Source organism: Sceloporus occidentalis, unplaced genomic scaffold (genome assembly GCF_023333645.1).
Source record: "Sceloporus occidentalis isolate IW3139 unplaced genomic scaffold, rSceOcc1.0.p SCAF_2, whole genome shotgun sequence".
In the NCBI taxonomy this organism is placed as follows: domain Eukaryota; kingdom Metazoa; phylum Chordata; class Lepidosauria; order Squamata; family Phrynosomatidae; genus Sceloporus; species Sceloporus occidentalis.
The window spans coordinates 111,661,392-111,722,752 of record NW_028316982.1 but is presented as its reverse complement, the minus strand read 5'-3'; the positions used below and the strand labels follow the sequence as shown (position 1 = coordinate 111,722,752).

Here is a 61,361-nt window from a genome sequence, read left to right as displayed (position 1 = left end):
CAATCCTGGGTTCCCATCCACAAGGACTGATTTCACTCAGTCTCTTCATATGAAACACTGAGGTTGGATTGGATGGCCCTTGTCTTCCCTTCCGACACTATCATTCTAGAATGCCAGTTAGACAATGAAAGAATCTTAGAACTGGGAGAGATGCCAAGAGGCACCTTGTTCATCTTCCTTCCATAGAGAAATATATGCACCTAAATGATTCCTGAAGATTGTCCACCCAGTCTCTGTGGAAAGACCACCAAAGATGGAAACACCAGCACCATAGAAGACAGTTCATTCCATTGAAGAACAAGTCTTGTGCTGATAGGTTAAAATTTTTCGCTTGTGGTAGGTGTGTTTCCAATTAAAATTACTTCTTGTCTTATGGGATATACAAACTCAGGGTCTAAAAATGAAGCATGCGACTTCTCAGTCTGGGACAACCTGAAAATAGAGGACACATCCTAGAACAGTAGGTCTCCCTATAAATCCACACCCTCTCATGGAAATGGCTTCACATATTTTAAGAGATTTCCTATTCTCAATCCAGAAAGTTTACCCTCCCCTACTTCACAAACCGGGGCACCAGCTGATAGACTCAAAACACATGAAAAAACATAACACCTGACCATCACAAAGAATTTCCTAATGGAAAGAGATCTTAGGCAACAAAAGCTGTTTTCTTCGAGAATGAAGAAAATCAAGATCAAATCCAAAATTCATCCCAAAAGCAATATTAATAAATCCAATTAGAATTAAACTTCTTTTAAGCCAAATCAATATCATTTAGACAACATCTAAGCCAATTTCCCATAATGCCGTCAGAAACAGTATAGGATGGACGAAAAACCCGTAGAAAAGGGGGGAAACTCCTACTCAGACCACAGGCGACCAAGTAAACTTCACACTATTCCAGCGACTGGTGTGTGGGTCGCTGTATTGCTTCAGAATGAAGCTGCTTGGGGGCGACGTGCCAATCCTGCCCTACCCACTCCCCCAGCAGCCATGGCATGTTTTAAACCACTGGTCTCCACCACTGGGAGGACAGCAAAAGGTCCATCCCACTCCACAGCCTCCAGCATGGAGGGAGTGGGATGGCCATAACACCTGCCCATCACAAAGAATTTACTAATGGAACGAGATCTTCGACAATAGAAGGTGTCTTCTTCTAGACTGGCGGAGCCTACTTCTTTCTGGGTGATTTAAGCAATCCTTGGTCTCCATCCACAAGGACTGTTTTCACTCAGTCTCTTCACATGACACATCGTGGTTGGATTGGAAAGCCCTTTTCTTCCCTTCTGACACTATCATTCTAGAATGTTACTTAGACAGTGAGAGAATCTTAGAATTGGAAGAGATGCCAAGAGGCACCTTGTTCATCATCCTTCCATGGAGAAATATATGCACCTAAAAGATTCCTGAAGATTGTTCATCCCTCCTCTGTGGAAAAACCTCCAAAGATGGAAACAACAGCACCGTTGAAGACAGTCAATTCAACTGACAAACAAGCTGATAGGTTAAAATGTTTGGCATGTGGTGGATGTGTTTCAAATTGAATTTGCTTCTGGTGTAATGGGATAGACCAACTCAGGGTCTACCAGTGTAAAACTGTAGCATGCGACTTCTCAGTCTGGGACAACCTGAAAATAGAGGACACATCCTAGAACAGTAGGACTCCCTATAAATCCACACCCTCTCATGGAAATGGCTTCACATATTTTAAGAGATTTCCTATTCACAATCCAGAAAGTTTACCCTCCCCTACTTCACAAACTGGGGCACCAGCTGATAGACTCAAAACACATGAAAAAACATAACACCTGACCATCACAAAGAGTTTCCTAATGGAAAGAGATCTTAGGCAACAAAAGCTGTTTTCTTCGAGAATGAAGAAAATCAAGATCAAATCCAAAAGCAATATTAATAAATCCAATTAGAATTGAACTTCTTTTAAGCCAAATCAATATCATTTAGACACCACCCGAGCCAATTTTCCATAAAGGTCCCGGAAACAGTATGGGATAGGCGAAAAAACCCTGGAAAAGGGGAGGGGGAAATCCTACTCGGACCATAGGTGACCAACACTATTCCAGCGACTGGTGTGTGGGTCGCTGTATTGCTTCGGAATGAAGCTGCTTGGGGGTGACGTGCCAATCCTACCCTACCCACTCCCCCAGCAGCCATGGCATGTTTTAAACCACTGGTCTCCACCACTGGGAGGACAGCAAAAGGTCCATCCCACTCCACAGCCTCCAGCATGGAGGGAGTGGGATGGCCATAACACCTGCCCATCACAAAGAATTTACTAATGGAACGAGATCTTCGACAATAGAAGGTGTCTTCTTCTAGACTGGCGGAGCCTACTTCTTTCTGGGTGATTTAAGCAATCCTTGGTCTCCATCCACAAGGACTGTTTTCACTCAGTCTCTTTACATGACACATCGTGGTTGGATTGGAAGGCCCTTGTCTTCCCTTCTGACACTATCATTCTAGAATGTTACTTAGACAATGAGAGAATCTTAGAGTTGGAAGAGATGCCAAGAGGCACCTTGTTCATCATCCTTCCATGGAGAAATATATGCACCTAAAAGATTCCTGAAGATTGTTCATCCCTCTTCTGTGGAAAAACCTCCATAGATGGAAACAACAGCACCGTTGAAGACAGTCAATTCAACTGACAAACAAGCTGATAGGTTAAAATGTTTGGCATGTGGTGGATGTGTTTCAAATTGAATTTGCTTCTGGTGTAATGGGATAGACCAACTCAGGGTCTACCAGTGTAAAACTGTAGCATGCGACTTCTCAGTCTGGGACAACCTGAAAATAGAGGACACATCCTAGAACAGTAGGACTCCCTATAAATCCAAAACCTCTCATGGAAATGGCTTCACATATTTTAAGAGATTTCCTATTGAAAATGCAGAATGTTTACTCTCCCCTACTACACATACTGGGACCCCGAGAAATTGACTCAAAACCCATGAAAAGACATAACACCTTACCATCACCAAGAATTTCCTAATGGAAAGAGATCATAAGCACACATACACACAGAGGAATGGAATCTTTGACGAAGAGGGAATCGAAACTCTCCCCACCGTATGATCAGGGCTTCTGCATCACCATTAAGGAGTGGAAAAGCTTCCATCTTGGCTGCTTCAGGGTTGCTGTCCTTAGAGCCCTAACACTGATCATAATGTCAATCAGCAAGGCTCAGAGGAAAGTAGAAAGCCCAGTGCCCCCAGCGTAGCATCAGTGAGCCTGAGAGAATAGTAGGGGAGGCTGCTACATCTCTGCCCAGGTTGCCTAAGGGACACAATTGGCCTGGCAGCAGTGGGTTGTCGCCCACAAGAATCAGAAGTAAAGAAGCAATTCACATTGGGAGTCTCCAGATTGTGTGTTTATGTGTGTGCGTGCGCACAATCTTGTCTATTTGCAGTTTTTAGCAATACTAGTCAAAAGACAGTGTGCAAGTATACCATTCATTCACTCCTTTAAAAGATCTTTGCCTGCCTTTTTTTGCCATCTGGGAAAGACCTTTTTTTTCAAATAGGCTTTTAACATGTTATTATCTGCAGGGAGTCTTATGGAGATGCTTTATTTTTTTTTACTTTTATTTTTAATAATAATTTTATACTGCTTTAATCTATTGTTTTAATGAGATTATTTTAAACTGTGTTTTATAATTTTATTGTTTTTAACCAATTATTCTTGTGAGATGCCTTGGGCCCTGCTCTGGGAGTGTCCAGAATTGCATGCAACACTCCTGATGACCAACATAATGTATAATGACTCACTGAGCATAATTTTCCAAACAATTAGGGAGCCATCTAACTTTGGAAAACTGGAATAACAAAAGCAAAATCAGTTTTTGAAAAACAGACAGAAACTGAAGCAAAATGAGCAGAAGTTCTTTTTCATTTAGAAAAACTGAAAACTATTTAAAAAAAATAACAGATCTACAACCTATTCAAAATGTAAATGACCACTCCTGGTATAAAAAAGGGTGATCCAGGACACTTGGCTAAGTTGAAGACCATAAGAATGTTCTGTACATATGTTCTGTATTTTTAACTTTGTTAGCCACCCCGATTGTTCTCAGAGGGGCGGGATACAAATAATAATAATAATAATTATTATTATTATTAAGAACAACCTAGAAGAGGGGTTTAAACAGCTCCAGGGCTACATGTTACCAACCTTGATCTTTCGGCCTGTGAGGGAGAGAATAGGCTGGCCCAGCTCCATCAGGGCTGGCCTGAAGATAGAGTGCCCTCCCTCCATAACTGTCATCTTTCGGCCTGGGAGGGAGTGAATAGGCTGGCCCAGCTCCATCAGGGCTAGTCTGAAGAAGCAGAGCCCTCCCTCCGGTCCATCTGCCTTGGTCCAGGGAGAGAAGAACTGCTGGACCTGATCCCCTCTCCCCCTCACCATTCCCTTCTCCTTTTGTGTCGTGTCTTTTTAGATTGTAAGCCTGAGGGCAGGTAACTGTCTATTATCCCCTCTGTTGTAAGCCGCCCGGATTCCCAGTGATTGGGTGGCATATAAATAAATCCTATTATTATTATTATTAGTATTATTGAGGAAAAGTCAGTTACCCCAATTTGGAGCCAATCTGTGCCATAGAACTTGGAGAAGTTAAAGTTCTAAAGCTCCATCTCCCAGGTTAGGGAGTCTGCCTACTTACTAACATCCCAGTTTGGCAGTGGCAATCTCAGTTAATCCTTTCTCATTCCACTTTTTCAGTTGCTTTTAAAATGTCTTATGTCTCTCCTCCTCCTTCTTTGCCCCTTTCTTCTCAGCCTATTTCCATTGCTGCAAACTGAGGCTGCATCTGCACTGCAGAAATAATCCAGGTTGACACTACTCTGGCAACTTGAATGCACACAATATCAGCAACACTGTAAGATACAAGACAATAACTGAGCAGGAAACACATAGTAAAAGACGTAAAATGGATTATTTTTAATAGAATTTTTTAAACAAAAATTATACTTGCACCAGAACTTGGAAACGATGTTTTTGGGACTTCAAATCCCAGAATCACTCAGCCACCGTGACTACTAGTGAATATTTCAATGTGGTTTTTTTTTTTAAGAATGGGAGAACACTAGTTGTATTTTGACCAACCAGATACATTTTCCAACAGCTCTATTTTAGAAAGAGAAAGCCTGACCTGTTTGAAGATGCTGTGAGGCAGTGTTACTCATAGAAGTGGTATGTGGACCAGTGCTGGTCTCCAATGACATTATCAGACAAGGGAAATTGGAAGTATAATCCAATGGCAATCCAAACGCAATCATGGGGTTTAACGTTATTGCGTGATAGACTAACACATGCAAATTCGGGTAATGGGAAGTCAGTCTGAACGCAATCCTGGGGTTTCACGTCATTGTGTGATAGACTACCACATGCAAATTCGGGCAATGGCATGCTATTTTCGGGCAATGGGAAGCCAGTTCGAATGCAATTCGCATTCACGTAAATTCACTGAACTAGTGAATTCACGTAAATGCGTTCTGACCCCACTTTCTTTTCATTTGAAATTAAGAGAAATTCTTCACATGTGATAAAGTCCCAAGTCATCATTTTCAGTCCCTGGTCAGTTTCCTGGAAAGAAACGATTGTAGCCAATGCACAAAAGAGATACTAGCCTTTGGCAAATTGGGAGGGGAGAATGCCAGTCCCCCATATGCAGTATCTCAAGCAGCACTGCTGTAAAGTGCTATTTAGAAACACAATGCCGGGCAAGCAACCTTTCTGGCAGTTTCCCTTTCAGTGCCAATTCCTCACGGATTATATTTTTAATGTTAGAAATCTCTCTGAAGCCAACCTCAAGTGCTTTTTTTTTCAGAAAGGAAGGAAGGAAAAGGTGGTTGCTAGCAAGGGCCATTTACACTGTTCCTTTCCTAGACTGCTAGAGTTGGCAGGTTCTCAGCAGCCCTTGAAATATCTAGGCGTTTGTCTGTGGCCAGGAGGAGGAGCTGGTTATTCAGCATCCGAAGGAAGAGTGAGCAAGTGACTGAGGCAGCATCACTCAGGTTCTTACTACCTGCTTTGCTCTAATCTGAGACGCACCAGACCCATGTGGGGAAAAGTTGCCAGCAGCCACCTGAGGTTGTGAGCTAAGGACAAACCTTGGATATTATCACTTGTCATTGCCAACCCCAGATCTGACAGCGCCAGAGGACAGGCACAAAGAAGAAACAGCGGCTAAGAAGAGCAGAGAAGGAGCATTAAATCCCTGTTGGAGTATTCAGGTGCATGATGCAACTGAGACCATGAACTAGCATGCCAGTGTCAGTGCCATTTTTATATTTCTTCTAGGGCTCATGTCTGGTAAGTAGCAATACTTGGAATTTCTGCACAGAGTCTGCATTTTGTCTGGGGAGAAGAGAAAGTGTAATTTCTCTTTCTTCCTCTGGAGCCAACTCAGAAGCGACCTTGGTTTTGACAGTGGGGGACTTGGAGGGGGGTGTCAGGTGAGATCTGTACATATCCTGTGCTTAATAAACATCACTCTCCTTTTCATCAGTCTAATCTCTCTACTCATGGAGAATGTATTGGGTAACACACCTGTGCACGAGAAAGTTATTTTTCTTTGAACTACAACTCATAGAATTCCTCAATATGGCCACTGGCTGAGAGTCTGCTAAACTGGTTCCCTCCACCACCACATTTTGCCACCTTCATCTTTCCCCCCCTCGTATACCTGGAAGGAATGTAAAATGCCAGTTTTGATTCTTAATGCAATGTTTATGCCGCTGGTTGATTCATTATAGTATTATATGATATTTTTTGCATATTCTGAAACAAACTATTGGTTGTAAAATGCTTCAGATCTCTTATTGTTGTTGTATGCCTTCAAGTCATTTCTGACTTATGACGACCCTAAGGCAAACCTATCATGGAGTTTTCTTGGCAAGTTTTGTTCAGAGGAGATTTGTCATTGCCTTCTCCTGAGGTTGAGAGCCTGTGACTTGCCCAAGGTTGGGTTTCATGGCCCAGTTGGGATTTGAACCCTGGACTCCAGATTCATAGTCCCACACTCAAATTCAAACCACTATGCCATGATGGTTCTCAGTGTCATTTAAAGCCTAATAATTTCTGTGTTGTTGAACAATTTGATGGGAAGAAAAAAAGGACTCCTCAGTAAGTGTGTAGAAACAGGAATTTGAGCAGATGATGATGTATTTCTATAATGGCATCAATGTGCATGGTACTTTGCAAAATAAAACAAAAAGACAGCCAGCCGTGCCAAACATGTATGATCTAAGGTGTGGTTTGGAGGGGCAGGGTGGAAAGGAATTCTACACATATAAAACAAATACAATTCAATTGTAACATGAATTACCCAGAAAAACATTGACAAACCAGTGCAGTATAATACAAGACAAACTGACAAAACACATATGATCAAAACTCAAGATGATAAATACATATTAAATTAAAATTCCAAAAACTTTGGAGAATTAGGAGGTTTTCAACTGAGGTTTAAAAACAATGAGAGAAGGCGCAATCCACTAATATTCAGGGAGGCAATTCCAGGGATACGGAAAAGCTGCACCTGGTGATATCCTCTCTTCTCTGCTACTACTGGCCATGTATCTTGGCATCAACCCTTTGCACCTGCTCACCCAGCTGTCACACCCACGTTTCACCCAGATGCCACAATGACAGGGAGGCTAAGCAGACCTCTTTCTACAGTGAAGCATCTCACATGCTCTGATCTCAGGATTGCTGCAGTCAGAGCAGCCTTCATTAGATTGGGAGGTGCTAAGATTGTGGCTTCCCTCATCCCCAGCCAGCATAGGCAATGCTGCTCAGGGATGATTGGCAGCATATCAAGTTAGAGAAGGCTGGAAAAAGAGACATATGGAATCTCAGCAGCACCAATCTTTGCTGGCTTTTTAATCAACTGCATTCATATTTTATTGTTTCATATGTAAGTCAGCCTGGGGACATATTGGGAAAGAAATTCTATTACTTGTAAGAAAATAAAATAGACCTGTATAGTTCATATTCGAATGCAATTCATACTTCTACCTTGAGCCATATTTTGTTCCTGCCTGACGTGGGAATAGCCACTCATCTACTGACTTTTCCCTCCCCGTTTCCCTAAATCCCCGAGGTATTGCTGTTATCTGCATTAAGTTAATGCAGGATCTGGAATGACCCAAAAATAAAAGGAGGAGAGTGTATGTGAACTATGAACATATAAATAATTTTAGGTAGGAATTGTAGTAGGAACACACACACCCCGCACATGAAAATCTCTCTATGTGTCTATTTGCCTTCAAGTTGCCTATTGACTTTTGGTGACCTCAGGAAGTTCATAGGGTTTTCTTAGGCAAAGTATGCTCAGAAGTGGTTTTGCCAGTTCCTTCCTTTGAAATATAGCCTGGTATTCATTGATGGTCTCTCATCCAAATGCTAATCAGGGCTGACCTTGCTTAAGCTTCTAAACTGAGACACTATATGGTGTTTTAGGATATTTATGTTGCTTCTACACTTGCTTATATTTCATCTATATAACTCTGAAGCTACAGCAGTTTGCTGCATTAGGTTATCCTAAGAAGAGTTGTGTCCTTTTCTTTTGAGACTGAAGTCCATACCTTTGGTTTGCACTATCTGAATCTTAATTGTTTGGCGATATGATAATGGATTGAGATTAGAATCTGAAATAGTAAAATTCCACCTGACTTACCTAGGGCAATTTTCTGCAATCCGTCCTCAGTTTCCTTATTTTTAAAATGGGAGGTATTGATGGTTGGTCTCTAATATGAAAGGGGTTTAAGCATTACAAATCTACAGACTGCAACCTTAAAGATCTCATCTAGGAAGCAAATACTATTGTAATCAGTTTACCTCTGCATAAATATACTTTGGATCAGGTTGTACATGTTTAGGCTATGTGTTTCAGTTGTCTTTCCTAGCTCTGGAGTATCTGAGAAAATAACATTTGCTGCTAATAAGGTGTCAGCAACTTAGTTTATCTGTTTGATTACTTATTTTCTTATAGGCGGAGGCTCTTGATTGTGTATATACCTTTGTTTGGTTTGGATTGTTTTTACGATGTAAGATGTATTTAACTTTAGATGTTTTTTAAAATTACCTTTCAATATCTGCCTTAGGGATGATTGCAGAATATTTTAAACATACCTGCTTCTTCCTTTTCATTAGTACAAATGAGGGGACATCAGTGGTGTCTAGAAGGTGCCATTTTGAATGGAAAGATGTCATTGTATTATTGATGCTGACAGTGAAATACATGAAACTGCTTCCTTTTGGTCCAGTTATTTTATACTGAAACATTTTGCCTTGTTTTCTCTTAATGGTGTGAATAACTGGAGTGCCCTAGAGTAGTGATTCTCAGACTTTTTACTCTTGTAATCTTCAAGTCTACATGTGGACATTGCCCCCCTCCCATGTGGTGTGTGTGTGTGTATTGTTCGTTTAATGTGCATATTTTGAGTCACACATTTTTGTATATTTATATTTTAACATTTTATAAAGAGATAGCTCCCCACCCCGCACCCCACCCCGCATCTTGCTTTTCTCTTCCCCTCCAGGTCAGAAAAGGTTTGAGGGGAGAAGTGGGGAATCAGGGGCTCCAAGTCTTGTGACCCCTCTGGAAGTCCTACCCCACAGTTTGAGAGCCACTGTGTTAGAGGATATCTAGATAACAGACTTAAAACTGACCATGGATCTGAAACTGGGTTGAAAGACTTTTCTTTTTTCATGGCATGTAAGCATGCATTTCTTTGGTCTCTTGATCACCCAATCTGAACTGAGTGTTTGGGAGTATACATGTGCCTTCAAGTCATTTCTGACTTATGGTGACTGTAAGGCGATCCTATTTTGGGCTTTTCTTGGTAGGATTTGTTCACAGGAGGTTTTGGCATTGCTTTCCCTTGAGGCTGAGAGAGTGTGGCAAGCTGCTGCAAACCAATTTTACTGCTACAGAACCAAATGTAGGATGAGTGTTAAACCATAACCTAGAAATTGTCCTTTTTGGACTACAAGGCTATGCTGACTAGGGGATTCTGAGAGACCTAATTCAAAAAGTTTCTTTTCCAAGCTGCTGTATGAACACACAGCAATCCTATTTTCAGTGCACTTTCATTTTAAAGGCGATAACGGATTTTCTTTTCTTTTTCTTAAAATAATGTTAAGTTTAAAACAGAAATAAAATCCACACACATAAGATAACGAATATTCTCTGGATTTAATAGACAATCCTAATCTCAAAGGAGTCCTGCGAACTGTAGTTCCATAAGAGGAATTTGGCGACTCTGAGAAAGTAATACTAGTGCCAATTTTCCATGTTACATCTTTGCATTGATAAGAACATAAAAGTGCTCTGCTAATTCTAGTACCAATGGCAGTACAATATCTTTTATTCTGTAGTAGCTCATCTTATTTTCTCTGCTTAAAAAGCTAAGAAGGTAATTTGTTCTTTAGACAAAAGATATGCCAGCTAAAATAATAATTGTTCTCTAATCTATAAGCAGCTTGAATGAAACTTCACCAGCTGTAAGAAGGTAGTTCTGTTTAATGTTACTAGTTTTGCTAGACACTGAAAAGATCCAGAGTATTAGCTTATATATACAAGTGTCACAAAATGTGTGTACTAATTTATACAGAGAGATTCACATTTATGAATAACTGGAATTTAAATTGCACAGAAGGCAAATCAACAGGTTAACTCAGCTACTTGATTGTCATGGGCCACAAAATCCCACACACGCAAATCTCTGCAACAAGAAAAAACAACAAATGTTGTTTGCCACTCTCCCATCAATCTTTCCTCCTGGGTATCTATGTCTTCCTCAGATCATGACCATCTGGCAACCATGCATGAAGCAGGAGGAGGTGTCCAAACAACACACCTTTGTAATGAGGAAGAGACCCAGTAGTATTTTGCTCTCCAGCCACTCCCCTCTTGCTGCCCACCTATCTTTCCACCCCTACAACCTCCCTCTCCACATGCTTCCCAGTGTTGATGAACCGGGATAGATGCAGATGGCCCTACAACCCTGAAGAAAGAAGAGCCTGTTTGTAAGCTTTTAAATAGTTAAATAGAGGCCTGGCTGAGTTGTGCATTCAGGAGCAGCCCAGATAAGTCAATGATGGCAGCCTACATGAGTATATACAGATGTATTATTTTAACATTGTACGCCACTCTGATTGTTTTAACAAAAAGCAGTATATAAATTAAAGTTTTATTTATTTTATTATTATTACTATTTATGCCATTAAAGATTCCATCCTCTTCCTCTCTGCATAACATTTTCTAATTATTGTACATGCTTTTTACATGTGTATGTAAGATGTGAGATGCAGCTGGATCTCATTCAGAGATTTAACTATTAAGAGATGAAGCAGGTTGGGATTAAGACATGGCCCTGCTATGACAAAACTGAGAGGCCTTGTACAATTGTTGTTTGTTGTTGCTGTGTGCCTTCAAGTCATTTCCACCTGATGGGGATCCTAAGGAGAACCTATTGTGGGTTTTCTTCTTAGCAAAATTTATTCACAGGGAGTTTGACTTTTCTCTCCTCTGAGCCTGAGAGACTGTGACTTGCCCAAATTCAGTCCCTAGTAGATTTCAAACTCTAGTCTCCAGGGTCCTGGTCCAACAGCCAAACCACTACACCATGCTTACTCCTGAAAAAGTGTATCATTCCAGGAGACAGGTTATGCCATTGGTATCTTGTATTTGGAAGTCCCTTATAATCTAAGGCCCTGATCTTGGATGTTAAGCAGATTTAGCCTTGGTTAGTACACGGATGGGAGACCGTTAACAATACCAGGTGCTGTAGGCTATTCTTCAGAGAAAGAAACTGGCATGGCCACTTCTGAGTATTCCTTGCATATGAAAACCCCATGAAATTGATGAGGTCGCCATAAGTCAACAGGTGACTTGAAGGCGCATACATACACAGTGAAAGATGCTGAAATAAAACTTGCACTGGGAAGAGGATTCTGAGTGTGAAAGAACAGTATCTCTAGCAAAATGTCCTATCAGTATTTTACTAATCCCCACTTTAATAATCCTTGCAAAACTAAAGTAGGAATGATTATTTAGGAATAGGGAATGCCCCTAGTAAACTGGGGCATATGCAAACAACAGTTTCCAGAAGTCTTTAGAGGAAGTGATAGCAGAAACTAGAGTAAAACAGATAGACACCTATAGTGTAAATAAGCCTCATGTGTGTTAAACAGTTGTTATGATGAAGCAAATAACTGAGTGAACAAAGTGGTCCATTTTCTTTACAAAAATGCAACATATCAATACATGTTAGTAGCATTTTAATAAGAGTGGGATGCAGTAGAAATACAGGGCAGGTGGGTGGGACTGCATCAGTGGAACAGTGGAAAAAACCTTGCACCTTAAACCAACTTTTAAATGTTTTCTAATAACAGTCATTCTGAGCCATGTTGTTAATAGCTGTAAAGTGATCATATTTTATTTAAGTCAATTGGTTGCTAATGCTTCCTGATGTTTTTCAGCGTGTGCTTGTTTCTGGAATTGTGGTTTAAAGAGCTCATTAAAGCTGGAAAAATACTGAAAATCAGGAAATGCCTCCTTCTAGCCAGAGTGACATTAAGACCAGAGTTCTGCAAAGTGAGAGAGGAAATTAAATTAACTTGTATTTGAAATATGGCTAACATGAAAAGGTCATTGATTGCCTGAATGGCGAGAAAATGGAGCTGTATTTGCTTCTTTTTGGTCAGACATGCCAGATTATGACACAATTATGCATCATATACATTGCAACATTTTTCTGTTGATAAAATGAGATTAATATGTCTAACTCACTGGAGTTAAGTTGTCCAGCAGTTTTCTAGCCACCAGTTCTATAGAAAACTAGCTCATGCCAGTAGTGTGGAAAACAGCCTTAACAAGGAGAGAATCACCCCTGGGTTGGAATCTGCCTCTGTACACATGCCCTACCTCTGCCACATTATGTGCATCAGAGAATTTCACCAGGTATAGGAATATTAGAAGGGTCTTGATGATATACATATCTTCAACCTGGGTTGTGTCTCTGTAGACAAGGCACTTACCTGATTCAAAGGCAGGAACACTGTTATTGAGGAGCCACAGATCTTTCTAGACCAGGAAACATGTGCAACCTTTAATTCTGAACGTTTTCTGCTTCGATTGGTAATGAGTATGCATGTTTCCCAGTTAGACTCCTTGTCTCAAGGAGAGAAGAAAAGGAAATGAATCACATCTATGGCATAACTTGATGTCCAATATCTCAGACTCTGTAAATGTGCCCGCGCCCCCACCACCCACGGCTCCTGCCTGCCCAGCCACTTGAGGCTCTTATATGAAACAAGAGGAAAATATATTTGTGAGAATCATGACAGCATCAGGTGCCACACAATATATATGTCTTCTTGGTCTGTGTATACTCATATCTGAAAAATCCGAAGTACACATTGTGGTCATACCTTTCGAAACAAAATTAATCAGACTTTCAAAGCTCACTGGCTTCTTTATCAGACAAAGATGGTAAAAAAAAATCATGCCAGAAAGAGAAGCGCTGTTGTTCGAGTCACAGGTTTCCATCTGGCTTCCTTGAGATGTTCTAGAGAGAGGGTCTATGAAGACAGAAATTACAAGCACTGCCTCCCTTCAAAAATGGCAGTTTGGTGTCTAGGATGAAAAGCAATAAAATAAGGCAATAACAGTTGCACCCACAAAGTGTTTCCCTTTGAGATCTTGGTCTGTTTCTGTCTTGTGTGAGGCTCTGTCCACTGCATCTGTGTATCAGTCTCTGTCATTATGTCACATATGTTGTCCTGGAAAGTGAACTCAGACTGCGATTGGAAAGGGCAGGTTTAACTGTTAAGGACTGGAGTCACTGATCAGGGAACACTTTTAGATCTGATACCATATATATGTGCATTTGTCTTCAAATCAGCTTATGATGCCCCCCTGATTTTCTTAAGCAAGGAATACTCAGAGGTGTTTTTGCCAGTTCCTTCCTCTGAAAAATAGCCTATAGCACCTGGTGTTTGTTGGTAGTCTCTCACTAAAGTAATAATCAGAGCTGATCCTGCTTCCAACATCAGATGAGATCTGGTGCCTTTAGAGTATTCAGGCCTCATCAAACACTCCAACATTTCACAGATGAAAACTGGGACACATTTGAATGAGCCACATCAGTGTGGTCAAACAGGTGTACCCAGGGAACAAAAGGCAAAGGTTATTAATGAAGAAGATTATACAAAAATCTGTTTTAAACAGAGAAACTCTGGAATGTATGTACTGAGCTTAGGGAGGGCAAGATTATCCCCGCTCATCTCTTCTTTCCCTGTAACTGTAGGGGTGCCTCAAAAATTACTACAGTGGAATCTCGGTATCCATTGACTTGCCATCTGCAGATTTGAGCATCTGCAGATGGCAAGCTTGTGTTGTCCGTAATGGCAGCATGTACACATGGTCACGCTGCCATTAGGAACAGCCTCTGTTGTCCCCAGTCGTGACACATGCATGCAGCCACACTGCCATTAGGGACAACAGGACTTTACCTGAGGTCCTGTTGTCCCTAATAGTGGCACAACCATGTGCACTTACTGCCCCTGGGGGCAACATCACTTGAGGATCTGCAGATTTTGGTATCCACGGGGTGGTGGTGGTGGTCCAGAATGGATCCCCCATAGATACCAAGGTCCCAATGTATTGGGTCCTTTTCTCATTATATGTGCTTCTCCTTGGATTTCTTATTTCAGAAGTGGGTTTCCAATGTTGCATCTACACAGATGACATTCAGATCTTACAGAGCTTTGATTAAAATAATTCATACCTGGATTACTGTAATAGCCTACTGGCAGGTTTGCCTCCCTGATATCTTATTCCTGTTGTTTTAATCCCAAACAGTGCTATTCGGGTTCTTTTAAAATCTCCCTTAATACTAACATACCTCTTCTCCTCATAGATCCCTCCACTGGCTACAAATTCAAGCCAGGGCTCATTACAAGCTTGTGATCCTCACTCAGGCCTGTTACAGACAGGCCAAAATAAAGCTGCTTCGAGTCACTTTGGAGGTATGGTATTTCAATTATGCATGCATCCTAAGAGGCCAAAAGCCGCACCAAAGCCATGCGCCAGTTCTAAGGACTGGAGTGCAGCTTTGGTGCGGCTTTTGGATTCTTAGGACGCATGCATCATTGAAATACCATATCTCCAAAGTGACTTGAAGCAGCTTTATTTTGGCTTGTCTGTAACAGGCCTAAGTATCTGGCAGCTTGGCTAGCATGGTGTGTGCTATCTAGGGATTTAAGATCTACAGGCAAAGGATTATTGGCTGTTCCGCCAGTGTATATGGCTCTTTCAAGGCTGTGAGCCTTTCAGGATCGGGCCTCTCCTTTGTGGAACAGTCTTTCTTTGTACATCCTCCTGGAGGACAATCTTGTCCATTTGAAGATCTACTTCTTTGTTACACTGGATTAATCTGCTGAGTGTGCCTAAGGTTGCTGAGATGGCTAACAACTGGTGGGCTAGTGAGGATTTTATTTTTAGTGTTGTGTTTTATTGCTATGTTTTTGATTATATAAGTCTAATGTTCCTCCATTTGGTGAAAAGATCATTATAAATACACATTATTATCGTTATTCTCTCTCCTGCTGAGTTTTGAACTTTGAACTAAGTTTGCAGCAAATGAAGTAAGCTATGGATGAAGAAGGAAAGTGGGGGGAAGAGAGAGAAACTGGGACATTTAAAAGACAGTGGACAAAATGGAAGAGCAGAGAATTAACAGGGTTCTCCCTGCCAAATCAGGGCAGATGGAGTGTATATAATACCAGTGGTGTCCCCAACTTCACAGCTTTCCTCAATGGGGAAATTTTAGACTTTTCATTTAACAATATTTGTGTGGTAGGTGTAGGTAACGATTGTCATTAAAGGGTGTCATATACAGTACTACTTTACAACAATATCCAAAATACACACTTTGGTGATACCATGTTCACCAAGCTCACCAGCTTCTATATCAGGCGAAGTTGTTAAAAATTATTCAGGAGAAGAAAAGTGATAATGTCAGAGTCATTTTCTTCCATCATGTTTTGAGATGCTTGCTTTAGAAGGCCTCCAGGTTGGTCTTGAGGGAGTGTTGATGCATGTAAAGGTGCCACCCCTTCTTTGCCATTGTGACAAACATCTGAAACAATGCAGATCCTCTGGTGGTACATGAATCCCCTGATATGGCTCAAACAAATTATTATTATAAACAAATTTCAAGTCCAATGGTAGCAGTGGGGGCTGTTTGAACAACCCCATCTGCCCCCATTCACAACCATTAAACATTTCAGAGAGTTGCCCCTATGAGAGAAAGAGAGGTCCTTAGGTGGCCCTCCAGATACGGTGCTACAATGGTACAGCCTCTTTGGAGATGACCACACAAGACTTTTAAACCACGATTACAGCCAGAAAAGAAAGAAGGCCCCATTCATTCAGCCACAAGACATGAGTTAGAAGCCATAGAAGAAAGGAGTGGTCAAGAAGAACTGATCTGAATTGATGAAACAGGGTGCAAATGGAAAACATATGTAACTTTAAAAAAAATAAATAAAAGTACAACTCCCAGAAAACCTCACCCAATAGGCAACCAACCATTTTTCAAAACTCTTCATGCTCTCACAAGGCCAAAGAATGGTTCCAGAGTCTAAAGGTCTTTTCTCACATGTGAAATATTCATGGATGTTTTGTTCATGAACATTTCATTATATCCATGTGTTTTTATGTAATCAGAACAGGTAGCAGCTGTAGTGGGAGGTGTAGTGGGAGGAATTCTTCTGCTGGTCCTTATTGGGATAGCAGTGTACCTCTTTTGGAAGAAAATCTACCTCAAGGCATCCTATGAAGAACTTACAGAACCTGCCTCCCCTGTTCGGCAGAAGCCAGATGTTAACCTATCATCTTCTTCATCATCACCTCATCCTCCAAAGGCAAGGTAAATGGTGATACAACTAAATCCTGGAACAGAAGAGAACAGAACACTAGTAGGCATCTTCATGCATTACAGGAGTAATTCTTTGTAGAGCTCCTATACTAACGAAACATTATTAGTGAACCCATTTCCAGTGAGCTGATGTTTCCACTATTGCATTCCATGGGCAGTGATTTTTATAGCTTGGCCCACCTCTGTCCACAGTGTCTCCATCTTCACCACCATCACCATGAGTACACATTTATATCCCTCTGTCAAATCCCCAAAACAGGAGTGAAGAAACTTGTGGTTCTCCAGGTGTTTTGGCCTACAGCATTAGTGTTCTTGAATAGGTTTGATGCTTTTCTTCATGATTTATCAGAGGAGTTGAGAAAAAAGAGCTCTGGTACTTCTTTTTGCAGCCCTTGAAGACCTCAGGAGACCCCCAAAGCCCTCAGATTCCCTGGACTGAAACCAGAAAAACATGGCATTTGTGGTTCTCTTGCCCCATCCTCCACTGTTTCACAACACACACACCTCTTTAAAAACACAAAAATTAGCAATTCAGGCCAAATGTAATATCACTTCATTGGAATTGAGTGAGGGTGAGGAAGTGGAGATGTCCCCTTGCCTCTTTTGTGGTTGTCCAACCCTGTTTTATCATATTCTCTAGTGAGAAATTATGATGCATAGAGAATTTCTAGCAAACCATATGTGCCACAGTCCCAAAGCACTTTTAAGTTCCATTGATTTTAGAAAGGGGTTAATCACATATTTAAATCTTGTCCATTTCAGGCCATATAATTTTAAAGAACTGTATTTAGCTTTGCCTGGTTTCTTTTTGAAGTATGTTTTGGCTGATTGATACCCTTTTGTTTTCTTGATCCAACTGAATGTGGTGATCATCTTTGGACAGAACAAGAAGCGTCCCTTTCATTGTTCCACCAAAATTTAATAGACAAGCCTGGGGTGAAATGATAAATGGAGAACATGTTCAGGAGGACAGTGACCTCTATGTTACCCCTGATTCTGGACCTCGATCCTCTTTCCATTCTTTAGGTAGGTTATGTTATGCAGGTGAGTAAAACTGAATGAAGTATTCAGTATACTGTCAATGAGTTGGATCCAAACGTACTCACTCATGCTTAGGGTGCATTGAACTCTGTTGGACTGTATGTTGCCATGGACACTTTCATGCTATATAGTTATAGTACTACGATTCCATTTTACTTGTCATGGCTGCATCCAATGGAGTCCTGATATTTGTAGTTGGGTCACAGGTGCTAAAGGAGCTCTTTGGCTCAGAATTCTAAATACACCCACCTAGTCTGCAAATCCCAGGATTCCATAGGATATTGCCATGGCAGTAAAGTGGAATCATAGTACTGTAACTGAGTTGTATGAAAGAGTCCCGTGACAGGCCTGGCCCATTGATTTCAGTGAGTCTGTTCTAAGCATGATTAATCTAGACCATTTATGACTCAATGCATCATTGTACATATAAAAATGAGACCACGGTTCACTGGTACAGTGCTGCTTTGCATACAGAAACTACTAGATTCATCCCCAGTATCTCTAATGGGAAAAGTTTTTAATGGAGACATCAGACAACTGTTGCCTGTCAAAAGTAGGTTATGCTTGATCAGATAGATGAGTCTGAAAACAGAACAATGTGTTTCCTTCTACTCTTGGTCATGGCCATCTTCCAGTCTGCACATGCTCTTGTGGGAAGATCTCCAGTAGGCATCTCTGGATTAATGCCTTAAAGCAGTGGTGACCAAACTTTAGTCCTCCAGATGGTTTGGAATTCAACTCCCAGAAGTCCCAGCCAGTTGGGTGAACTGTCAGGAATGCTGGGAGCTGAAGTCCAAACTATCTGGAAGACCAGAGTTTGGGAACCACTGCCTTAAAGGAAGGGCATTTGTATATCCAGGTGTCAGGCCATCAGTTCTCCTGAGCCTTGAACTAGTCTGCAATATGTTCTGTGAGTATGTTCCCACAGCTGTAAAGCCCACATGGAAAGATTTATATTGTGGATCCAAAATGTAGAAAAATGTAACCCTTTCAATTTGAATCTAAAATGCTGTACCAAAAGTGCAGCTGATGGCCTTCTCTATGGACCCTAAACTCAATGTAGTTTCATAATTTGCAGGGAAGCAAGCTCAGTCATGCATGTGCACATGTACATGACATGATGTCTGTCAGCTCAATCCAGGGGTGAGAAATATGTGACTCTTTATATAGATTGGACTTCATCTCCTCAAATCCAAAAACAGTATAGCCAATGGGAAAGGATTGTGGGAGCTGTAGTCCAAACCATCTGGAGGGTCAAAAGTTTCTCAACTGTTGCATAATTTATGGCTGTTCCATTGTATGATTCCATTGCATGGTTATATACTTTGGCCATTGGGTCCCCTGTGACTCATTGTGTGTACAAGTTTCCACTTGGTTCTGCAGTCATCAGGTTAAAAACATATATGTATGAAATGTTCAGACATATTACTGTTAATGCAACAACAGCATTCAAACAAATATGGTGCACACTTTATTTAATTAATTTGGGTGATTTCTTCTTCTCTGCAAAGCTGGAGCATACCTTGTGGGAGCCATTAACCCAGAACTCTACAGGTTTCCTGAAGACAAGAGTGAGACAGACTTCCCCGAGGGGAACATTGGTCGGCTTTGGTTCTCTGTGGAATACGAGCAAGAGTCAGAAAGGCTCCTTGTCTCCTTGATCAAAGCCCGAAAGCTGCAGCCTCCCTCGAGCTCTTGCAACCTCTTGGTGAAAATCTACCTGCTGCCTGATGAGAGGCGCTACTTGCAGTCCAAGACCAAGCGGAAAAATCTTAACCCTCAATTTGATGAGAATTTTGTCTTCCAGGTAAACTTTTGTGCAAATGGAATATTGTGTGTGCATGCTGTTGTAGCCAGGGCTAGGCCTGTTTTTATGCAGAGAGAAGAAGTGCCACAACCAATGGAAACTGGTGGTGGTGGTGGTGATAGGCACAAGGAACAGTGGAAAGATATCAGAGGACAGAATTGTAAAATGTGCCACATGTCCAACATTATGCTTTCCACAGTAGCAAATTGCCTTTTAGTGTAGTGAGGTATGTTGTCCCATCACTTTTGTTGTATTGAGGTTTAAGTGTCCATCTGCTTGACTACTCTATATGGACGGGATGGTTAGGGTCACGTCTTGACTTTTGACCCCCGCAGGTTCTTGAATATAAATCAGTGACTCCTGAAGTTTTAATAACAGCTAAATTACATGTTTTGAACAAAATACATATAATGGAAGTCTGGTGGTTCTTTTTAATTTAGTGAAAAGTCACTTTGAGAGGGGGCAGTTAAGTGCAGAGAAGTGGAAACAGGAAGATTACTTAAATTTCTTTTCACTGTTCTGCTTCTTACCATGTAGATTTCCAGTAACACACTTCACCAAAGGACACTGAAGTTCTGTGTCTACCATGTTGACAAACAGAAGAAGCACATTCTCCTAGGACAAGTCATTTTCCCCCTGAAAAATGAAAGCTTATCTTCTGATGAAAAGGTCATATTTTGGAGAGATTTGGAAGCAGATAACCTGGAGGTCAGTGACGAATTAAATGTTTAACTCATTTGATCAATGTCAGTGGTATGGGGACAACTCTTCCTCTCCCTCTCCTCTACTATCACTTCCTTCTAATTCAGAGTTACCCTAAATGGTGTAAATTAGGTAGGTTTGCTGTAAAGCAGTACAGTACTATTCAAAGTGGTGTTCTCTGGACTGGTTCTGGTCTTCAAGCCATGGGCGAGGTACAGATCGGCCTTTTGCGCCATGCTGGCACTGATTTTAGGGTTAGGGAGCATGCAGCAACTGCGCGCTCCCTAACCCTAGTACGTGTGGGGGCTGCCATGATTGTGTGGCCCCACCCACATGTTGCACATGTCGGTGATGTCACAGCTGTGCAGTGTCCAAATGGCGCTGCACAGCTGTGACACTACCATGCCGTCCTACAGCGCTTTGGTGAGTTGCAGCTGCGCAGCAAACAGGAGCTACTTCTCGGTCAGTGATGGCAAACCTATGGCACGCGTGCCAGAGGTGGCACTCAGAGCCCTCTCTGTGGGCACATGTGCCATCGCCCCAGCACAGAGTTTGCCAGAATTTGTTACTAGAAACCCAGAGGGACACGGCACTTTGTAATAAATAAGTGGGTTTTGGGTTGCAGTTTGGGCACTCGGCCTCCAAAAGGTTCACCATCACTGTTCTAGGTGCTCCTTTTTTGCTGCACAGCAGTACCACACAATTTGGTTGCTGTGGTAATGCTGCGCAGCAAAGAGAGGCGGCCCCAGCCTGCTTTTTGCAGGTGGTATGTACCATGCCATGGTCTGCCAAATGCAGTTGGGATAATTATTTTATTTGTGATATATATATATAGAGAGAGGGGGGGGCAATAATCTGTAAGTTCTAAGGCTGTGGACCTCTTTGTCCTCCCCAGACAGACTAGCACAGGACTGGGAATTCCAAATGTTGTCAAACTGCAACTCCCAGCAGGCTTGGACAGCATAGCTAATAGTGATGAGTAGTGGGAAATGCTGTTCAGTAGAGCTGCTCAATTTCCACCCAGGGATATACACCACTGGAAACCTTGCAAATGTGCCTGGGGATATATCTGTCTCTCTTTTCCTAAATCATCCTTTACCATGGTGTTGGGCATTGTTCCACATCAATATATCCAATATAGAGAGAAGTAGAGTATGTGTGAGAGATGAGACACATAGTTAGTTGCTGCTTTGGAACATCATTAGCTATGCTGAACATAGTTGTACTCTTAAAGTAATTGGAATGAAAAGAAAAACGTGTATCTTAATGTTGAGCATAGTTTTATGATGCAACCAACCAACCAAGGTTCTCCTCCTCACCGCAGATGCCATCTGAACATGGTGACCTCCAGTTTTCTCTCAGCTACAATGGCTATCTGGGTCGTCTCACAGTGGTGGTGCTGAGAGCCAAGGGCTTGAAGTTCCAGAAAGAAAAACAAGCTGTTGATAAGTGTGGTAAGAAATTGTTTTTGTTTTTGTTTTCTAGCACTAATATGGACTGGAATTTTAGAAATTAACCATACAATATTTCCAGCATAATAATGTTATCTAAAGCTCATACAGAGTTGATAGATTTGTCTACATAATCATAATTTATCTGCATGTTTATTCATTGACTGTGCTGACTGGGGGATTCTGGCAGTTGAAGTCTAAAAAGGTAACGCCTCTGGAAGAATCATCAGTTGAACAAATATAGGAAAACAGATGTACTGTAAATTATTTCTCAGAATAGGATCAAATGTATGCCTCAGTTCCAGAGAAATGAAAAAGAGTCACTTTGGTCCATATTTCTTCTCTCTAAAAATCTGGTTATATATTAATTGTACAATAAAATTGGCTCCCAAAACTTATGTATAGAATTCTACTTAGTAAATATAAATGCTGACTATTCTGTACATAGGCTCCAAATAGTCCGATATTTGATGAATAATCTATCTGTATTTGACATTATGTGGTCCTGTGTAATGTTAGTGAACATGTAACATTATTTGAGAGTTGCCACACAGTGGCAATTGCCCACACAGTTTTGGCTGATGAGTTTCACCATAATAGGATGGGAAATGCCTTTGGGGCTTTAGTCCAAGGTATCTTCCAAATAGGTTTAGCACCTTCGATAGCTCTTCTACAGTTTAGTCTAAAACCCAAGCAGATCCACCATCCCATGAGATGGGAACTGCTACTGGGCCATGCATGGTAGACTCCTCTAGGAAATAAGAATTCCATTTTTCTCTTCCCTTAACTATATCTATAAACAGAACAGCGATGCACAAGTCTATGCTAGGGGCAAATTTACTAAAATTTTCAAATTTCTTCACATTTAGGATTGAAACAACTTTAAAACAACAACAAATATATGAGAATCCAAAATGGACAGATTTGTCTATTCAGGCACAGGAATTTGGGGTGGTTTTCCTCTGCTTCCAACTTGCTCAAGTGTTTTCCAGTGTCATCCTTTTATTCCAGGTGTCTTTGTCAAAGTCTCCCTAATGAAGCATAATCAGTTCATCAAAAGCAAAAAGACTACAGCTGTTGTGGGTTCCCCTGATCCATTGTACAATGAGACGTTCAGCTTCAAGGTTGACCAACTGGAGCTGGATACAACAAGCCTGAGCCTTTCTGTGCTGCAGGAAGCTGAGGGAGAAGGTAAAACATTGCTGGCATTTTTGGATGATCTTTCATGTTAAGCTCTGTTTTTCAGGACAGAGGTTAAAGTCATAGCATAGTTACTACCTTTGCAAGATGACTACAGCTGGAAAATCTAACCATGAAACATTGTTAATCTCCCCCATACACACTATTAACGTTAAATATATCCATAATTTTCCAGTATATTTTAAATATCCAATATATATTTTGTAGCTAGCTAATACGGGTGCCTCAATTGAAAAGGTGCCCAAGGATTCTAGAAAATTATAGTAAGGGAATCTTTGAGGTCATGGCATTTTGAATAATGCTAGTTGAATTCCTGTATCCTCATCCACCAAAAATGGCTTACTATCATCATGTGAGGAGCTTGTAGACTTGCGAAATGCATCCACCACACCCAAGCCTTCTTCAATGCCTTTAACAGCATCCTGTCACAGAGAAATGAAACAAGAGAAGCATCTCCTTGCATAGTGAGTCTTGGCTTTCCAGATGTTTTGGTTTTCAAATCTCATAACGCTAACCATTGGTCATGGTGGCTGGAGTTTCAGGAGCTGAGGCTAGACTGGCCCTGTTCTGCTTTCCCTTTGAAGACCTCTTTGAGTGTCAGTGTGGCATAGTGCTTTAGGTGCTGGACTAGGACTATGGAAACCAGAGTTCAAATCCCTACTTGGCCATAGAAACCCACTGAGTGACTTTGGACAAGTCACACTCTCTCAGCCTCAGAGGAAAGCAAAAGCAAATCCCCTCTGAACAAATCTTGCCAATAAAACTCCATGACAGATTAGTCCTGAAACTATTTGAAGGCACACAACAACATTTTTCTGCAAACAGGCATTTGATCACTAACAGGTCTTGCAAAGAGGCTTTTAATGGGGTGGGTGCTTTTTCATCCTGATAGTTATGTCTCTGAATTATTTTATACTCTTTTATATTATGGAAGTTTGTTTTCTTGCTTGTTTTATGTTCTGCCTTTCTCCTGAATGCAACTCAAATAGGTTATAATGTAAGTTTAAAACAGAATAGCTAAAACAATTTTTACATGATAGCTAATTAATTTTTTTTATAATGATGATTTTAGTGTTATCTTGTTTCAACCTTGCTGTAAGCCATCTTGATTCATTTGTTGGGAGAAAGGCTGAAAATAAATGAAACAAACAATATAAAATGAATATCTGGAGGAGTAAAGATGAGAACTGCTGTCCCAGAGTACACATTTTGCAAAGAGCATAATGTGTTGTTTGCAAATTGGCTTCTGAGAAGAAGGCACCTCTCCACCCTCAATACCACATAAAGAAGCCAATATGGTTGCTAGCGAAAGCTTTCATTAAGCAATGGCAACAGGCTAGATACCTCTGCTTCACCTGAAGGAAACAGGCTAGCTTAAGGCCAGAGGGTTCAAGAGGAATGGTTGGGGAGCTGCCACTATTTCTTTCCACCTTCATCTGTCACATGAATAATAGTAATAATAATGATTATTTATATCCCGCCTCTCCCTACGGATTGAGGCGGGCTACAGTAACACAGTTAATACAATAAAATGAAATGGTTGGCTCTCTCTGCCTAATGCTAGGACCAGCCCTGGCAAACCAAGAGACAGAGTGCTGTGGAGGACAAAGATTACTCAGAATATGAGATACAGGGAGGAATAAAAGTGATGTGCATTTAGTAACTTTAACCTACAGCTCACAGATTTAGGAATCGGGACCATTCACCTCCATACTACTGTTGCATGTCCACATTGACAATTATAAAAATGTTGGCTGTAAAAAAACAAAACTTATGCACTCCTTTTCTGCTCTTTCTTAGAAACCTATCCACTGGGTCGTGTAGTTGTTGGGCCCTTCATGTACACCAGGGGCAAAGAACTGGAACACTGGAATGAAATGATCAACAAACCCAAGGAGTTGGTGAAGAAGTGGCATGCGCTCTCTCTTAGCAGCTGAACGGTGAAGAACCTTTTTTTTACAAGTCAGGCTGGGAATGAAGAACTTTCAACAGTGTTATCTCCAGGATCAGTTCACCAAATGTATCCTCTGTTTGGTACCTGCATTCTTCACAGAAACTCTTTGGTTTGGTATTTAAAGACAGTTGGCAACATTCCCAGAAAACAATGGATTTGACTGTGATCACTGGCATGGTCCAATCAGCTGCAGAAAGGAATATGACTCTTAAAAGTAGAAGAGCTCTTCAACTAGTGCTACTGTTGCTATTGAAATTTGATATGGTTTTATCTAATCCAAGTGGCCATATGAACTGGTAGTCAAATGTACCCTTGACAATTGACTTTATTACCTGGGGTAAATAGGGCAAAATCAGGGTTTAAATAGCCCATTATCCTGTGCAAAATGCGATATCACATTTAAGATTTTCACACAACGTTGCTACTAAAGAGGCAGTAAAGAGGCTATAAAGAGGCAATAAATAGCAACAAATCATTCACAGGGAAAACCCGAAAATGATTTGTTGCAGTTTATTGTCTCTTTATAGCCTCTTTAATAGTGATGTGTCTGAAAATCTTAAATGCGGTATCACATTTTGCACAGGATTACTGGCTGTTTAAACCCTCAGTTTCCCCATGTGATAAAGCCAATAATCCAGTGCTGAAATCAGTGATTTTAAGTGTTTTGTGTTAGACTTTGACTCTTTATGGTGGTTTTTAAAACATATCCAGTTTATTTTTCACTAAGCTAAAACGATACACTAGGAGTGGACAGCCTGTGGCCTTCCAAATGTCTCTGGCCTACTGCTCCACTCACCCCTCACCATTAGCTATTTGAGGTAGGACAGATGGGAACTTCACTGCAGCAAAATCTGGAGGGCCTGAAGTTGCCCACCCCCAACCCCACACCTTTCTCACCTTTGAAATAACTCAGCAGCATTCCTTTTCAAAAGCGAGTGATTGAATAAAACAAGATGAATCTAGTTAAGTCTAGCTATGTATTTAGCAGATAAGATCAGTGTTAGTATTCTTATTCATGGGAGTTAAATTAGTTACATTTTCTAAAGACTGCCCGGCTGCAATTGTGCAGCCTAAAATACTTCCAACTATTTACCTTTCTTTTTATGAAAACAACTGCCAGAAAAAAAGATGACAAAACCCCATATGATTTTCAGCCATCCCATGGGTTGTCAGTGGTGGTGGTCGTTGTAACAGTCGTGAATGAATTAACATAACAATAGCTGTACATAATCAATCCTCCATATCCATGGATCTTTAATCCATGGATTCAAGCATCCACAGCTTGAGAATATTTTAAATATATATACATTCCAAAAAGCAAACCTTGATTTTGCCATTTTATATAAGGGACACCATTTTTCTATGACATTGTATTTAATGGGACTTGAGAATCTACAGATTTTGGTGTTCACAGGGGCTCCTGGAACCAAACTTCACCAGGTACCAAGGGCTGGCAGTACTTCTAAGAAAGCTAATTTATTAAGTGAGTTTATAAAGATTCCCATTTGTGTCACTGGGCACTGGCAAGACTTCCATTTAATTGTATCAGCCTTCCAAGAAAAGGAAGTGGTGGTACCGCTGGCAGTCCCTGAAGACAATAACACGAGAGTCACCAAAGAACAAGGTGCACATGGGAACCTGCATTTGAACCCCTTCAGTCTGGAGGAGAAGTTGTAGCCCCTTGAGCTGTTCCATTTTCTCTAGAACAGAGCAAAGGAAGATTTAATAAGATGCCTCTTAATTTGGGTAAGTGAGGATGTTTTGAAACACAGTTGGCATATTATGAAAGCCAGTTTCCGGTATAACAATACCATATTATAGTTTAGGAATTTCTGTGTTATTAGACTACTTTCCTCCTGTCATGGAGATCTTTTCCATTTCTTTGTTGGTGTGCAGCAACTAGGCCAAGCTTATGGGCTGTTTCTTTTGCTTTAATGACTTAACTATGCCCTACCTAACAATGAGGGCCACACAAGCAACAACAGCAGGTTCAAAAGACCAGTCTATGTAAATATGAGCGTGTACAATTTTTTTTAAGTGAATGAAATGTGCAGGACAAAAAAAATGAAAACATTTTTCACATTTCCTAGCTAAGGTCCAACCTTTTCGAAAGATAAGCTTGGACTCTTTGTTTGGTTCGCACCTATTGAGCAAATGGTTTAAAACATGCAGAGAGAGAAAAGGTCACTTAATTTCTGCCGCTTGGTTGAATGTTAAACGTGTGGTCTTTTGTGACTGTTAAATTATACCTTAGACCAATGATCACACTGCATGAACAGAGAACATCAGGAAATGGTTTTAGCTGAAATAAGACAGGCTTCCCACTGAAACAGGATACAGTGTTAATTAGCACAATGACTCTAATGATAAGAGCTTCCTTGGAAAAGCTCTTATTTTATTCTTGGTTTCCTCTTGCATACATTGTTAGTCTCAAAGAGGTACCAATAACTCTTGCCACATTTTATAGGATAGTCAGAGTTCCAGATCAGAGGTAGTTATATAACCTCTAGAGTATTGGTCAGGGTGCTGTGGCCCACCAGGTGTTGCTGGACTTATCCTCCTTTAATATAGTGGCAGCGGCAGATAGGAGATGCAGCCTGTCCATATCAGGAGGGAACAGCTTTTCCACCCCTCTTATAGGTGTAAAAATTATGTTACGCTGCAACCCTAAACACATTTTCCTGGAAGTAACACCCACTGAATTCAGTGAGGTTTACTTCTGAGTTGGCATGCCGAAGAATGTATTTGCCGTTCTATGTCAGAGTTAGAAGTGGGCATCTGTGGCCTTCCAGAGGTTTTTTTTTGCCTGCAACTTCTACCAGTCATAGGCAGCCTAGCCAATGGTGAAGGATTATGGGAGTTGCAGTCTAAAAAATCCACCAGGGGACACACTTTGACCACCCCAATCTATGTGCTCTTCTTGTTGACATTGCAATAGAACATGCACTTCGTTATCGTCTAAAATGGTGTTCCCATCCATCGTTGAGACAGTTACAATTAGTCTGTAGTTCGTAATGTATTGTATATTGTCAAACTTACTGCTGTGATGTCTGTGGGAAAATGTATTCCTTTGTCCTTTTCCTGTTGACAGTTCCCTTACATGCAAGTACATTTTATTATATTAAACAGTTAAAAACATCATGTTATTATTCTTTCATAGTTATGGCACATTTTGATGTTCCACACCAGTCAGTCAGTACTAGTTTACTATCTTCTTGCTGTCAGTTCCTTCTCAAAGTACTGAGTTATAGTTTGGAGTAGTGGCATGCTGCTACATCTGTACAATACAACATGTGAGACTCACCTCCTTCACTGGTAGTTTACCAAATGCTGCATCAAGAAGAGTATGAGGAACCCAGTCACAAAGATGTTACACAGAAAAATGCCTTGCTTACGTAGGAAACTGTTCAAGTGATGAAAGTTGCAGGCCAAATACTTAAGAGCAGCCAAGCAGTCACTTCTCTGATCAAGGTGATAAACCTTCTTTCAATCTTGTTCTGAATTGTTCCCGACATTGTGCAATATGACTCTGGAGAGCCCTCAGATATTTCACAGCAGCATGGGAGAAAGCCCTAGCTTTTGCTCATATGGACATTGAGCAAAATGGTCATATGGATCATTTCAGTCACAGTTACTGTTGCCAGTTCAGGATCCTTTGGCCCTATGTTTTCCAGGCCAAAACCTGAGATCTAGGGACAGATCCTGATAATGTCATTAAGCTTTAATGTATTCAGTACTAACCACAGTTGCTCTCTGCTTGTCATTCAAACACACACACACACACCAACCATATTTTTCTGTTTGGAAATTAAGGTAGAAATCTTACACAAGGTACTGTTGCCAGACCAAGGTGAAATGAGGGTATTATTCTTTCTCTCTTACTTGGGGAGATGGGGCAAGGAACATTTCAACTAGCCTACTTGCTTCATCCCCACCAATATTGCACAGGTGGAAACCTGGACATGTCTGGTCTAGAGTGTGGTCAAGATGGCCAAAGTTATTAATGAGAGTGACCACACAAGCGAGGAGACTCTACTTGTACCTATCCCCCCCTCCAGTGAATTAAGTCCAAACTACTTTTGCACTTTGAACTCAGTTTGCAGCAACTGAGGTAAGCTGAGGACAAAGGGAGAACATGGAAGGAGGGGAGAAAAACTGGGAAATTTTAAAAACAGCTGAAAAAGGGAGACGACAAATGATTAACTGGGGCTGTCATTGCCAAACTGGGCCATTTTGAGGGTATGTTGTTTCTTGCCAGAAGATGGATGCAGAGTAAACACAGGCTGAGAGCTGGCACCACAATAGGAGGGAAAGAGGAAACTAAATTAATACAGACTGTCTGGGGAATCTTTGCAAGCTGTTGAAACGAAGCAACTAATCCTTGCAAATTGTAGCACATTGGTGCTCTACTAAGTAAGAACAGAACTGTTTCCTCTTGCCTGGAGATAAGCCTACCAGAATGAGAGAATTTGTACCCTCACCTGCTGCCTGAAAATGATTAATGAATGCATGGTGGAAAAAAAGGTGGGGGGGAGAGAAAGTAAGAGAAATATGGCTACACTTTTAATTTTAACTGGTTTTTATTTAAAAGTGCTGCAACATTTCTTTTCTTCCCCTTTCCTTCCTCATTTGTATGTGCAAAAAAAGTATCACAACTACTTCTATGAAAACTACCATGAAAACTGGAGACTGCGGGCCAGACCCTGAAATCTAACAGCCCTAGTTCACTGGAGGTGTATGGGTCTTTAAGTCACCTGTTGACTTAATGGTGACCACATGAATAAGGTTTTTCTTAGGCAAAGACTACTCAGAGATGGTTTTGCCATCTGAAATATAGCCTATAGCACCTGATATTTGTTGGTAGACTCCCATGCAAGTACCAACCTGTGCTCATCCTACTTAGCTTACAAGATCAGACAGGATCTGCTGCCTTTAGGGTATCTAGTTACCTGCTGCTATATTTCTGAACTCTTCTAATGTTGGTGGGCCTATACAAGTCATCTACATGTGGGACAGTGGCAGCACAACACAGCTGAATATAGTTGGCACGAGAAAGTAGTAAGCAGTTACTTTAGTTATTTCAGAATCTGGATTTATGGTTTCAGTAGGAGGCCCTTTATATGATAATATGTATTACTTCAGTGGTGAAGTACACAGTTAACATTCCTCTTTTGCCTTTCCACATTCCAGTATTCAAGACTAGAGGCAGAGATGTGGGCTGCATGTGGCTCCCAAGGCCATGTTTTGGCCCCTGGGCTCTGGAGCCATTAACCCTCCCTTTTTGCCTAACGTTGGCTATTTGTGCCCCCAGAAAAGAAGCTGTTCCACTGTCTAATATCTAATGTTGGGAGACCTTGAAGAGCTTCATCCCCTGCCACACACCCCAAAGGAATGTGTGGAGCAATTTCAATAGTCTCTCCTTGTTGAGAGGAAGGAAGTATGTCATGAAAAACTATGGATCATTCTGACAGAAATGTCTGTGCTACAACATTTGATAGTCCTAATGCATAACCTATACACAGGACAAGAGGCTATTGTCAGACCTCATACTGATGTCACTATGGAGTGCAGTCCACACCCACGTATGGATTTTTCCCACAAATATCAGGATACCCCCCCTCCTTTTCTCCTCTGGATTAAAGGCCTGAGGTGATGAAGGGAAATAAAGGTCTGGGAGTTGCTGCACAAATGTTTCCAGGTAGCATCCTGTGCCTAGAAATGAAATATTTTAAGACTGAGCCTTCAGCATCTCACCAAGAAGATTGCTGCAGGCCATTGGTTTTACTTGAAGAATAGTCAACCCATAAGGAGTGTTCACATGTACCTGTGAAGAATCCTTATTCCCCAGGCAGGTGCTTCTGTCTTGTATCTGTAGATGTGTGTACTCCCTAGGAAGACTGCTTGGGTTTTTATCTCTGATCCATAGCAGTGGCTCTGCTCATCTTGAAGAAAGTGTTCATCTGCTGTTGCCTGCTCTTATGATTGCTCTGAATTAGATTGGAAGAGGAACCCTAATTCAGTGATAAATTAGGAACCCTAATTCAGTGCTAAAAGGCCCCAAAGCACCACCTTTGGGCCAATCATGGGGCATGGTGTCAAGATGATACATGTCCCCAGATTGGCTGGATGCTGGGCCGAGGCTGGTTAACGCAGCCCAAATCCAGCCGCAAAAAGAATGCAATAAAAGCACTCCTTGATGGCAGTCTGTACAGGACCGCAGCAGCGGCTGGCCTCAAAACCACAGCCACTAGTCACCGAACAAGGAGTGACTGGGGCTGAAGCAGCGAGAGGGCGCTCCAAGTTGTCAGTCTGTTTGATCCAAAGACACACTTGTAAAAGGTCCGTTTCAGTCCCTATTATGTTCCCTTACAGCAGAGTTAGACAACATATGGCCCTTAAGATGTTGCTGGACCACAAATGCCATCATTTTTCACCACTAGCTATGCCAGCTAGGGTTAATGTGAATTATAGTCTAACATCATCTTGAGGGCTGCAAGTTGCCCATCCTTTGGAGCCAGAAGGCTCAAACAGCAGGTGATGTGAACAACGTTCTGTCTCAGACAATCAAAGTAGACAGCAGTGAACTAGATGGACAGGTATCCTAATCTGATCTAGAACTGAATATATTTGATTCAAGGATTGTTTAGTCCAAGGATTGTGTGCTCTCTCTGTATCATACACACTCACAATCACACTATCCTGGGTATAATGGCTTGTAAGCAAATTATTCTGAATATGTGTGGCTGTCAGTTACACCTGCTATTATTGTATATTTACTGCATTTTGTGTATGCCCATTTAACTATCAAGGTTTCCATCAAAGAATTTTGAGCATCTTAGATTGGCGAGTGTGAAAATTCTGTTAAGCATCCTAGCTCCATTGGATTAGTTTCAAGAGTTCCCTGGAAGAGAAAATCCGTGTTATTTTAAGGCTGTAGTTTCCATGTCTTCTGTCTCTCCATTTCCAAAAGACAAGCCTAATAAATCTGCCCTTTTCACATCTATTTATCAGTTTTTCCCATTTCTATTAAATGAATGTCATTTAAACTCTTCTTTTCTTTTGTTTAAATGTAACTATAGAGACAAATGTTTGTTTAGGAGCATGAAAACTGCATATCGTTGTGAAACCTAATTCACAGCCAGGAAATATGAGATTTCGAGTACAAATGTAAAAGTCAATAATCTTATTTGATTTGTTAATAATGTAGCTGAAGACACAGTCTGCCAGTGCAAGATTAAGAGCTCTCCAAGGGTGGGAGGGAAAAACCACAATTTGAGTATTTTGTATTTCACAACATATTCAGTCAGGAGTTCAGAATATATGTCTTACCAGTGCTACACAACTACATCTTTATGCCATATTTTCTTGACTTCTTGTATGCCTTTGAGTCATTTCTGACTTATGATGACCCTAAGGCAAACCTATCACAGAGTTTTGTTGGCAAGCAGTAATGGACTAGATGAGGAAAAACAGATTGAAACTGAATCCAGACAAAACGGAGGTATTTACAGTAGTGGCCCCAAACCCAGGTATAGGGATACAACCTCCAGTCCTGGACAGGATTACCTGTCTTTGGGACAACCTCCTTCCATATAATCCACCCCACACACTCAGGTCCTCTGGGAGGAATTTGCTGCAACCTATAAATACGAGGTTGTCTTCTACCACCCAGAGGACCTTTTCAGCTGCCGCTCCCAGACTGTGGAACAACCTGCCGGATGAGATCTGTCACATTACCACCTTGAACAACTAAGTCAGATCTCTTCTGGCAGGCTTTTCCTCAATAGATTCCTAGCCACCAAAAAGACCTAACCTGCTATACCAGGGGTCGGCAACCTCCGGCCCGCGGGCCGGATGCGGCCCGCGAAGGCCTGGCCGCCGGCCCCCGGCTGCCCCTGCCGCCGCCGCCGCCGCCGCTGCGGCTGCCCGTTGCGGCTTTTCGCCGCTCTGGGCGCCGCCATTTTGGGCGGCAAAATGGCGGCGAAGTCTCGCGCGACCTTCCCTGAGGTCGCGCGAGACTTCGCCGCCATTTTGGGCGAAAAAATGAGGGCGCCCATAGCGGCCTCTGGGGCTATGGGCGCCGCCATTTTTTTGCCCAAAATGGCGGCGAAGTCTCGCGCGACCTCGGGGGAGGTCGCGCGAGACTTTGCCGCCCAAAATGGCGGCGCCCAGAGTGGCCGCCGCGGCAGCAGCGGCGGGCCTCTAGGAGGCCCGCTACCATCTCTGGGACCCTCCAGGAGGGCTCCCAGGGCGGCAGGGGGCCTCTGGGAGGCCCGCTGCCGTCTCTGGGACCCTCCAGGCGAGCTCCCAGGGCGGCAGGGGGGCTCTGCAGGGCCCTCTGCCATCCCTGGGGCCCTGCTTTAGGGCTCCCAGGGTGGCAGGGGGCCTCTGCAGGGCCCTCTGCCATCCCTGGGGCCCTGCAGGAGGGCTCCCAGGGCGGCAGGGGGCCTCTGCGGGGCCCGCTGCCATCCCTGGGCCCCTGCTTTAGGGCTCCCAGGGTGGCAGGGGGCCTCTGCAGGGCCCTCTGCCATCCCTGGGGCCCTGCAGGAGGGCTCCCAGGGCGGCAGGGGGCCTTTGCGGGGCCCGCTGCCATCCCTGGGGCCCTGCTTTAGGGCTCCCAGGGTGGCAGGGGGCCTCTGCAGGGCCCTCTGCCATCCCTGGGGCCCTGCAGGAGGGCTCCCAGGGTGGCAGGGGGCCTCTGCAGGGCCCTCTGCCATCCCTGGGGCCCTGCAGGAGGGCTCCCAGGGTGGCTGGGGGCCTCTGCGGGGCCCGCTGCCATCCCTGGGGCCCTGCTTTAGGGCTCCCAGGGTGGCAGGGGGCCTCTGCAGGGCCCTCTGCCATCCCTGGGGCCCTGCAGGAGGGCTCCCAGGGTGGCAGGGGGCCTCTGCGGGGCCCGCTGCCATCCCTGGGGCCCTGCTTTAGGGCTCCCAGGGTGGCAGGGGGCCTCTGCAGGGCCCGCTGCCATCCCTGGGGCCCTGCTTTAGGGCTCCCAGGGTGGCAGGGGACCTCTGCAGGGCCCTCTGCCATCCCTGGGGCCCTGCAGGAGGGCTCCCAGGGTGGCAGGGGGCCTCTGCGGGGCCCGCAGCCATCCCTGGGGCCCTGCTTTAGGGCTCCCAGGGTGGCAGGGGGCCTCTGCAGGGCCCTCTGCCATCCCTGGGGCCCTGCAGGAGGGCTCCCAGGGTGGCAGGGGGCCTCTGCAGGGCCCTCTGCCATCCCTGGGGCCCTGCAGGAGGGCTCCCAGGGTGGCCGGGGGCCTCTGCGGGGCCCGCTGCCATCCCTGGGGCCCTGCTTTAGGGCTCCCAGGGTGGCAGGGGGCCTCTGCAGGGCCCTCTGCCATCCCTGGGGCCCTGCAGGAGGGCTCCCAGGGTGGCAGGGGGCCTCTGCGGGGCCCGCTGCCATCCCTGGGGCCCTGCTTTAGGGCTCCCAGGGTGGCAGGGGGCCTCTGCAGGGCCCGCTGCCATCCCTGGGGCCCTGCTTTAGGGCTCCCAGGGTGGCAGGGGACCTCTGCAGGGCCCTCTGCCATCCCTGGGGCCCTGCAGGAGGGCTCCCAGGGTGGCAGGGGGCCTCTGCGGGGCCCGCAGCCATCCCTGGGGCCCTGCTTTAGGGCTCCCAGGGTGGCAGGGGGCCTCTGCAGGGCCCTCTGCCATCCCTGGGGCCCTGCAGGAGGGCTCCCAGGGCGGCAGGGGGCCTCTGCAGGGCCCTCTGCCATCCCTGGGGCCCTGCAGGAGGGCTCCCAGGGCGGCAGGGGGCCTTTGCGGGGCCCGCTGCCATCCCTGGGGCCCTGCTTTAGGGCTCCCAGGGCGGCAGGGGGCCTCTGCAGGGCCCTCTGCCATCCCTGGGGCCCTGCTTTAGGGCTCCCAGGGTGGCAGGGGGCCTCTGCAGGGCCCTCTGCCATCCCTGGGGCCCTGCAGGAGGGCTCCCAGGGCGGCAGGGGGCCTCTGCAGGGCCCTCTGCCATCCCTGGGGCCCTGCTTTAGGGCTCCCAGGGTGGCAGGGGGCCTCTGCAGGGCCCTCTGCCATCCCTGGGGCCCTGCAGGAGGGCTCCCAGGGCGGCAGGGGGCCTCTGCAGGGCCCTCTGCCATCCCTGGGGTCCTGCAGGAGGGCTCCCAGGGCGGCAGGGGGCCTCTGCAGGGCCCTCTGCCATCCCTGGAGCCCTGCAGGAGGGCTCCCAGGGCGGCAGGGGGCCTCTGCAGGGCCCTCTGCCATCCCTGGGGCCCTGCAGGAGGGCTCCCAGGGCGGCAGGGGGCCTCTGCAGGGCCCTCTGCCATCCCTGGGGTCCTGCAGGAGGGCTCCCAGGGTGGCAGGGGGCCTCTGCAGGGCCCTCTGCCATCCCTGGGGCCCTGCTTTAGGGCTCCCAGGGTGGCAGGGGGCCTCTGCAGGGCCCTCTGCCATCCCTGGGGCCCTGCAGAGGCCCCCTGCCACCCTGGGAGCCCTCCTGCAGGGCCCCCTGCCGCCCTGGGAGCCCCCAGCTTTTTTGCTGGTCTCTGACGGGGCCTAGGGCCCCGTCAGGGGCCAGCAAAAATGGGGAGGCCTGGCCCCCGGAGGGTGGAAGCTCCGCCCCCGGCATGCGGCCCCGCCCCTGGAGGGTGGAAGCTCCACCCCCCAGCACACAGCCCCGCCCCGGAGGGTGGAAGCTCCACCCCCGGCATGTGGCCCCGCCCCAGAGGGTGGAAGCTCCACCCCTGGCACATGGCCCCGCCCCGGAGGGTCGAAGCTCCACCCCCCAGCTTCGGCCCCCCAGTCGCCTGAGGGACAGCAACCCGGCCCCCGGCTCAAAAAGGTTGCCTACCCCTGTGCTATACCTTGACTTCTGCTGCAGTTATTGTTTGTTTTCTTGTCTATTATTTTATGCTATGTTTTAAATTGTAAATCATTTAATTGTATTTTGGGGGGGATTTTGGGTTATGCGAATGTGTGTTTTAATGTTGTAAGCCACCCCGTTTGTGTTGCATGGGGGGTGGAATAAAATTATTATTATATATTAAGATTTGTTCAGAGGAGGTTTGCCTTTGCCTTCCTGAGGCTGAGAGAGCATAACTTGCCCAAGGTCACCCAGTGAGTTTACATGACTGAGCTAGAGTCCTGGTCTACAGAGTAATAGTCCAACGGTCAAACCACTACACCATACTGGATTCTATTTTCTTGGTTTACTTGACATATATTGCTGAAATTGTCATTTTCATCAGAATTCAACCTTCTATTCACTAGCTGATGGCACACTTCATTATCTACTTTTGGTTGGTGCTGTGTTCAAAACTTCTTAATAAATATAGCCTTGAGTGGCAGCCAGTTTATCAATTACTCCATTCATCGCTCTTCTCAGGCACAAAAGCTTTTCAGGCTCACAGTTTCTCTCAAATGGCACCACTCTGAAACTTGATGCCACAGTTCATCCAAGGCCTCATTTCGGTCATGATACACCCACACTAGAAACAGTAGGCCAACATATGTCTTAAGCTCAGTGATGTTAAGGAAGTTCCATGCTTTGATGTTGGTAGGTTTCCTACTTTCCATGCCCTGAATACTCCAGATGCCTATTTCATGGATTAAGTGGTAAAGAACGTTTTCTGTGAGGAGCAGTTCACTGTGAGAAGCATTCTTTCTCTCTTTCTATGGACTCTTTTGGCAAAGCCATTTCTGAATATCATGTCTAGCTACTCTAGATTGATCTGGTCACATTATTATTTCTATTTCTTCCTTCTTGGACAAAAACATGTGAGTGTGCATGCGCTGCCTGCTAACCTTTGACTTGGGAAGGGGTTGGGTTTGCTTCTCCTTTGATAACTCAAGGTATCTTCATTGCAACATGTTTCCACCACAAAATGGCATAGGACATTTTTTGTCCTAATACAGAGCCAGTGTGGTGTAGTGGTTTAAGTGCTGGACTAGGGCTATGGAGAACATAGATTTAATCCCCCTGGGCCATGGAAACCTCTTGGCTGATCTTGGGCAAGTCACATTCTCTTAGCCTCAGAAGAAGACAAAGGCAACCTCCTTCTGAACAAATCCTGCCAAGAAAACCCAACTCGCCTTAGGGTCACTGTAAATCAGAAATGACTCGAAGGAACAACAATAACACCTTCTGTGGGACCGAAAGTGGTGAAACACAACAGATTTGGTGGGGCAATTTTGTTCATTAAAAGAACCCTGTATGTGGCAGGTAGATGAAAGTCAAGGACATGTTTAACATTTTTCAGCTGACAATGTCTTGTAGGTTTAACTGTGTGGATTCTTTTACAAAATGTGACTCTGGGGGATTAACGTGTTAGGATGAGGGATAAAATTGGTGGTGGTGACTTTTCAGAATTATTTAACACAACACATTTCAGGAAGTTCCTGATGTCTACAAACAGACATGTGCAATAGTAAATCATAAAACTTAGTTTATTGGTAGTCAATGGGGAGATTTTGAATAGAAAAATAATTTCTATTCATAAATAATACATATCTATAAAATAAAATAATAATGTGTATAAAAATAAAACAAACTCTGGAATGTTTTGTACATCTAGTTAAAATATAAAATCATTATTTTTAAAAGTCACTTAGAGCATTAGAGACTGGATGGTAGAAAAGGCTCATCATTTTTCCAAGAAAGCCCCTGATTCAGAGGTCAAGATGAAAACTCAATAGATGAAAATCATTCTCCAACGGATAGCTGTTTTCATCCAGTACAAAATGGCTTCTGATTGTCAGAAGATAGGATGCTTTTGTGTCTGTGAGCAGCGCATGGCACAGATCTGCTACAATCATGCCGTAAGTGGTATCTAAAGAAGGCTCTGCAAGAGACAAGGACCAGAACAGCTATGAATAATGCTTTATCCCTAGACATAGTCTTTTAAAGAAATGCAAGGGAAAAAAAGAATAGGATTCTCTCAATACACTTTTATTTTAAAAAGATGTGGATTGATTATGTTCTGCAATGCATTCATGAAGATATTCACAGCTCTCTAAAACTTAAAAAACAATTGACCAAAACATTGGAAGAAAAGTCTGCTACAGTCATTGGCTTCTGGATCTCCATTGAGGGAAGGCCATGATGGAGAGGGGTCAAACACTGGCTACTGGATAAGATATTTCATGGCATTTCTAGAACAGAATGTACGGCTTCCTAGGAAAAGCTCTTGGGTAAACCTCTACCATTTTGTTGACAAAAGAGGGAGGCATGAATGGAAATCTACTTCATATAACCAGAAGTTCAATGGTGCCAAGCATTTAATTCATCACTAAGTTGGTTTGCTTTTTTGATTCAGTTACACAAGGAAGTCTTAGTGCCATTACCTATGGTTTTGCTTAGCCACTCAGCTGGAATATTGAGGAACATTTTCCCAATCAGTTCTGATATCACTTGAACACGGATTTCATATCCTCCCTCTTCTATGGTCATCAGTGCTGGTCTAAATAAGTAAACAAGAAGAGAATCATAATGCAGTTTTTAATAGTGTATTTTATTATCTGACGCTAATTTTCACATATGATAATTAAGCATATTATCACCTTCAGTCACACACTGCTATTCTTCTCGTAAGTTTCCTTCTCTTTTAACATACTGCCTTGATTAAATGTTAGGATCTCCTACCAAAATGTACTTCTGAACAAAGTGTATTATATCCCACAGCTTTTGCTTCAATCCTTCCTCTTGGCAACCCAGAGAACGACAGCATATCTTATAAAATTATTTTAAGAAGGCAAATATTGTCATACTGAGTGGAATGTTTATTGATATTCCAGATATGAACAAAAGGAAACCATATGCTTAACTTAAAGAACTGTCAATTTTCTTCACAAACAAGAGTCTGTTTGAAAATCATGGATGGCACCATGTTTGTGGCTTCTTCGAGCTATTTTAGGTCTGGGGTGGTTTCAAAACCAAAAGTAAATGGATGTCACTTCTGGTTTTGGAAAGAAAGCTCTCCCAGAACTAAAATAGCTCTGTGAGAGCAGAAATATGACAAATTTGCCCCACAACCCTGTGGAAGGCACCAACAAGGGGCTTTTAAAAAATACAAAAGTTTTTTTTTTGGAGATTGCCAGGGCATGGCCTCCTAAGGCATGGCTTCTCCAACTGGAAGGTTGCCCACCTCCAACCTAGCTCCTTTCAAATATGGGCCCCATATTGGGGGTGGGAGCCCTATATATTATTCTTCAAGAATATAATATATCTGGCTATGGGACAGAAGAACCACAAAATATGCTGCTTCTTTGCTATTTAATTCTTAGATATATTCAAGAATAAGACTCTGAGACTCTGGTTAATCCGATCCTCCACCCTACACCTGAAATGACAATCCTGAACACTATGCATGTCAAATTAGGGCATTCCCAATGAACTTTCTCACAGATGAACTCCTTTATTTATACAGACATTTACTCAAATATACAGATGGCATTTGTGTGTATATATACACTCTGAAGAATCTACTCCACCCAACATTCCATTTGCTTTTCAAATCCTATAGTATTGTGAAGGCAGAGCACAGAAACTAGTATTCTGTATTATCTAATTGTAGGCAGCATGAATAGCTAACATATGGCCCAGCACTAAGCTGTAGCACAAAAAATCAGATTCTGCTAAATTTAAGCTCTGAAAAGTAAATAAAGCAATAAAACTAAGAATTTATAGAAATGTATGTGTTAACAGCTGGAACAACATGCCTATCCTATGATTCAAAGCAAATTAAAGGGGGAAAAATCAATATATGCTCAAGCATATCTAACCTTTAGCACTCCTCCAGTCAAGGGCATCTCTCAGCTTTGAAGTCAAAACACTTGACTAATTGTGGCGCCTAACCAGCCCACTCTCTGTATGTAAGCAATTAATGTGAGCGGAATTCACTCAGCAGCTAGCAGCCATTTCAGTCCCCCACTAATACTTTTAATCAGCTACAAATAAATGGGAGTTTCAAAGATAAATAGGTGATATGCTTAATTTGAGAATATGCTAAATAATTTAAACACAACACTTGCCTCTAATTGCAACCTTATCGGTTCGTTCCTTCCTTCCTCTGACATACTGATGGAGGCTTTTAAAAGACTAGCTGCAGTGTTGGGGACATTTTGGTGGGGATACTGCTAGGAAGGGATGAGCTAGTAGTTTCTGAGACCCTCTCCCCAATTTCTCTCCTCTGTTGCAATTTTAAAAGCCTCTACTGACAACATGTGTGTGTGTATTTACGTGTATATGTGTGTATGAGAGACAATAGAAAAGTGTCTAGGCAATCATGTTAGAGAAGGCATGTGGAAAATCCAGACTGCGTAGAGCCCCCAATGCTGAATTTTGGTTATTGTATTGATTTGGAGCAATGGGGAAAAATGTGGATGAAAGGTTTTAAGGGCATACTAAGTTATGATCTTAATTCCCTCCCCAATGATGTACAGATGCTATCTGATCCCAGTAATAATAGTTAAAATATCTAAGGGAACTAAGCATCTCTGTTGGAAGTGTGAGAAACTGATAGATCCTTTTGCTACATGTGGTAGACACAATGCCAGAAAACTCTGGAAACAAATACAGACACTAATGCAAAACATATTTAAAAGTAAAATAGATTTGAAGCCAGAATTGTGTTTTTTTAAAATTAGGAATGCCAAATGAAGAGATTAGGGAACTAAAATATAAGGTGGTGCATTAAATGATTTTGGTAGCTAGGTTGCTCAGTGTAAGCAAATGGAAGAGTATAGAAATCCCATCAAGATGACCTGATATTGAAAACTCTTTAAATGGTTGAAATTGATAAATTATCTATTTTGATTATGGAGAAATCATTAGATAATTTTGTGAATGATCGGGGACCATTTCTACAATTTGTAAAGAAGAGAGAAGGGAAGACTGTATATGTGGCATTTGTATTAAATATTGAAGCATGGCTTTGCCCACAGGGGACATGCAATTGAATGTGCTTATGAGGAACAAATTCAGCTCTTGGCCAACACCCCCCCCCCCCATTTCCTACCCTTGCTGTAAACACACACATATAGAGTTCCTCTTTGTAAAATGGGTAGGAATCATGTGGATCTCCAGATGTCATTGGATTGCAACTCCCAAGCATTCCTTGACTACTGGCTAGGGCTCCTGGAAGGAGACATCTGGGGAGGGGGCATATGGTACACAACCAATCTGTCTGTTACTTTAAGTGCTTGCTACAGTCTGTTTTCAATAAACTACAGAAAGACACGAAACAATTAAACAGACCAGGAAAAGGAAATGTAGTTTTAATACAATTTTTGCATGCAGTTTCCTAAATGAGACAAATGTACTCTTTGAAATGCAGATTATATCTAGCAATTGCCTTTCCACAATTCTATGCAAAAAGGCTTATTGATTTGTTAGGTGGTAAGGAAAGTTAATTCTTTAAAAACAGGTGTTAAGAGGCACATGAATATCAAGACATTGGTGCTTACCACAGCTTGACAAAGTAACTTTTCCAACCTCTGCTTCATTGTGTTTGGAGTCCTTCTTGGACTTTAGGCCTGGATGGGCCTTTCTCCACCCTTTGGAAACAGCTCCATGCAAGCATGGAACAAGTGGGGGAGTGCAAAAAGACCCCAAATGAAGCAAAGTGGCCAAAGGTACCCCAGAAGCTTTGTAAAGGTGTTATATCTGTTTGACTGGGGAAAAAACTGTTCCCCAAATAGGGTGGATGGGGAAATCAGGAGTACAGCTCTTCAGGATCAGTGCCTCAATCTCTGGCAGTTGCTCTTCCTTGTTCTAATTATCCTAGAGGACAGTTTGGTTTTTTTAAAGTCTTGCTTAAGGCACATTTTGGTATGGGATTCAAAGGGCTGCATCTGTGGTCTTTGATGAGCTCTTCAGAGCTGCCGAGGGCTCCCTTTACTCAGGAGCCCCTCATATGCCGTGAAAAGTGAATCCCAGGTAGCCTAACACAGTGTATAGGGCTGCAGACAAATGGAAAACTGGCACAGCCTTAGGCATATATAGAAATATGTTACAGCCTTGTAGATTAGTTTCTTTTTAAACACGGGAAGGTTCAGACTGGTAAGATCATACACAAATAACTACTGTCTACTATAATGTGAAGTGGCAGCCTATAACAATTCACATGTTTTACTACAGAAACACCAAAGTTGGAATGGGACCAAGAAGATGACCATAAAATTTGGAACACAACCCACTAGTTGTTTTCCCAAACAGACACTTTGTGGTAGCTATAGCCGAGACTACTTTTACAAAACTTAGGCTGATGTGGCAAATGTGTTTATTCCTGATGAGATCAGTCCTGGCCATTGCAACATGTGTCTGTTATGCTTTGGAAATGTATATGTTTGATCACAGTCACCAAATAGTGTGCCATCTAATGGGATCAAACTGAAGGCCTTGGGACTGATTCAGTCAAACATGGCCTACCAATAAATCTTTTGTTTTCTTCAAATCACAAATGAAATAATGAACATCAATCTCAACCTGGGCAGCACCAGGCAAATTTCCTATTATATAATCAAATCATATGAAATCATGAGATCCCATCTGATCTTGGAAGCTAAGCATGGTCAGGTTAGAACTTGGAAGGGAAAGCGCCAATGCTCTAGGCTATATTTCATATGAGGACAGTGGTAAACCACCTTTGAGTATTCCTGGCCTAAGAAAAGCCCTATGAAATTAATCAGGGGTTGTCACAAGGCTTGAAGGCACCTACACACAGACACAATGAAAGCATCTGAATTGATTTAAATCTGCAAAACCCATCCCCTGCTGCCATCTAGTGTTTGCTAACAGGCTTCTCCCCAAAGCAGAATTTGCTGAAATAATTCAATGAAAAGTTGTTCCATGGGCTGTTGTCCACAGTACAGTGTCTGGTTTTCAAGATACTGTTCAGTTCTAGAATGTTGTATGTGATGTTTTGTGCAGGGGGAGAAACACATGTATGAGGTAAGAACCGTGAAGAAATCTCTCTCTCTCTGTATGCATATTTGTTTTAAACATTTCTAGATTGTAATGATCACCCAAGGATTCCAGAAGGTGTACATACAGCTTCCAAGGTCAAAGCAATCATAAAACAATTAAAAAACAAATTTCAATGAAACAACAACAGCATCCCAACATACAACTGGAACAGCAAACAAAATCTTTTCAGTCAGTATGGCGCTGGTACTTTGAATTCTTTAACAATGTGCACCCAAAGATCTTCCAACCACACTATGAAACTGTTATTTTTAAATCTAGCAGTTACTAAATTCTATTTAGATGATGCCCACTATACAATAATCAATTAGAGATAATGAATATTATTATTAATAATAATAATAAATTACAGACATTCCTGAAACACCGTAAAATGTGAAGTGACAAGACAAATGGATTTTAAGTAGAAATCTGCTATTCTTTCAGTATTATAATACAAAATTATATATAAATAGGTATATTTTATGCTGGATACACTTTCCAGGGAATAAAGTTGACTGAACACTGTGGAAATTACTTCTAAGTGAACCTGCACATGACTATAATGTCATTGTTTTAAATATTTACACTCTGATAGAAAGAGCTACTTCTGGGCAAGCAAGACAACCAACTAAGGCCCCCTTCCCACTGGCCCAGTTAACGTGGGTGGAACTGGGTAGATCCGGATGCCCCTCCCCTGAATCTCTCCGTTAGCAAGTGCCCACTACGATTGAGGGGCATTTTAACCCGAATGCCTTATCAGGTTTAACTTGAGGGTGCCTACTGTCAATCAAGTAATCGTCATAGGTGACGTTTGCAGGGGCATCAGAAGTGTCCTCCCCCCCTCCTTTTTTTTAAAGAGCCAGGCACAAAATGCCCCAAAGTGCGCACCTTTTGTCAAATAAACCTCTTTGTGTGTGTCGGGGGGTGCAGGTTATGATCTCCCCCTGGCCCCATTTTCAACCCCAAAATGCAAGTTAATGCATCCAGTATCCCCCATTCCTTGCCACCCCAGAATGCCTCATACACAGGTAATAATAATAATAATAATATCAATAATATTAATTCCTCACCTCGGAATGCCAGAAAAGGATGCATTTTTTTGCTCTCTCTAGGCTACCCCTGAATTCCTAGCAAAAGCTGTATGAATTTGTCAATTTACATAATTGGAAAGAGAAGCATTACATTCAATTGGTAACATTCATCCAGCAGTCATTCCAAAGGAAATACAGTAATAGCCTGCCCTAGCAAAAGCTGTATCAATTTGCCAAGTTGCAACATTACATTCGGTTTGTAACATTCATTCGCAATCCAGCTGTCATTCCAAAGGAAAGACTATGCGCATAGAATAGACAGAGAAAAATACATTTAAAAGAATACACATCAAAGGGAAAAGGTCCCTGATGGATAGGAGAGGCTTGTCTTGCTCTGCCCCCCCACCTGCCCTGAAATGACCCTTGCTCCTGCTCACCATCTATCTATATATCTATATCTATATCTATATATTGCCAAGAACATGCACATTTTTTGCCAAAAATAATTTTAAAGAAATACACATCAAAGGGAAATGATCAGAAATAGAAGAGGCTGCTTCTGCTGCAGCTGGATTTCCCTACACGCCCCAGTGTAGCCCCGCAACCCAATTCCCCCTGGAAATCCTCCTCCTCCTCTTCCTCCTTCCTTCAGACCCTCTCCTTCCTCGGGGATGCCCACTGACTCTTTCCCCCAGCTCCTTCATCCTCCTCCTCCTCTTCCTCCTCCTCCTTCATCACTTTCTCCACCCCCACCCCCCACCTCTCTCTGACAGCTCTCTGCAGCCCAAAAGTCACCCCTTTGCATCCAGATTCCCCTTTTTTTCGGCTCTTTCCTCCTTCTCCTCCTCCCCCTCCCTTCTGATGATGGGAGGGAATGCCCTGCCCTTTGCCCACCCTCTGACCTAAATCCCTCCCTCAATTTGCCCCGGTCATGATCGGGGGCAAGTTCATATTCCACAGAACCCGGGGTTTCTCAAAAGAAACGCTATTTGCGCCGATTTCTTTTAACCCGCTCTAAGGGGCATTTGCCACAGAATTGGTGTGCAAGCCTCTGATTCGCTTGTGGGGGCTTCGGGGTGAATAGGAACTTCACGTGCAAGAATCGATTTCAGAACCGGGGTAAATTGTAATGTGAACGGCCCCTACTTTTAAAAGTCCTAATGAGGCCTCCTAATGTGTCAGACTACATTTCACATCATCCACAGCCAACAGAGTTATGCTATCTGGGGTGATGGAAGATAAGAAATGTAGTCCAACACATCTTGAAGGAACCATGTTGGTGAAGACTCTTTGGTGAGATGGGTTACTGACATCTTTACTGATTTTATTCTTTTTCACTCATGTATATACAAACTTTTTTTACCTGTAGAATGTTTTCACTTTATTTGAGGGTAAACAGCTAACACACTGTTTGTAGATCTTGTTATCATCTGTCTGGAGTTCAAATCCACATTTTGCACATCCCGCATAAGTAATCAGAGCAAGAGAGTTGAGTATATGCTGTAATGAAGCATTTGAATCAAAAACAACTTCACCACGTGGAGAGGAAGCAACAGTAAATTTCAGCTCTGAGATATGGGCTTTCACTTGAATTATTCCTGTGAAAATAGAAAGAAGTTCCTCAAAATATTTTTCACACTTTTTCTGCCACAAGAAAATAGTAGCAAAGATAGTTGCTAAAGGAATCATTTCTCCTTCTATCATTGTGAAAGTTAAGATCATCAGGACAATATTATAATATCTACTCAGAAATAAAATACAGTGAAAGAAAACCTATTGGGCTTGTTTCAAAATAAAAAGAAAGATAATTTACAGAGCACTTGGAGACGTATCTCCCCCAGATCTGCCACAGTTGTGGAATTCCTTTCAAAGTGCTTTTAATAAATATGTTTCCTAGCAGTATCACTTCCAAGATAAAGAAGGGGTGGGTATTTGAATTTAATTAGATATACCAGGGGTAGGCAACCTATGGTCCGCGGGCCAGATCCGGCCCGCCGAGGCCTTCCCACCAGCCCCTGCGCAGTCCTGCCGCCGATTGCCGCCGATCGCCCCGTTTTTCCGCCGCTCCGGGCGCCATTTTGTTTTTCAAAATGGCGGCCGAAGTCTCGCATGATCTCAGGATGGCAAAGGTCACGCGAGACTTCGTCGCCATTTTGAAAAACAAAATGGCGGCACCCATCTAGGAGGCCTGGTGCAGCCCCTGGAGCACTCCAATAGGGCTCCAGGGGCTGCAGCGGGCCTGCAGCAGGCTCCACCTCACCCTCCTCCTCCTCCTCCCTAAGAGCAGGGAAAGGAGGAGAGGCAGAAGGAGTGCAGAGCCAGGGAGAAAGGGAGCCACAGCCACAGCGAGGCAAGAGAGGTTGGTTCATTGGTGTACTTTCTGCAAAATTCCTTCTCAGCACCTTGTGCTTTTCTGGGTTGAGCCAGTGCATGCTTGCTGCCTTTAATTTTGAATTGCATTTTAGTAATTTGCATGCCTGTAACTTTAATATTATTATTATTATTATTATTATTATTATTATTTACTTGCCCTTGGTGTTCTTTCTGCAAAAATCCCTCTCAATGAGAAAGAGGAGGAGGAGGAGGATGAGAAAGAGAAGGAGGAGTGTGACTTTCCAAAGTGCATTTCTGTGTATTTTTGGTGCATTTATTGCTGAAAGGTCTGCTGTAACAATGATAGTAGTGGTGATGATGATGATGATGCTTCGGTGGAAGCTCCGCCTCCGGAGGGTGGAAGCTCCACCCCAGCATGCGGCTCCGCCCCCGGAGGGTAGAAGTTCCACCCCCAGCATGTGGCTCCGCCCCCAGAGGGTGGAAGTTCCACCCCCAGCATGTGGCTCCGCACCGGGGGGAGGGGTTGGAAGCTCCACCCCTGGCATGCAGCTCCGCCCCCAGAGGGTGGAAGCTCCACCCCCCGGCTTCGGCTCCCCAGTTGTCTGAGGGACAGCAACCTGGCCCCAGGCTCAAAAAGGTTGCCTACCCCTGAGATATACTGTCTGTATCTGTGTGCTTTGTTTTGTGTTTAACTCCCAAGATCTGCCCCAAACTCTTTGGAAAGGAAAGTATTTCAGTTAAAATAAAGTAATACCCAACAACTCCCTACCAATATTGAGTAAAACCTCACCAGAACACTTCTCTTCTAGATGTGCAGCAAGAGAAATCACTCCCATTAATGGTTTGGCATCCTTTTCAAACTTTTCTTTGAAATCTACAGCTCTTCTATCATCATCAAAAAGACACTCCAGAGTTGACCAAGGTGTTGTGTGCAATTCAAGTTCACCAGAAACAGGACTGTGCTTTGTAAACAGGTATTTAAATTCCCAGATATGATCTAAGAAAAAAGAAGAAACACCACCAGTATGGATTTTGCCTTCCAATACACTGTTAATATTTTCAGAAAGCTTACCACAGAGCACTGTGCTTCCAGAGATAAGGAATATAACAAAAGACTTAGGGAGGAGAGGACACTTGGTGTGAAGTCAGTTAAAAAATCTTTATGAAACGTTTTAAAAGTCTTTTTTAAAAACACTGTCACCACCACCCACATTTAACTTCACATTGAGCAGCCTGGCTGTAACAAATTTGTTGGCTGGAAATTGCTACGGCTAGTGGAGGAAGGAAGGTAACAGCTACTAGTCCTGCCCAGCAAATGCATCTTCCATCAGATGTGTATGTGTGAAAATTAACTTTGCATAGAATCCAAAGTGCATAGGCTGAATCGCCATGGTCGGTTCCTATATGGGACACATACGGTACAACTTGGGCTCATTCCTATTGGATTTCATATGAAAAGTGCCAGTTGGCGAAAGACAAGCTACCAAAGGCAATCTGGGGAATTCATAGCTGGAGTGATATTTGAACAGTGTGGCTTATATAGTTAATGACCACAACTACTACGTAAAATCTTTGCATAATTTCTCTAAATTCCCATATAATCCGCCCCGCACACTCAGAACATCTGGGACAAATTTGTTGGAGGTCCCTAAATCCCATCTGGCGAGGACCTCACAGAGGGCTTTTACTATTGTTGCCCCCTCATTGTGGAATAAGCTTCCTGTAGAGCTCCGTTCCTCTGCATCATTAGTTTCTTTTAAGAAACAATTAAAAACGCATCTATTCCAGCTGGCCTTTTCACTTTAGTTAATAGTGTTTCTTCTCTGCTCCTTGTCTCTTTGTTTTCTTTGACCCCAGACTAGTGGAAACATTGTTTTTTCTTGCCCCTGGTGAATGCGATTTGTATAGATTCCCGTTCATACCCCTTGTAATGATGTTTTTAAATTTTTATATTGTGATGTTTTTAACTGTATTTTACTAATCTTCATCTTGTAAGCTGCCTTGATCATGCATTTGGAAAGGTGGGGTAAAAATAAAAATTATTATTATTATTATTATTAAAAGGAAATGTTGCAGGAATTGGCAACTTCGTGGGGCCCATGGAGTCAATTCCTCCCAGCCTTCTCATTCAGCCCCCATTATAACAAGATCAAATACCTGTATTTTCTTTAGCAATCCCTTTCAGTTTCTTTCACCCTTTTGAGCTGGACTAGAGAACAAAATGGGGAGGGGATGTGGGGGGGGAGGTAGGAGTATTTACATGTTTCTGTGTATTGGGGGGGGGTTCTTCATGCTTTGGGGGGAATTAGGTCCAAATCTTGCTGAATTCCTTTTTGAAAAGAAAGAGGCACATGGGGTGTTTTCAAGAGCTCCAGATATAGGGTTCAGAGATCACATGCAGACCATGGGCTGCACTTTCCCCATCTCTGCATTAAAGGGTACTAACCTCTGAAACTTGAATTTCCATTTTGATTTTCTTGTGGATTAATATACCTCAAAATTTTGATAAATATAAAATAGTTCTACAAGTATTAGTGAATGCTTGTGCCAAAGGTAACTTTGTTTATACTAGGGAAAAATGCTATCTCTCTCCCAGAACATATTGTAAAATGCTTTGTAAATACTTCTATTCCCAGCACAAGTGACCATCACATGTTCAGCTGTTTTCCTAGGCTTAGTTTCATGAATGGCTATCACATGCTACCCTACAGTGAGTCAGTTGTCATGACCTACAGTCCTGGCTGGCAGAAAGTGAACTCTGGATCCTGGCTGTCCTGACACAATCAAACATTTAGACTTGTCTAACAGAGATGGCTGTTTGGACAGTTGAGAACACAAGTCTTATCTTAAATTTTAGAGACAGTCTTTCAATGATTAAACCTGATGTTAGAAATTTCAAATTAGCCACAATGCATTAAATATAAATTAATTTCAAGATTTAGTGCAAAGAAAGGAATGACAAACATGAGGAAGATTTTGGGGAGCTATTCCCCCCCCCCACATATTTTTTGTGGGGTTTTGGGGCTATGTGGCCATGTTCTAGAAGAGTTTCTTCCTGATGTTTTGCCAGCATCTGTGGCTGGCCTCTTCAGAGAAGCCCCAAAAACCCACAAAAAATATGGATGCCGGCCATGAAAGCCTTCGACTTCACAAACCCCAAACAGTTAGAAATAAATATTATATGTTTTGATATTAACTGTTCTCTTTATGTACGCAACTAGGTTTATTTGGTGTTGAATAACTTTAGGAAAGAAGCTGATGATGATTTTAGGGAAGAGCCAGTTCTTGATAGACATGATATGTTACTCAAGCGTATCATGACTTTACAGACCTAAATGTTATTTTTCTTGCTGCAATGGGTATTAATTTATCACACAGGACTATGGGTTAAATCCAGGCATAAATAATCTTTAAAACAGACATTTTACATTAATCATGACTTAGCTATCCCACACATTTCAATGAGTATACTCTTTAGCATCATTAAATCTGGATCTAATCCAGGATAACCAGTTTAGACAGTAATAATAATAATAATAGGTTTTATTTATATACCGCCCAATCACTGGGAATCCGAGCGGTTTACAATAGAGGGGATAACAGACAGTTCCCTGCCCACAGGCTTACAATCTAAAAGACACGACACAAAAGGAGAAGGGAATGGTGAGGGAGGGAGGGAATCAGGTCCAGCATTCTTCTCTCCCTCTGAGGCCTGGACCAAGGCAGATGGACCGGAGGGAGGGCTCTTCTTCTTCAGGCTAGCCCCTGATGGAACTGGGCCAGCCTACTCTCTCCCTCACAGGCCGAAAGATGACAGTTAGGGAGGGAGGAGCCTCTTTCTTCAGGCTAGCCCCTGATGGTACTGGGCCAGCCTTCTCTCTCCCTCACAGGCCGAAAGATGACAGTTAGGGAGGGAGGAGCCTCTTTCTTCAGGCCAGCCCTTGATGGTACTGGGCCAGCCTTTTCTCTCCCATACCATAGAACACCTTATCAAAAGTGATATTAAAAAGTATATTTAAAACATATGGCATATGTGTATATAAAGCTAATTTCCATGATTCTATTGTGTTCTAGCGTTATACCAGCAGACTCTACCCAGACAGAGTTAGGCAGAATAACAACCTTTTATGGTTCCCAATGTTTGCAGGTTGAGATTTTGGACACAGACAATGAGGTGATTACTTACATAGAAAAACAAAGTAATTGATGAAGACAAATAAGATCAAAAATATCTACGTCAAGTCCAGATTCACCTAAAAAAATTCTCAAGGGTGAACTGTGTTGTGGTCACAGAGACATAAGAGCCTGCAATGTAAAGGCCTTTTTTTCATACGCCCCTCACCTTGGGTGGTTTTCATTTGCATTTTCTGGGTCTTGATTTTGGTAGTTTTCAGGACTGGTAGCCAAATTTTCTTTACTTTAAGGGTTTCTTCTTTCTTATTGAAATTGACAAGATGTTTATGGATTTAATGGCATCCCTGTGCATTCCCTAGGCTACTAGTCCTGAAAAACACCAAAATCAAGACCCAGCAAATGCAAATGAAAGCCACCCAGGGTGAGGGGGATTCCCACCTGACAACGAATCATTAATTAATTGGACACCTGTAGGCCTTGCCATTCAAGAACAGAACAATGCACAGAATAACATGCAAATCACTTCCTCTCAACCAGCAATATATATATATACCCTACTCTCCTCCATTCCAGCATTTTCTGAAGATGCCAGCCATAGCTGCTGGCAAAACATCAGGAATATGCCACAGCCTCATAGCCCAACCCCCCCCCCCCCACAAAAAATTATGGATGCTAGCCATGAAAGCCTTCGACTTCACATATTTGCATTAACATTGGAAGATAGAAAAGGGTCAAATGACAGGCATGCCAAATGATTTCCCCCTTTCTGCTGTCAAATTAACCATAGATTGCATAAGCATGTAATTTATCAAGTTTTACAAAGATTAAATAGTCATTTGTTGTTATTTTTTTACCTCTTTTCCTTTGAAGTTGAGGATAGAAGGCGGTTGAAGCTCCCCATAAAACCAAAGTTTTGTTTTGATCCTTGACTTGTTCCACTGTTAAAATAATTTTTCTTTTTCTTTCTCCTTTGAAACTATATGTAGATTCTAAAGTTAGAAAATTACAAACATAAATGTTTTACAAATACTTTTTGGGGGAGAACAGGAATACTAGAGTACACTGAGATTTACCTTAAATAAAAGTTTGATATACAATTCATACACAATAGAGAAAAAAATCCAATATTTCTATCTAACAATGATTGCACACAACCAGAATTTAGGGAAACTGCACCATATTAAATGGTAGGATTTTCAAAACCTGTTAAGATCCAAAGTTAGGAAAAAGTATGGATGCTCAGCATTTCCTGCACATCATTCCCTCAAAATACATATATTCTCCCCATTCATCAGCAGAGTTTTGTGCCAGATCACAAACTGTTTTGATAGTCCCCTTAATTTCAAAAATGGGAAAAGGGGTTATGTGAAGGCTTATTTTGCAAATTTAAAGTAGAGAATAGAAAAGAGGATAAGAGATGTGGGGCTTTAGCTCTTAGCAACGCAATTTTGTTTTATAGACAAATGGGTGATGTAGCAGTTATTTGTCATTATTTATTGAAAGTCATCATTAATGCTGAAGATCCATATTTTAGGTTCAAGCTCCATTGTTAACCATGTGAACCACCACACTGTGATATGGCTGACAATTGCAGGTAAACTATTTTGTTGAATCAGAATAGCAATTAACACAGTGCGATCAAAAGGCTTTTTGTAAAGAAGGAAACATCAGGTGGTCTCATAAATCAATTTATGATCTTCTTTATCTTCAGAAGATTTCAAGTACCACTCTTTGAATTGACTGAGACATCCTTTCTCCTTGAAAAGGATGTCTACCTGATTAGTTGGCAGATAGGAAGATGTCCCAGCACAGACACCAGTATCATCAAAGTGCTTAGGTGGTGTTTTTATCAGACAGAGGATGCTGAGGGAGGAATTATCTTAAGTTTTGAAAATCTTTAACTATCACAACCACTTCACCTCTTTCAACCTCAGAACATACATTTGGGAGCGGAGTGAAATATAGGATTAAAAAGTCAACTGACCAGTTAGGACAGTGAGATTAACAATTTTCATGACAGCATGCACCAATATATCTGGTTCAAGTTGATGAAGCAGAGCATGGTGTACATTGTTCAAGGTCTGTGTCTTCCTTTGAGGGAGAGCTTCCAGATAGGGATGTTTTGAAGACACATATGCCAGCAAATCCTGGAGAATATTAACATTCACTACGTAGGAGACTTGGGGGGAAAAAACAGATGAAAATCAAAATTCCCTCTCAGTTTCATCCATGTAGGCTGCATGTTGTTCTATGGTAATTCTGGATTGAAATATCTAGTAGCATTTCGTTAAATAATAATAATAATAACAACAACAACAACAACAACAACGACAACACAATAGTATTAGTTGTAGTTTCATAAATACAAAGATAAACCTCAGACGTTACATTTTCAGGCAAGAACATCCACAAAGGTAGTTCATTCTGAATTAAGCTGGTTATAAATGCCTGTTTATCCCTAGCTACTTTTTACTGGCCTTGACAAACTACTCCCTGCTTCCCTTTGCCTCACCATTTCCCTCGTCCTTTAAGAATATTGTCTGCATAATTTAGAAACTTGATGGAAGGGCTCTCACACACGACTCTCTATATGATGTGAGCAGTTTTAGAAGACAGTAACTGCTTGAAACAAACAAGCAAAGGCAGTGATCCCTATTTTAAAATGGATCACTTACTTTATTAAAATGCTGGTGCTTCATCACATTAGTTCTATTCTGCATTAAAGAATCCCCTGCTCTTTTTCTCATCAGGAATTTATAAGCAATTGCAGTACTTGCTTCATTCACACCCACTGAGGCTAGTATTTATACTAAGACTGAAAAAGTGGCTTGGATAGAAAATTCAGAAAGATCTTGGGAATAGATGGCATGAGAGAGGGGACAGGTATATACCCAAGACTCATATGGCTCTTACAACAGAGCCTTGATATAACTCATAGATTACGTGACAAAGAAGACAAGAAGTTTTCTAAACCTTAGTGCTCTTTTCACACTCAATATTTTAACTAACGTTTTGAATTATAATATGAACATTAGTAGAAACAGTGATACCGTACAACTATTTTGATGAAATCTGGAAAGTACTGAATTTAAAATATGATAGTAAATATTAAGAAGTTCTTCTATGCAATTGATAAATTCTCACATTCATTCTGATTAACAGTTGAGCAGCTTCCAAGATTCAGTAACTGACTAGTAAAAGTTGATTGCAGCATTGTTTCCCCAGACCAGCAGTTCTCATATACAATCACATCTGCAATGAAGAAAAAGCCAATGGTCAAAAGGGGTGTGTGGGAGGGAAGAAATAGCCACTTAATTGAATTTCTTTTTGGAGCACTGGAAACAAGGAATAATCTCACCATACTTCCTCCCCATCTGCATTTTGACTGTTAGTATGCAACTAATTTTAGCCATACTTTACCATTACATCCGATTTGACAAACACCAAACGGAGGTTGCCTTTGAAATGAAAAATAGAAGCCCACTTAACACCATGATTCCCAACTCTGGTTCAGAGTTCCCAATACTGATTTCTGTTTGCCAATTTGGACTTTATGATTATGGTTAGCATTAGGATGCAGGCCTAAAATGAAGCCACACACAGGGTGTTTCCAGTTCACTAGCCTACACTTTTGGGAGGTTCTGTGAATTGAGCATATGGATACTAAGAACAGAAAACAGAAACATTTCTGAACTTGTTGAGCTCCAGTTCATATCACTATCATATCCTGGATGTTCCATATAATTATGAAACCTTGGCTGCCTTGTGAGACAAGAAAAATGACTTTTCCATGTCAGGACAGAACTCTTGAATATATTTTTAAACTCTTATTTACAAGAGATGGTGTTTCAGAGATATGGCTATATAAAGTCCAGGGTTAAATGGCTTCTCTTGTGAAATCTGTTCTATTTTTAAATAGTCCACAACACTGTATAATAACATTCTGTAAGAAGAAAGGATCTTGGAAACACAAAAACATCTATAGGATCTCAAAAACACAGGAGCATTCTGAAGCCTGAGAATAAGGATGTAAAGCTATTTACTGCAATTACACTTAGGCTATGAAATGCTTTTATTATATCGTAAATCCATTTGAATCAGACACAAATGACAGACTTTGTGAAAGAGGTAATGAATAAGATTCAGACAGCAGTTTCTATCCTGCCCCTAAATGCATTGAAGACATTTCAGAGTAGACTGGATATCTCTACAAGCTGCTAACTAGACAGTTATAGAAAACCCTGAAGTTTTGGTGCTTCAGCAGCTCTGAAGCCAATTTGGAGCCATCATGTTAATGTGACCATAATAGTTTGTACTTTACTTCTTACTTCTGGCTCATAGTCAAGATTTTCTCAAAGAGCATAACCTGGAGTTTTATTTAAGCAACTTGGTAATTAACAAAATGAAGTATACAAAATACAGTTCTTTCAGGTGAGACTTTTAACTCTTGAACAAATATATTTTGAAAATAATGTTTCCCATCTCACCTGTAAGTAGAATGATGTCTCCAGGAAAGAGTGTAAGTGACCAAAATGCTGCTTCTCTCCATAACATTACCTTTCGTTGTACTTCCGATTGATCAAATACTACCACTGTGGCTAATGGAACACATGAGGGCAATTTATTTCCTGACTTGATCTGTATTTCCTTGATGTGGCAAGGATGCAATACTGTGACTAAGACAGTGTACTTTTGGCCTTTGCAGAGACATTTGTTAAGTAAGGATGGGTACTTCTGAGCTTTCTTGTATCCTAAAATGACCTGTTCCTTAACTGGTACAACTGGACATATGGGAGAATAATCTGACTTGGCTTTTTTTGATTGCCGCTGGTCATCTCCTCTAAAGTTAGTTGTAAGTAAGATATCTTCAAATGCTCGGGGTCTTTTGGCAGACCAGTCTCCTTTAGAACAGAGTGTTCCTATCTTTGGTGGTTCAGTATGACAGAAATCATTATTACATTTATTATCAGGTGAATGCAAATGCTGGGTGGGCATGCCACCAGTTTCCTGCAGGCTTGTTTCTTTCACAACTGAGTTCTCTTTCACAGGACTATTAGAATCAAAAAGTTCGGGAGAGCTCTCGTAAGTCTGTGTACAATTTATCTTAGCTACATCAACATATACATTACCATTTTCATTTAACTGGATAAGTGGATCTGATACTATTTCATTATCCTTACAGGGCTTGTACAATTTCATTTCCTTGTCCTTTGCAGATTTGCTTTGAATTTTATTTTGTTCTCCAGCATGCCTTCCAGAAAGAAAAGCAATCTGACTTGAGGTCAGAATACTAAGATATTCAGTGTCTGTTGATACTCCAAGGCTTGCACAGACATGAAGTGGTTTTTCAATCTTTGATTTGTTCATTATCTGTGGGCTATGTATTGTCAGATATTGACCCTGGGGTTGGCAATGATCACACTGAAAGGCTGGTGGGTTTTCATCCTGTTCCATTGACTTTACATTTTTGCTGACATTACTAGTACTGGGAACTAAGGGAGAAAAATCAAAGTGATTACGTATCATGTAACTGGCAGCTCCTTCATTGTCTTCAGACTGTTTGCTTTGTTCTTCATCTGTTTTCACTGGATTAAGAAGCTGCTCATATGCAAGATGATTCATTTTATTCTCTGTGCTTATGTTTCCAGAGACATGACAAATGTTGCCAGTTGACTCACTTATTTTGTTTTCATTGCTGACGGATTTTACACTTTCAGCATCAGTTGCACATTTTTTCCTAAAGCTTGTTGTGAGTTGATCTTTGGAACAGACAGACAATGCTTCACTGTTTGGCATTTGATGGCATGTATGATCAGGACATTTGGATTTTCTCATACAAAGGGTAAAAGTATCTTTGGCAAATGAAAAATAGAGCTTTTTCCAGGGTTCATTGGTAGCTATTAAATATGTATCTTCTTTGGATTTCTTTAATAATGTTGGGAGGATGGGTGCACCAAAGAAAATATGGATTTGAGGGGCTTTAGACATGTTTTTCTTCGAAGTATCTACAGTAATTAAGGTAGCAAACAACTTCTTTTAAATAGTACACTAATTCATTTCACACAAAATGCCTAAAATGTCATTTTAAATTATCCCTAACTTCTCAAATAATTCATTCAAGGATAGCAATCCCAATGTTTCATAAGCTATCCAAAGAAATTCGTGTAATTCTATCAATCCGCATATTCATGCAGACAATTCATGTAATACAATAATAACAAATACTCAAAACAAAGCTCACAATTTCAATGACTGAATACATCAAATTTAATGTATCTTACAGATTAAGAGTTAATTTTATATTGTTGTTTATGTTTTAAACATCCCAGAATACTGTGAAGTGTTAAAAGTTATTCTACCTTTTACTATGTGATTGTGAAAATGGAATCATGACTATTATAGGGAGTAACTTGTTATATTTGTGCCTGTAATGAAGAGTCATAATGGACAAGTTGGTATCAGTCTTTTAAATGTATAAATACTGTTTCTCCAAAACCCAGTTGTGTTTCTTAATAAAAGCATCCAGTTTCAATAAATAGTATGAGCACAAGGAAATGACAGAAGCAGTGAAGAAATCTCCAAATGGTGTTTGTATTGAGATAGCAGTTTACTTTCCACAATATCCAAATCTTGAGGCTTAATATTGAAAGCATGAAGCACCATCTGTTTCCATCAAGTGTTTGCAGAAGCAATGGCAAAACATATGTTGATGGATTTGGAAGCTTGAAATCAGGAGCCCAAGATATGCAGTAGGCATTTCAGATGCGTGATCTCCTGCAAATGATTTTAACACAAAAATGATTAAACATACATAATATTCATACTCTTTATTTATTTCCAGTAAGCTTTTCTGGAAAAGGAAGTCAAAACAAGCTATAAGAAGCACACTTTGTTCTTGTTTTATCAGAAAGTACATATTGCAGATTTTTAGCTGTCCATTAGAGGTCACCAAGCTCCTAGATAAGCATATAAGGACTGACTGTATGAGTCATGTACTTTAAAATATATCCTGTGTGTGTGTATTGGGGGGGGGTACCCAATAATGGTATAATCTGCCAATATCAAGAACTTTAGTCTATCGTTCTCCATGGAAAAGACTTAAACACAGTATTGGATGGGCATCTACATGTAAGCCTTATATTCTGAGTATCTTGACTGAAGATCAATACATACTTTAACAAAATAAAGTCTAATTTTACAATGACATTTAACATTTTAATGTACTTAATTTTAACTGAATAATGAACTGATGTATTCTCTAAAGAGATATCTCCATATTTCTGGCAGATAAAGAACATTTTCTTCTTTTTAACTGTTTATAAATCATACACATATAAAACAAAGAAAAAAATCCTAAAGGATTATGAAAGTAGGTACCATATGCAAATGATTAAAATGTTTTTGCTTAAAGTTAGAAACGAAAATGAAGTTGATAGTTTCTTGAACTCAGATTTAATCCTTATGGGCCCGAATGGGAGATTTTTAGTCCCTCAGAGTCACTCCACCCTTCCACACAGAACTAGATCTACAGTACAGGTATTCTGCAGCATCACTAGCAGAAGTGTAAAAAGGTCCTATGTTTCAGTCATTTGATATGTAAAACAAAAAGTGGGACAAAAATTGTCAAACCAATTCTTTTTGCCATTAGGGTGTTTTGTTTTTTGCTCCAGCCAAGTTAACATATCGTCCCCCCCCCCCCCCAAAAAAAAATGTCCCATGCCATTTCGTAGTGAACCATGATGCCAAGCAGAAGTGACATGCTCCAGTTGTCAGTAGGTTTGGCCCATGAAGGAGGGGAGCACTGGGATTCTCAGCAGGTTCAGGAAATACAAGTGTTCACTCAAATCTACTGCTAGCCTTAACTAAAACACAAACCCTGTTATTTACTCTACTATTTCCTTTGTATACTGGAATTCTCTTTAGGAATCACAACATACTCCACACCTCATTCAACGCTCATTTTTTAAAACAAAATTGGTGCAAGATAAGTTACATAGGATCATATAATCAAGTTTAGAAACTATTTTAGAGTTGTAGAGTTCTTGTTAGAATCATGAAGAGATGTTAACAGCTGCCTAGTGGCATGAAAAGATTCATTTATATTAGTGACCTTGTTGGATACTTCTTTGCATTATCTTTGTAAAGTTTGAGGGTGAGAAAGACATGAAGGCTGGGAACAGAATGTGAGAATAAATGTCTCTTTGTTGTTAAACTGCTTGTACAGTTCACAGTGCTATTAGGGGAGAGACTGGGTCACACTTGTGCAGTTTTAATAATGTTTTGGTTTGCCTCTGCACTATATAACCCTTAGGACCCCATCTTCCATTGGCTTTGCCTTGAGAGGGTGCTTCTCAGCTCATGAGATGCCCCTATGCCCAGTGACTGGGACTGGATTTGTTTGCTGACCAAAGTATAGTTCAGTGATGGTGAATCTTTTAGAGGCCAAGTGCCCAAACTGCAACCCAGACCCCACTTATTTACTGCAAAGTGACATGTCCCTCTGGCTTTCTAGTAACAAACTCTGGTAAACTCTGTGCTGGGGCGATGGCACATGTGCCCACAGAGAGGGCTCTGAGTGCCACCTCTGGCATGCGTGCCATAGGTTTGCCATCACTGGTATAGTTGACAGAATTTGTCTGAGGGCTATAGCAGCAATGTTTGTCTTTACGAAGCACTAAATAAAATCCGCTGGAGATGCCTGAAACTACACTCAGTTCCAGAATAAAAAAAAACCAGATTCACAAACATATATATATATGATGGTAAATTAAATCCTTGGAGGAAAACAGATAAATGTTTTCAGGCAGAGGTACGCTGTGCAGACTCTTCTAAAGGAACAATTCTGCTGCGTAATTCTTTTGGATCTGACTGAGGCTGCATTTGCACTGCAGAAATAATGTGGTTTGATTCTGTTTTAACTACTATGGTTCAATGCTATAGAATTCTGGGATTCATAGGTTTTAAAGATATTTAGCCTTTGCTGGTGCAAAAACAAATTACAAGTTCCAGGATTTCACAGTACAGAAGTCCTAGCCAGCACAGCCAAGGTGAGAAATGCTAGATGTTGCAGTTTAACAACATCTGGAAGGCTATCCGATTCCCACCCCGGCAAAGAATATAAAACATGCTGATTACAGATAGCTTCACTTGGAGATAATGAATAAGGATAAAATAAACAAATAACACAATTATAGAGTGCTGGAAACTTTGTTCAGCATTACCCAACTATTCTAAGGCTAAACAGTGAAATAAAATCCTAAAAATGGAGTGGGAAAAGAAAGATCAGTCAAGCTAATCATGAATCACAAACTCTGCGAAAGATGAAATACCACTGGGAACAGTGGTGCCAACGCAGAGATCAAAGGCTATGCAGTGTTTGACAAAAGTCATGATGAAATTGTAGGCACTGACCTACTATCAAAGGGATGGAATTTGCTATATCCGAGTTGTAGAGTTCAAAAGCCACAGGAATCACTAAGGCAAATAGCCTACTGTGGTTCAGTGCACAAGAACCATAACCATTTAAGTTTTTGCCAAACTCATTTGTACTATAGGTGTACATTTGGCACTCCACAGTCGTAGGTTTTACATTTGTGAGTTTGTCTATTCCCAAATTTGTAAGCGGCTGCTTAACTAGCTTTACGGCTTCTCCTCGTCTCAAGTTTTTATCCTTCCAAAAGAGCCAACCAGGTTTTAAACCACTTTTCTGTCCACTGATCTCCTTGCCCCATTCCTGTTCTTCCCAATCCACCTCCTCTTAATCTCCTCTTCTTCCAAAAGAGCCAGCTAGGTTTTAAACTCCTTCCCAGCCTGTCCATCTCCTGGCTGGCTTTTCTGAAAGGACAGGGGATTGAGGTGGTGGACTAGGAAGAAGGGGAATAGTGTCAAGAGATCAATGGGCTGGAAAGGGTTTTTAAACCTGGCTGGCTCTTTTGGAAGGGGGATTGAGAGGAGGTGGACTGGAAAGAACAGGAGTGGGGCAAGGAGACTGATGGTCTGAAAAGGGGATTACAATCTGTCTGAGGAGTGACTGGCTGGTGCTTTTGACACGAGTCTGTAGCATGCTTATTTGTGGATCTAGAAATAATACTTTTGCAGGGGTCCTGTGCCCCCAACCCCCACCAATGTGGAGGACTAACTGTACTACACTTAATATTGGACAAGGAGCATACTTCTTCATTCAAGAGTTCAGCATGTTAGTAGGCTTCATTATTTGAACAGAAAAATAACTGCCTATCTCAGCAGTGCTTGGGATATAATTCAAAGTCCATTAGTGGCTGAGAGGAAGATGGTTTTAAAGAACAAAGGATGGGAAAAGTGACAATGCTGTGTCAGTCCTTCTTGATCCCATACAAAAAGACCAACTTCTCTTTTACTGTGGAAACGCTTCATGTTCCAGCAGACCACGTCACTTACTAAGCCTACCTCTTGCTACACAGTGCTTGTTAGTTCACCTTCTCCCATTCTTCTCCCAAGACACAGGTCAAGGACATTTTACCGCAAGCCTAGCACGAGGCACTGCAAATTAAACCGGTGTTTATATATTTACCAATTTTCACTTTTTGTTTGATTTGCAATACCATTTTTAACAGTCAGAACAAATGGCATTAGAAATCATCTACTACAACCTCACACAAAAACTGTGCGCAAAAGATTCTATCTTTGTCGTTATCCTTGTAAGAACTGAGCAGTGAAGCATTTGTTCACTCTGCTTAACTAAACTATTCTTGACTTTTGTACGACTCTGCATTTAGCAAAACTGTCAAAGGCTGCAATTCCTATACACTTGGGATTAAGTCTCACTGAACCATACAGCACTTCCTTCTGAGCAGTCAGAAA

General features: G+C 42.0%; 2 protein-coding genes across 2 annotated transcripts; one reads left to right on the top strand and one right to left on the bottom strand.

The window, feature by feature from the left end:
- Positions 1–6,028: 6,028 nt before the first annotated feature.
- Positions 6,029–28,243, top strand: LOC149318871 (synaptotagmin-15-like). The gene is made up of 8 exons (XM_089510614.1): positions 6,029–6,327; positions 16,757–16,958; positions 17,851–17,993; positions 19,520–19,815; positions 20,353–20,523; positions 21,842–21,971; positions 22,980–23,159; positions 24,969–28,243. The coding sequence occupies exons 1-8, from the start codon at positions 6,321–6,323 to the stop codon at positions 25,103–25,105; spliced, it is 1,266 nt and encodes a 421-aa protein (XP_089366740.1). The 5' UTR covers positions 6,029–6,320; the 3' UTR covers positions 25,106–28,243.
- A 9,277-nt stretch (positions 28,244–37,520) lies between these two features.
- LOC149318870 (shieldin complex subunit 2-like) lies at positions 37,521–56,761 on the bottom strand. The gene is made up of 8 exons (XM_089510612.1): positions 55,010–56,761; positions 53,667–53,774; positions 52,507–52,701; positions 51,377–51,511; positions 47,179–47,385; positions 45,418–45,652; positions 38,403–38,518; positions 37,521–37,900 (listed from the first exon to the last, which is right to left on the bottom strand). Exons 1-8 carry the CDS (start codon positions 56,508–56,510, stop codon positions 37,728–37,730), a joined length of 2,670 nt encoding a protein of 889 aa, XP_089366738.1. The 5' UTR covers positions 56,511–56,761; the 3' UTR covers positions 37,521–37,727.
- Positions 56,762–61,361: the final 4,600 nt, after the last annotated feature.

What these genes read in the sequence shown, in the direction of transcription:
- LOC149318870 (XM_089510612.1), bottom strand. Translation starts at nt 56,510, where the DNA reads ATGTCTAAAGCCCCTCAAATCCATATTTTCTTTGGTGCACCCATCCTC. An exon ending in AACTGTTAATCAGAATGAAT is followed by an intron (nt 52,702 to 53,666) that starts GTGAGAATTTAT and finishes TTTCCCCCCAAG; the next exon opens with TCTCCTACGTAGTGAATGTT. An exon ending in TCAACTTCAAAGGAAAAGAG is followed by an intron (nt 47,386 to 51,376) that starts GTAAAAAAATAA and finishes CTTTTTTCTTAG; the next exon opens with ATCATATCTGGGAATTTAAA.
- LOC149318871 (XM_089510614.1), top strand. An exon ending in TGGAAGCAGATAACCTGGAG is followed by an intron (nt 20,524 to 21,841) that starts GTCAGTGACGAA and finishes TCCTCACCGCAG; the next exon opens with ATGCCATCTGAACATGGTGA. An exon ending in GCAGGAAGCTGAGGGAGAAG is followed by an intron (nt 23,160 to 24,968) that starts GTAAAACATTGC and finishes GCTCTTTCTTAG; the next exon opens with AAACCTATCCACTGGGTCGT.